We start from the raw sequence: 72,089 nt of genomic DNA, 5'->3' as shown, positions 1-72,089 counted from the left end.
AGCTGAAAAGTAAATATAATACGGAAAATTTAACTTTTCATACATACTAATATTTACCAATACATAACAATTCTAGCACTATTCACAATTTCAAATTGATGCTATACATTTCCCTATTTCCCAAAATACCCATCATTTTTCCACACAAAAAAAAATCAACCTCTCACTTCTCTCTCCACTCTCTCGGTTTCTCTCTCACTCTCACAAAAAACCCACAACCCGTCGAGCCCACCTCTGTAAAGCCCCCAACCTCGTGGAGCCTCCAACCCCGAGACCCACGGCGAAACCGAGACCCCCTCTCCCATCTCTCAGTCGAAACCGAGACCCACGTCGACCCCATGCCATTATTTCCTCCAAATTTTGACAATCAAAGCTAAAATCTTGAACCCATTTTAATTTTTTATAGAATCTGTGATCTGTGGATTGGGTTCATCGTTTTTTTGGGATTTTTTTTTGGGTTTGAACCAGTGGCTCGATAGGTTTGATAATGGCTCGATTGATATGTGGTAATAGATGAAACTAGCTCAATAGACTTGATTATGGTCGACAATGGAACCCGTGTTGGAAAAAAAAACAAATAAATTATTAAAAAAACTGAATTTTTTTGCACAAAGTCATGAAAAATAATATTATCGAGCTTTATCGAGCTCCAATCGAACTCTATCGAGTTCCCATCGAGCTCTTATCAATATATTATTGAGTTCTTATTGAGCTAACAGTTCTTAAACCGAACATAACCCTAACCAAAACCTTCATCGAGCCCCTACTGAGCACTATCGAGCACTCACCATTGAGCCACAATCGAGCTGCATCGAACTCTAAACATTACATACCCATCTGCCAATTATTGAGCCCCTATCGAGCACACATCGAGAAAACTACTAAACCAAATTCCTAGGGTGCAATCGAACCTCTATTGAGCACAATCGAGCAACAAAGCCTAAAACTATCGAGCTATTATCGAACTATATCGAGCAGCATCAAGCTCAGGAAAGAACCATCTTCTACATACCATCGAGCTCCCATCGAGCAAAAAAGTTGCAGAAAACTCAAAAAAATGCAGATCGCGAAATCTCTCTAACAAACCCAAAAAACACACTAATATATGCTCAAATCTGTTCGAAATAGCCAAAAAAATAAAATAAACAAACAATACCCAATACAAAAAATGAACAATCTTCTTACCTATGATTTTTCTCCTCCAAAAACCCTCAAAATGAATGTTGCCTTTGATATTGGAGACTTCACAGAGACATTGGAGATGACTAACAACAATTTTAGCAAGAAAATCATACAAATATGTGAGTTTTTGTGAGGATTTCGTGAGAATGAGACAGAGAGAGAAGAGAGAAGAAGAGAAGATAAAAGAGATTCTTGATATAATGGGAGGGGTATTTTGGGTATGAGAAAAATGTTTAGCATCAAATTGAAAGAATGAATATTACTAGGATTTTTTTATTATATTAGACACTATTAAGTATAAATAGTGAAAATTTTCTATTATATTTAAAAATATTTTGACCAAAATCAGATCTAGAATACTATTTTGATATATTTTGTAAAATACAAAATCTAAATTATCATTTAACAAAATGCAAAAGCTTATATTTGAGAAAAAAACACAAAAACTAACTGATATTTTCCATTATTATTATAACTACGTAATTATACGATCTCGTAGCCAAATTGATCACAATAACCATATAAATATATTATTGGTATATAATACAAGTTATATTATTAATTTTTAATGGGATCTCAATAGAAAATAATAAAAAGACAAATAATGAAGTAGGGATATTATATAAAGTTCATTAATTATTTCTATTTTATTTAATATTCGTCAATGGGGAATAAGTGGATATCTCTGCTTATCTTTATCTAGTGCTGATCATATTAAAATTAATTATTAATATGTTAGTTTTATATTTGAGAAAAGCTAATCATTGTCATTTTGGTACATGAATGTGCTATTTTAGTTTTGAATATGGTGTATGATTCGATAATAATCGGTAAACTTGAGTGGTATCTAATATGTATAGCAATAATATTATTTTTTGTAATTATTATTTATACTAATTAATTATACATAATCTAATACTAATTTTTTATTGGGGTTTTCTGTAGTGCAGTCCCTGAAAAGAGGCCCACCTCCCATCGCGTTTTTGGCACATAAGTAGTTTTTCTAATTTTTTTTATGATTATATACATTGCGGTTATACAGTGATTGTGATTAATTCTAATTTTTTTTTTATGATTGTATACATTACGGTTATATAGTGATTGCAGTTAATTCTTTTTTTTTTATGATAGTATACATTGCGGTTAGTTTTAATTCTAATTTTTTTTATGGGTAGTTATATAGTGCATCCGGCAAATTTTCGAAAAATTCTGAATAATTTCTAGTGTCGAAAAACAAACTTCAAACAGCTTGTTGTATCTGTGATTGTTTATTTATGCGAGTGGAAAATAACTTATTTAAATCTTATTTAAAATATCATAGAAATCAATGTAACGGCAAGTATTCCTCACTTAGGACACTAAAATACTACATTTCGAATAGATCTGGACATGATTTTTAGGTTTTTATTGCAATTTTTTTCACATCTGAAACTTTGAAATTTGCAGAAAATCGACGTGGTTCAATGGTACTCGATACCAGCTCGATGGGGCCTTCAAAATCAAGATTCTCATGAAAAAATCGATGTTGCTCGATGGTGGTTCGATGGAGGTTCGATGGTGTTCGATGCAATTCTTGCAAGATATGTAATTTTTCATCCGTTTGGGGTGATTTTTTTTTTGTTTGTTTTGGATTTTGGGTATTTTTTCAAGATCTACATGTTTGAGATGTGTATATACACATTTGGGAAATGTAAATCTTGAAAGAAATGAAAAATGCAAAACATACATTATGTTCAAGATATGTTTTGGTATGTTTTCAAGTTCTAAACTTTGAAAATGTGTATGTGAACATCTAAAACATGTAGATCTCAAAAACATACCAAAAAAAAAAAATCTCAAACGGACATCCGAGTGAAAAATAATGTCTCTTACAAGAATTGCATCGAACCACCATCGAGTAACGTCGATTTTTTCATGAAAATATTGATTTTGAAGGCCCCATCGAGCTGGTATCGAGCACCATCGAGCAAAGTCAATTTTCTATATATTTCAGAGTTTTAGATCTGAAAAATAACTAAAAAATCATGCCTAACTCGATGGTTGCTCGATGGTGTTCGATTACCTCGATGGGGCCTTCAAAATCAATATTTTCATGAAAAAATCGACGTTGCTCGATGGTGGTTCGATGCAATTCTTGTAAGAGACATAATTTTTCACTCAGGTGTCTGTTTGGGATGATTTTTTTTTAATTTTGGGTATTTTTTTTGAGATTTACACGTTTTAGATGCTCACATACACATTTTCAAAGTTTAGAACTTGAAAACATACCAAAACATATCTTGAACATGAGGTATGTTTTGCATTTGTCATTTTTTTTTCAAGATTTATATTTCCCAAATGTGTATATACACATCACAAACGTGTAGATCTTGAAAAAAATACCCAAAATAAAAAAAATCACCCCAAACGGACACTTGAGTGAAAAATCACATATCTTGCAAGAATCGCATCAAACACCATCGAACCTCCATCGAACCACCATCGAGCAACATCGATTTTTTCATGAAAATCTTGATTTTGAAGGCCTCATCAAGCTGGCATCGAGCAACATCGAACCACGTCGATTTTCTGCAGATTTCAAAGTTCCAGATCTGAAAAAAAAAATCGTAAAAAAACTAAAAAATCATGCCCAGATTTGTTCGAAATGCAGTATTTTAGTGTCATAAGTAAGGAATACTTGCTATTACATTGAGTTCTCTTATATTTTACCTTACCCATGCATTTTTGTCTAGAGTGAGAGTTGAGAGGAAGGGGTTGAGGGAGAGAGAGAGGGTAGAGAGGGGATGGAAGTGGATGGAAAAATTATGGGAGGGGTATTTTAGGTATTGTAAAAAGATTTGGCATTTTTTTGAAATGATTAGAAGACCTGGCATTTTTTTGATTTAGGACACCCCATTCAGCATAAAAACTCAAATTTCCCTAAAGGAACTAAAAAGGTTGGCTTGGACCACAATTGAGGCACAACACAAGTATATTACCAAACTGGGTGCTTTGGCGGCTGTCTGTACGGACAATGTGGATAACATGATAACACAACAAATCCTAATCCTAATCCATATCTTGTTTATTTCATTCATTAATATCAATCTCTAACAAAACACTAGGGATAAGGTTGCATTTATATATATATATATATTTTAGATACAAATCAATTTATTTATTTTTTATTATAATTAATACTATTATTCCAAAAATTTCAATTCGATGATGTGGCAATCAGAAGTGACAAGTGGCAGTGCATGATCATCAAGCGGCACATTAATGGTCAATAAATATGTTGACCAATGGAAGGGAAAATGTTGGAAGTTGACCTACGGAGTTGTGATATTACTGATCAGCAAATAAATTTACATGGTCAGGAAGTGATTTACCCGACCAGGTAAGGTTTTTGACCGACCAGTGAGGAATTCGACCCGACCAGGAAGTTGCTTTGTCCAACCAATCACTCCAGTAAGATGTTTTGCTTGACTAGTCACATAAGAGAATAATGATATCCGACTAGACACACGGATTGGCCGACCAGTCATCTCGGAGAGGGACTCACCTGACCGGACACGTAGTTCAGCCGACCAGTCATCTCATAGATTGGTTTCAGCCGACCAGTCATCTCACATATGGGTTTCATCTGACCAGTCGTCTCATAAATGTGTTTCATCCGACCATCTATGTCAGATTGAGGATTGTAGCCGACCGGATGTGTCAGAATCTCAGGAGTTAACTGCCTAGTGACTTTTTTTAAAGAATCTCAGTAACAACTTCAACCCGAATTACTCGTAACTACCGCGCGAATCTCTCAAATATCCCAAAGTAATAGATATATTGTTGTAATTTAAATTTGTTTATTATTTATTAATTAAAGTTAGTTGAAACAACCAAAGATCCCGTCAAAACGGGATATTTTACAGGTACGATCCATGAGCCTATAAATAAAGAGCTCATGGCATCATTTGAAGGATCTGATCTTTTTGAGACTTGGAGACTCTCTAATTTTGAGACTTTGGGACTGTTACTTGGGGCATTCTTGGGGCATTTTCTCAGATAGCTTAGAGAGAGAAAGCTTGTATTCTCTAGAGAGAGAAACTCTGTATTTTTCTACTTACACTTAAGAAATTCAGTTGGCTCAGGTTCATCTGATCTTAAGTGTAGGCTACATATATCACAACTCCAAGTGGATTAGGCTATTACCAACAAATTGGGGCTGAACCACTATAAAATTACTTGCGGTATTTATTTTCTATTCAAGGTTTATTGTCGTTTTTGCGTCTACTCGCAGTTGGCCAAAATCATGGTCAACAATTTCAGTGCTTTCGTTGAGAGCCTGAATAGAAGAAACACACTCCTATCCTACCAATATGGCGCCTAGAAAGCTTGGTACATCAAAAGAAACTATTAGACCAGAAGGTCCTGCACCTGAGAACCCTGACACTGAGCCCAGGGTCTTTCTCGAGGAGACAACTCCAGAGGTTGTACAGCTCTAGGAGGCCATGGGGGCTTTCGAGGAAGAGATGATGCAATTTCAATGCTCGAAATGAGTCTTTTGCTGAGGAAATGGCTAGGCAGAAATCTGCATTTGAGCAACAGAGACGGGAAATGGATGCTAGAAGCAAAGCGATCAGGCGATGGCAGGAGGAGGCCGATTGGCGACATCGTGAGGTAGCACTTGCTCTAGAAGCAGCTACTCAATTGGCCCAGGCCAATACCCAAACCGCGGCATGAGCAGCCGCCCAGGGAGTAAGAAATAATAACGCTGGTCAGAAGTCCCCTGTTGGCAGAGCCAATTCTCGAGGGCCAGACAGAAGTAGAAGCAATCACATTGGTCGAGCAGATGATGGGGTCCGCTTTGGGACTGCATCGACGCAAAGGGAGAATTCTAGAAACCTTTCCAGAAGCCACCAGTCAGAAACTTCTAGATTAGGAATTCACCAGTCGGGTAGTAAGAAAACTCTGCCCGAGCATAACCAGACCAGAACTCCTCGAGACAAGAAAACTCCACAGTATAAAGACGGGTATGATCGGGATGAGGCTAATAGTCATCAAACCGACTGATCAAAAGAAAAAGAAGGCAACGATCAATAAGGAGGAAAGGACCACCCGGGCCGTGCCGGGAAGCCGCCACTGCATCCTGGCCAGCAACATAGTGGGAGAGAGCAGGTCCCGCGTAGTAAGCCCTCCGAAAAATCGAAGAGTACAGTGTTCGATCAGTTAGGAGGACACGCTTCTCAGAAGGGTCTAAGGGACGTTATCAGCAACAAGAAGAGGACCATCCCGGTCGAAGGGCAAGATCTAAACCGCCCTGTCGATCAAGTAAAAATACTTGATGACACTACACCAGATGGAAATGCCCGACCGGAAGGTCAAAATTTTGGAGCCTCGTCAGTTGCACCAACCATCCAAGCCCAACTTGACGCGTTAACAACTGCAGTGCAGGGTTTATCTAAACAACCTTCCGAGATAGATGCAGTAGACCATAGGAGTGGCAGTCCATTTTGTGCCCGAATCAGAGCAGCCCAGCCGCCGACAAAATATAAAGCATCGATGTTGCCGGTATATACAGAAAAGGCGGATCCCATCAGACATGCTGGGAAATTTGAGGACCAGATGGAACTGCTTGGGGTAAGTGACGATTATCGGTGTAGAGTTTTCCCGACTACATTGTTAGATACTGCCCAGGAATGGTATTGGAAGTTTAAGCCGAATTCCATTATCTCATGGGAAGCATTCAGGAAGGAGTTTTGTAGACAATTCAGTACTGCCCGGACTCCACCAGTTTATGCCAACCACTTGGCAGATATCAAACAAGGAAAGGATGAATCTCTAAAGAATTATATACAGAGATTCATGAGAGAGGTCAACAGAGCAACTTCTGTAGGAGACAAGGGGAAGATGGTTGCCATATCCTCTGGAATCACTTACTGGAGCCTTTGTGGGATAGTATACATAGAAATCATATTTCAACACTTCAACAATTTCTTGACCGAGCGGACAAGTATATGAAATTGGACGTGCAATCGAGAAAGAGGAGAAGGGCATAAACAATCCAGGCGGATCAGCTGACCCTCCTAAGAATGGTGGAAACGGTCAAAATAGTGGAAATAAACGTGGGAATAACGGTTCTGACCGCCATGAAGAAAAGAAGGCTAAGTCGAGTTCAAACGACAAGCCAACCAAGTATGAGCCTCAGTTCACTAATTACACAACTCTCTCGGCCAGCTGGGCAGAAATATATCTCGCTAGTCATGAGGTTCCCTATAAAAAACCTCCACCCATTAGGAAAGAGATGAGTAAGAGAGACAAGAATAAGTTTTGTCGTTTCCATGGAGATTATGGTCATGACACGAATGAATGCAATCACCTCAAGGACGAGATACAATTTCTTCTATGGTCGGGCAAGTTGAAAAAGTACTGGGCAGAGAAACCCCAAGGAGAAGGAGGCAACAACAATCCTAGGTTCAAACGACAATGATCTCCACTGTAATGCCCCAAATTTCCTAATAAGGTTTAGGACCTTGATTAGGAGGTCGGGAGGGCCATAATTGATTTATCATGTTATTAAATGATTATATGCGTGTTTATGTGAATTATATTATTATATGATGGTAAATGCATGCATATGGGTTCATTTTTAATTATAAGGGCAATTTGGTAATTTGGCCCATTGAGGGCGTGATTGTGTATTTTCATGCATGTGGGTAAATTATAAATAATACCACATTATATGTGGATTGGTTCGAGCCATTCGGCATGAGACGATCATGGAATGCAAGTTTTTGGTCTAGTCATAACGGGATTAAGTTCGGGGTTCGGAGTGAGTCTCGGGGTAATTTGGTGATTACAACGTTGCCGGGAATTAGAGGGTAATGGGATATGAATTATTGGCATTTGAGAATATCGATAATAGCAGGAATTGGAGGGTGTTAATTATAATTAACGAGATATGCAGGAAATGACAGTTTTACCCTTGGGGAGTCTTTAGAAGCCTTTATTGGACCTAGGGGCAAAATGGTATTTTCACCCCTAAGATATATATCAGCCCTTTAAGTTTAGAAAGCTATAGAAAATATAATAAAACGGAGCATTATCATCCTCATCTTTCTCTCTCATTCCTGTTCTTCTCTCCTTCTTCCTTTCAAATTTTGAGAGCCAATTTGAGAATCCAAGCTAGGAGAGCAAGGCTTGAGGGCTTAGGACCTTGGTTCAACCTTTGAAGGGGGTCTAAATCAAGCTTGAGGTAAGATTACATCCATGAATTTAAGCTATACTCTATTTTTTTCAAGTAAGTTTTCAGTTGAGAATTTGAGGTGTTAGTTGGGAATTAATGGAAGTTCTTGAGTTTGGTTGCTTGGGTTTTGATGAGGGTGTGTTGTAGATGAAGTTTAGGGGTTGAATTAGATGTTTGAATGATGTTTGGGATTGGTTTTGAGGCTTGGTTTCAGGGGGAAATCGCAAGGAGGGAAACCAAAAAACTTTCTGGTCTGCTGATGGCGCCCCAGCGCTAGGTAGGGTAGGTTTTGGGCTTCTCTGACTTTGGGGCAGCGCCCCAGTGCTAGTGAATTTTCCAGCAAGCCTATTTTAGGGCTCGGGGTGACTTTTAAGGCTCGGGGATTGGTTCTTTTACCCCGTTTGGGTAGATTAAGAGTCCCGAGAGTGCGGGGTGGATCCCGGGAGTGAGGTTTTAGATTATAAATATTTTTATGATTTATTTTATTAATGGGATTCCATATTTGGTTATGACTAGGTGACCACTAAAGGATCAAATGATTGATCGTTCTCAAGGGTCGTTCTTTTACTAATTCTTGCTCGAACCCGAGGTAAGAAAAATGCACCCTGTGTATATGTGACATGCATGGTTATTCTTGATGCATGTTGGATGTTTAAATGTAATGCATATGATGCACGAGAAACATGTGATTAGGGCATGTCATGAATATTGAATATGAGATTGGTCAGAACTTGAGCCTCTGTGTTTATGCATGATCCTAATTGTGCTAGTAATTATTGAGTAAGCATGCTGAATGCCCTATATTCGGATATTTGACATATGATTTATGTTTGGTAGCATTGCTTACTTGTGTGTGGCACTGACTTATTAGTCAAAATCGGCAATGGTGTCAGATCCATCTGTGAAGCTGTGACTTATTAGTCAAGTTCACAACGGGTTGAACACTGGTCGTGTTTTACTGACCTGAGAGTCAGAAACGGCATAAGCGTCAAGGGCGCAGGGCCGAATGAAGATTAGATCTAATTGATATCAGCGCTGAATGACTCATATGGGGTATTAATGCTGGACCGACCCAAAGGTCGATGAAAATTATAAGCGCTTGTCTAGTCTAAGACTAGTTACTCAGAGCCAGGGCCAAAGGCCTAGGTGATAGTTTGTCACATGGCTAGGGAACAGTGTTCCATAGTTATGACTCTAGGGTCATGAGGAAGGTTATGTTAGTGACTAATCATCATGCACCTATCATGTTTAAGCTAGTGAAAGGATCACTTATTTATAAAGGATCACTTGTACCACTGTCACTCTTTTATTTAGGGCTATCAGCCCGATATGGTTACCGGAACCACCAGTGTTAAATCACTTATCTGATTGAGATTGACTTGATAGTCATCCACTCAGGAGGGCAGGATTTCTTATCCTGGATACCCATCATTACATGGATTTGTTTGCCTACTTGACTAGGGCTATATCTGCTAGGCGTGTGCCTTATGATTTGATGACATGTTATTACTGTTCATGAGCATATTGAGTTTTCTTGCTGGGCTTCAGCTCACGGGTGCTATGTGGTGTAGGTAAAGGCAAAAGAAAGCTGGACCATCCTTGAGTTGGAGAGCTTAGGTGATGATGTGTACATATGCAGCTGCTCGACCACCACGGCCGAGGTTTGAAGAGGAACTAGGGTTAAACCTTGTTTTGCCGCTTAGATCGGCTGGTTGTAAATATTTTCTTGTAATAGACCTTTAAATTATATTTTTGGGATCCTAATGTATATAATAAATGTTCTAATGAAACGTTATATTTTAACCAAAATTTTTAATCCCTAAACCGCTAATCATACTTAGTTACACGATTTTGGCCAAATATCTCGATTAGCGAGTTTAGCACTGTTTATAAGACACACCGAAACGGTCCCTGGAGTTTAGGGCGTTACATCCACCCTTGCAACCTGGGCCTGTGGACTTTACCTTAGACACTATATGTGGAGGTCCACACTTGGCTGAGGATAGTAACAAAGCAAAGGAGAGGTATGCCCGGACACTTCGACATGAGCTGGAGTGCTAGGATAAGATTGGGTGAACAGAGCTTGATCAGGAACCACTGGAATGACGAGCGTCTATGGATATATTATCACTAAATACCGCTTTTCAGAGTGGTAGCTTAATTTTGAGTTGTTTAACTTGTTATTTAAGTTTGGTTTATGAGTAGGTTATTTGTTGACCAATCATTTATTTTTGAACAATTTTTGTTGTTTTAGACTCGTTATTAAACTCGTTTTGTCCTTTTTAATTTATGAGTAATACAAGAGACTATGCGCAACATGGTCGATTCTTGCTACAAATATGCATGTGTGTTAATTATTCGAGCAGTGCTCAACTGGTCGGTAAAATCAGACAGTGTTCAACTGGTCGGTAGGTTCAAGCAGTGTTCAACTGCTTGAATATTTGCCATATATTTGCCATATATATCGAGTAATTAATTGCTCGAACAGATTTGGTCAAGTAGCAAGTGACCAAGGATCTTTCAACCCTCGATCACTTGGGGGGCACATGGGGTATACTGGTATATAATTTAACACAGGCAATAAGAGCACGAGTTAAGATATTTGTTTTTAGGCTAACTTGTAAATTTTCGAAATCAAAAAAGGCCATTAAGCTAACTTGTTTGACCAAGCTTAAGCAGCTTGGAATTTTTCAAAATTTCATGTTAGAAGCAAATATTCGTGTGAAAATAAACATTATGTTCATAAAATGTTAGCGCAATAAGAGTGTGAGAAAGTATACTTAGTAGAGACTTATGAAATGTCTAGAATTTCTAAGTTAGAAAACTAAGTACTCATGCGAAAATGTAAGGCATACATTAGAGTGACTTTACTATTCACAAAAAAACTTATAATGTTTTAAGTCTAAAATGACTTAGAATGTTTCATGTTAGCAAAGAAAAGTAAAGTATAAATGCCAACAACTCGGCCGTACGATAAAAATATCAAGGCTGCTAAGTAGCAATTGTCTTCACAAAAGTGCGAGAAAAAGAAGTAAACTACTGGCTGAGAACAAAGTTTTCACTATTCAAGTTGAGCATGGCCTCTGGTCGGCCAAACATGCTCTATGGTCAGCCCAAAATGCTCACTGGTCGGATAGACTGTTTCTTGGTTGGTCAACATCGTCATCAGCATCAGGGACCTCCTCTGGTCGGAAAGATAGAACAGGAGAGGCAAGCATAGTGCCAGCTGGGAGAGCTGCCTCCTCGGCAGCCTTGGCTTCACATTTAGCGAGCTCCTCAATCTTTGCTTCTTCAGAAAGAAAGTCAAGGTTAAGAGGTTTGTTTAACTTCCAAATCTGGTAGAAGTAGTTGAAGCTGATTTCTTCATAACGAGCCAGATCAGTTTCCTTGTCTTGTTTTAGCTCTTCAATCTCTTGAATATTTTTCTCCCGCTGGTAGGTGAATGTCTTGATGGTTTGGATGTGCTTGTTGTACTCATCAGTCAACTCCTTCAAGGTTCTATCCCGATCATCAATTGTTTTCTCTGCCTGTTCAGTCTTGTCTTGAAGATCTTTCTCAAACTTGGTCAGGCATTCAATCTTCGCTTGAGATTCCACCAATTGATCATTCAAGACTTTAATCAATTCCTTATGGTCTACTGCTCGGTGTTGAGCATGACTGATAGTGATAAGTGTTAGGAAAACTTATACATGATCTTTATTTATTTTCTCATATATATAATTGTTATCCCCAAAAATGGAGATTGATGACGTGGCAATAGAGGTGACAAATGGCAGCACATGGTCCGTAAAAGACACATTAAATAGTCAATAAATACATTGACTCCTCAGAGTTGTGATAAAGTGACCCGGTAGACTGGTGGAAAGTTTGGACTGCTTGAAAGATGTCATAACCAAGCTAAGTACATCCTAGGAGATCCCAAGGGTGTGGTCCGAGGAGACCCCAAGGGGGTGGTCCTAGGAGAGCTAAGGAGAGTGCATCCTAGGAGATCCCAAGGGTGTGGTCCGAGGAGACACCAAGGGGGTGGTCCTAGGAGAGCTAAGGAGAGTGCATCCTAGGAGAGCTAAGGAGAGTGCATCCTAGGAGATCCCAAGGATGTGGTCTGAGGAGAGCCCAAGGGACTTTGGTCCGAGGAGAACCAAGAGAGTGGTCCTAGGAGACTCCAAGAGAGTGGTCCTAGGAGAGACAAGAATTTGGTCTTTATACATATGTCCAGCAAGTGCATGGTTGCCCAAATAAAAGAGTGCCATGTTAGAGGAGAGATATGGCATGCTAGAGGAGAGTGCCATGTTAGAGGAGAGGAGTGCATGTCCTACCACCATGCACTTGTCCGACCCACAAAAACATGTCCTACCACCATGCACATGTCCGACCAGCACTTGCATGGGTGGTCAGTAGGAGGTGGATCAACTAGTTAGAGGAGGACTCAGTCAAGATTCCCAGAAACAACTTCAACAAGATATGCGGGAATTTCTCTCATTCTTCCCACAAATGAGGGGTTTGTTACATTTTGAATGTTTTTTGTAATTTAAATATAATAAGTATAATAAAATATCCCGGTTCTAGGGATACTGTATGTATGACCCTAAGCCTATAAATAAAGGGCTTATGGGATTAGAGGGGGCTTCTTCTGCTTCTTCTTTCTAGAGAGAGAAAATTTGGGTCTGAGTATTCTAGAGAGAGAAAGTGCTGATATTTGAAAGGATTCTTGTATTTTTGCAATCTGTACTGAAGAAACTCAGTTGACTCAGTCCATCTGATCTTGAGTACAGATCTATAAATCACAACTCTAAGTGGATTAGGCTATTACCGACTGATCGGGGCTGAACCACTATAAAATTTCTTGTGTTATTTACTTTTCCTGTTTAAACCGTCTGTGTGATTTAAATTCTCTTGAAGGTTTGTCGTATTTAATGTTCTCACGTCGTTGGCTAAAAACACAGTCAACAATAATATTAAACAAATTAATGCGAGATAGCCTAAAACATGTTTCTAAAATTGAATTCAAAGAGAAACAATGAATAGAATACTTACAGTATACGCAACGGAATTAAAAAGTCATTCCTTCAGTTTCTCTAACTCTTGTATCCTCTCTGTCGCATAGTATTATCAAGAAATTGAACCGTTCTTCTATTTTCTTCACAGCCTTCCAATGTATCCTTAGAATCACCCAGACTAGTGTGGGCAATTCTCAACACATAAGATAGATACAGAGAAGAAGAAGATAAAATAATCAAAGAGGATTAGAAAATGACTTGTGTTTAGAGATAATCTAAAATTATCAGAAAACCAGTGATTAAACTTATGTTTTGACTTCTCTCTAAGCACTCATTTTATAGACTCAATTAGGCCATTTAATTTAATTAAAAATAAATAAAATACTAGCCAATTTGAAGCCCTAGGTCGAAATTATCATGGGCTTTAGGCCCGTGAAATTTCCCATTTGATTATAAGCCCATTGGACTTAAAAACAAGGCCTGTATTATTTTCTATTGAATTAATTGATTAAATAATTATTTAAATCCTTTATCAAATTAATTATTTTTAATTTGAACTTTGATTTAAACTTATTTATTAATTTAGATACCAATTTATCTTAATTAATAAATCTGCTATAATTTCTCTTTTCTTCTCAAAATTACATAACTCTGTGAAACTATCCAAAATTGACCTGGTCAACTTTGATAATTCTAATTGATAATTAAATCAATTAATTGAGACTATCTAGATGATTTTATCCAAAGTACAATGGGGACCATGGGCCTATAAAATCAAGCTCCAAAAAATTATCATAAATCTAACAAATAAATTTACTAACTTATTAATTCCTTGTGACTCCACTATAGACTCGGAATTGCACTCTTGAATTCATAGAATGCTCTATAACAAATATAGATACCCTATTAATTATCCATTGTTACAACCATAATTGTCACTCAATCCTCTATAGACGGTCTACAATGAGATAGGACTAAAATACCGTTTTACCCCTCATTGTATTATATCCTTAAAATACTTAGTTCCTTGTAAATGATATTTCAGTAAACTAATTTAATTACTGAAATGAGATCTCTATCATTTAACACCTTGAACCAAACTAAAAGGAAACCAACGTTTCATTTCTTCATCAGAAGCTATAGATGTTCATATCTATGATTAACACTCCCACTCAATTATACTACCGAGTTCCCAAGATGTAAGTATGGGCTAGTCCGTAGGGTAAGCTGGTAACGAACAAGTCAAAGAACTCAAATAATACAATCAGTTAGAATACTAACCACTCAGAATTGAGATTGAATTAACCTATGGTCAACTATATGATATGACTAGAATAGATAATAACGGTATGTTTACTTATCTTATCAACTGTCAATATCGGTCCTGTCCGATGTAACAAATACATCCGATCTTATCTACTTTGCTAATGTTCTGGAAATAACATAACACTGTAATGTGCAAATAGATCATATCGTAGATTGGCAAATCAATGTAAATCCAGTGCACTGACTAATCTTAGGACTAACTTATTTTGAACATATAATCATATTTATATTCCACTGTGATTACGTCACTATAAATAAGATTAGTTATATGCTCGAGATTTAATAGAAATTTATATTAAACAAATAATCATGAAAATAAAACATGTGAGCAAAGTGATTAACCAAGTAAAAAAATGATTTCTATTCTTTTATTGATAATAAAATGAGATTACAAAGAATTTGAGTTTTAATTAGAGCATAAAATCCAAACAATAAGTCCCTGAAATAGATAACAGGAAACTATTTAGAATAAGAATAATTAATAGGAAAGTGTGAGCTCTTGATGATAAGATGCTTACACTCATTATTTGAGTGAGGCCTCTTTGCAGGACAACATCAACACTGTGCCGGGGTAAAGTCTCAAAGGTTTGAGTTGTTGTTGCATGATGAAAGGTGTGGTCTAATAACTCCTTTCCATATTCACCAGCAATGCGAAGGGGCTCACTTAAGTCAGCCGGTCGGGTAATTGTTAAGCCAGCAGAAGGAGGAATAGATGGAGGAGTCAATCATGGGATAGCGATAGGTTGGTCAGATAATCTCCCCTGGCTAGTCAGTACAATCTTCGCGACCTTGCTCGGAGGGTTTGAGCTACTACCTTCACTAGGTTTCCTCTTTTGGACAGAGGAAGTGTTGAATTGCTTAAACATGTTTGGATCTGCAAAAAAGTGAAGCACAAAACTGGTCAGTGGAAATGAGAGATAAATATAAGTAAATGAAAATTTTACTATGACCACATGACTTAACATATTTCACACAAACTATGGTTATTATTAGTATAAAAACCTAAGTTTAGAATTTCATCGAGAAGGTCGTCTTCATCTTCAGACGATGAGCTGTCTTCTCAGGCCTGGTAGGAAAGGTATGTCTACGAGGATCTAGAGGAACCCGTTCCCTAATAATAAGATCACCTAGTCGACGTGACTGAAGAGATGGTTCAGGATAGAACTGGTCAGTCACTACTTCGATATCAGCATTTGACTAGTCGGTTGTGTTTGCTTCTTCAGTAGTACTGCCTTCTATGATGTTTTGATTGTTTGGTAACAACCCTACCAATTGAAGATTATCCAAGGTGACCAACTACTTAACATCCTTCTCTTCAACGGGCATGTTAGCGAGATCCTGTGCCCGGGAATGCATTTCCCTGATTGGGAGAGGTTGATCAAAAGGGCCTACATGCGTAAAAGCCAGGTTGTTGGCTTTGATAGATTAAGAAAGTATTCCGTATAATACTTTCCAGGATTCGATTTATGAGCAATACCATGAAGGTACTCAACCCCTTTTTTCCTATGAAAGATGTGGAAAAAACCTGTGTTCTTGTGGCTGGGGTTAGTCCTAAAATCGAACAAATAGTGTATCTTGTGAGGAGTAGGTGGGTTACAGCCCTGGAAGTGGTAGAGAATGTATAGAGCAGAAAATGCTTGAATTCCATTTGGAACTATCTTGAAGGAAGAGACATTGAAGTAATCTACTACTGACCGAAAGAAAGAATGCAAAGGGATAGTAGCTCCTGCATAAACATGGTATCTAGTCCAGACGCAATAAGTTTCACCAGGATTATTAGCTCTCTGGTGAGGTTGCAGACATATCACATTCACTCCTTCAAGACCCAAAGTCTGAATATGCTTATCAAACATTTTGGAGTTTAGCTTAGAAGGTTTAGCTACAAACTAGGAAGGCACACGATCTTCTTCTTTCCTCAGCTTAAGTGTAGCTGATTGTTGAATCTCAGTTGTAAAAGTTTGGGTAGCCTTTTTCCTGGGTTTACCAGCTTTCCGGACTTGGTGAGAAGGCCTTGAAGAAGCTTCGGTTTGAGCTTCTTTTACCAAGTATTCTCTAGCTACTGGATCGCGTTCCACTACCTTTTGTGTCGCTCTTCGAGCTACTTGAGGATCTTGGTCTTGAGGGAGTCGATTGGATTTTTTTACCTTCATTGGCGGATGTTGACATTGATTGTTGAGAAACTGCTCCTCGTGAAGGAAGTATATGTTGACCCAAACTCTTAAGTCTCCTTGTTTTGATGATTAACAAATATTTGATTATTATTTGTTACTAATGATTTGTTGATTTTGTAGCAAAAACTAAAGTGAATTAGCACTTCAAAGTCAAAATTATGACCAAGGGCAAAATGGTCATTTTACCAAGTTTTTCGGAAACGACCCGAATTGGACTTCAAGACTCAAGAAACTCAAGATAAAGGTTTAACTTCATTTCTTAGTCTTGTAAAGTGATTGCAAGTATACTTTAAGTCATAAGTATAGAATTTGGCTCACTCACGCACTAAAAAATGGTGATTTTTTAAAATGAGAAATAATTATCCTAAATTCACTTTTAAGAAAATACATCCCGATACGGTCGTAACGCAATTGGAATTTTTGAAATCGGATAAACGAGCTAAAAGTTATAAAGAATTGAAAAATGGGAAAATAGGCTTAAAACTGATTTTGCTCTCTGTTTGCCATCCGGAATTCCGGATGGGCAACCGGAATTCCGGTTGCTTCCAACCGGAATTCCGGTTCCCTCATCCGGACTTCCGGTTCGCGGCAGACAGCTTCGCAAATTAATCCCTAACGGCTATAAACGGCTAGTTTTTTCCCAAACTCTATATAAACTCGTCTTTTACTTCAAATTGGTTGTTGGCTGAGCATTTATTACATATACCAAACCAAATCCATTGATTTCAAAGAGCTTTCAAAGTTTAACTCATCCAAACACATATTCACACACTTGAACCAAAATTTGTATTTATTTCTTCTAAGTGTGCTTGCTAATCACTCTAGGTTTCTCATTGTATTATCATACTTCTAGAGTAATTTTTGCTTGTAATATCAAACACATTCCCATATTGAAATTGAGGTGAGGTTGGCACCGGTTTTGTAAACAACCCGGTTAGAGTGAGATTGGCACTTCAACAATCCGAAAAAGAGGTTGATAGTCCTTGGTGGTGGAAAACTATTGTAAGAGGTTTGGAAATACCTTGGTGAAAAATTCCCGGTTGTAAGGGTTAGTCAAGCCCGCTAACTTGGCTCGATAGTTGAACTCAAAGCTAGGTCCTTAGCTTTGAAGACCAAGGACGTAGGTGGCTTAGTTCTACCGAACCTTGTAAAATTCGAGAGTTTGCGATTTCTTAACCTTCAACTCTTTACATTACAAGTTTAACTATTTGCTATATCTATTTGATTGCCATATTATTTGCTTATACTTGATAAATTTGATTTATTGCATAATTTGGCATATTAAGTTTTAAATTTCCGAAATTAGTTTAAATTTCCAATTCACCCCCCCTCTTGGAAACATATCTTGGGTTAACAATTGGTATCAGAGCTAGGGCTCATTTAATTGATTAGATTTTACAATCTAGAGCATGGCGTTTCCAAGTAATTCACAAAATAACATGTTAGAAGGTCTAAGCACAACTAGAGCACCATTCTTTAATGGAGTAGACTTTCCCTATTGGAAAATTAGGATGGAAACATATCTTCAATCTATCGATTATGATTTGTGGCATATAGTGTCTAATGGTCCTTACATTCCTAAACATGTCATTAATGATAAAGAAGTTATTAAGACATATGAGGCATATGACGAAGAAGATAAGAAAATGCTTTCTAAGAATGCTAAAGCTAAATATGCACTTATATGTGGATTGGATAGAGATGTGTTCAAAAATATTGAACAAGCCTCTACCGCTTATGATATGTGGAAAATGCTTGAAGTCACTCATCAAGGAACAAATGCTATGAAGGAAACTAAAATTCAAATTTATTCTACTCAATATGAGAACTTTAAGATGAAAGCGGATGAAACTATTGCTAACATGTATACTCGTTTCACTACTATCACTAATGGTTTGAATTCTCTTGGCAAGGTACTTTCACAAAAGGAGATGGTGACCAAGATTTTGAGAAGTCTCACCAAAGCCTATCAAGGCAAAGTGATTGCCATTCAAGAAGCCAAGGATCTCTCAACACTTCCTTTGGAAGAACTAATTGGCTCACTCATGAACCATGAAATTTTCATGAGTGCACAAGATGAAGAGGAAGTTGAGAAGAAAAAGAAGACTATTGCATTCAAGTCTTCCTCCTCCCGTGCCATTAGTGAGGACGATGAGGATAGCATGTGTAGCGACATGGAGGACTTGGCACTCTTCACAAAGAAGTACAAAAAGTTCATGAAATTCAAGAAGAACTTTGGGAAGAAGCCACAAAGAGGAAGTGATTCAAAAGAAAAAGAAAGAAGGAGCAAAGATGATCCACCAATTTGCTTCGAATGCAAGAAGCCCGGTCACATGAAGATGGATTGCCCAATGAGAAAGAAAAATAAATACAAAGGAAGGGCAATGTTGGCGGATTGGCTAAATAGTGATGAGGAGGACTCCGACAATGAGGAGAAGAATGAAGTAGCTAACATGTGCATGATGGCTCTTGATGATGGGGAATCAACAAGGAAGAGCAAAAGCTTGTGGTTCTTGGATAGTGGTTGTTCCAAGCATATGACCGGTGACCCATCAAGATTTTCGAGTTTTAAGAGCAAGGAAAGTGGCTTTGTCACTTTTGGAGACAATTCAAAAGGAAAAATCTTGGGCATTGGTGATATCGGTAACATATACTCTCCATGTATTAAAAATGTGCTTCTTGTTGATAACCTTAAACATAATTTACTTAGTATTAGTCAACTATGTGATAAAGATTTTCGTGTTGTTTTTGAATCCTCAAAATGCTCCATTGAAAATGCTTCAACCAATGAAGTTATTTTTGTTGGAGAAAGGAAGGATAATGTTTATGTTATTGATGTTGATTCCTTTGATAGCAAAAATAAATGTTTAACCGTTATGAATGATAATTCTTGGTTGTGGCATAGAAGATTAGGACATGCTAGTATGGATTCTATTTCAAAGTTGGTTAGAAAAGATCTTGTTGTTGGTTTGCCATCTATTCCTTTTGTTAAAGATAAACTTTGTGATGCATGCCAATTTGGAAAACAAATTAAAACATCTTTTCATTCCAAGAAAGAGATTTCAACCTCTAGACCTTTGCAATTGCTTCATATTGATTTATTTGGTCCTTCAAGAATTGCTAGTCTAGGTGGTAAATACTATGCATTTGTGATTGTTGATGATTTTTCTAGATTTACATGGGTTATATTTTTGAAACTCAAAAATGATGTTTTGGAAAATCTAGTTAAATTTTGTAAGAGTGTGCAAAATGAAAAAGGGTATTCAATCACCTCCATTAGGAGTGATCATGGTGGAGAGTTTGACAATGATGCTTTAGAGTTGTTTTGTGATGAACATGGTTTTAACCATAACTTTTCGGCTCCAAGAACTCCACAACAAAATGGAGTTGTCGAAAGGAAGAATAGAACAATTCAAGAAATGGCTAGGTCAATGCTCAATGAAATCTCATTACCTAAATATTTTTGGGCCGAGGCCGTTAATACTTCTTGTTATATTTTGAACCGTGTTTTCATTAGGCCTAACATGAATAAAACCCCTTATGAGCTTTGGAAAGGGAGAAAACCCAACATTGGATATTTTAGAGTTTTTGGATGTAAATGCTATATTTTGAACACCAAGGACAACCTTGGAAAATTTGATGCAAAATCCGATGTTGGAATTTTTATAGGTTATTCAACACATAGTAAAGCTTATAGAATTTATAACAAAAGAACTAATGTTGTTGAAGAATCTATTCATGTTGCATTTGATGAGTCTAACCCTCCTACAAGCAAAAGTGTAGATGATGATGTTGTAGGTTTGGGAGAAGAGGTTCAAAAGCTTGACATTGGAGAATCATCTAACGCTCCATCACAAACTCCCAAAGAGGAACTACCCGAGGAAAAGGTAAATGAAAGCAAAGGTATGGATTCTAACCTCCCTCATGAGTGGAAGTTCAAAAGTGCTCATCCTATAGACCAAATTCTAGGTGATCCTTCACAAGGAGTCACAACTAGAAGCTCCCTTAGAAACTTATGTAATTTCATTGCTTTTATTTCTCAAATTGAACCAAAGAATTTTAAAGAGGCCGAGTTCGATGAATCTTGGCTTCTAGCTATGCAAGAAGAAATAAATCAATTTATTAGAAATGATGTTTGGGAGTTAGTTCCAAGACCGTCACACCAATCGGTGATTGGAACAAAATGGGTCTATAGAAATAAGGTAGATGAGCATGGGGTCATTGTGCGTAACAAGGCTAGATTAGTGGCCCAAGGTTACAATCAAGAAGAAGGAATTGATTATGAGGAGACCTTTGCCCCGGTAGCAAGACTTGAGTCCATAAGAATGTTATTAGCTTTTGCATGCCACAAGAATTTTGTCTTGTATCAAATGGATGTTAAAAGCGCTTTCTTAAATGGATACATTATGGAAGAGGTTTATGTCTCTCAACCCCCCGGTTTTCAAGATCACAAACACCCTAACCATGTTTACAAATTAAAGAAAGCATTATATGGTTTAAAGCAAGCTCCTAGAGCTTGGTATGATCGTTTAAGCACTTTTCTTATCTCAAATGGTTTTTCAATGGGAAAAGCGGATAATACACTTTTTATTAAAAGAAAATCAAAAGACATTATTATAGTACAAATCTATGTTGATGATATTATTTTTGGTGCTACTAATGATGTTCTTTGTGAAGAATTTTCAAAGTGTATGCATAGTGAATTCGAGATGAGCATGATGGGAGAGCTCAACTTTTTCCTTGGACTTCAAATAAAGCAACAAAAGAATGGAATCTTCATAAGTCAATCCAAGTATATCAAGGATCTACTTCAAAAGTTTGACTTGGCCAATGCAAAGTCCATGAAAACCCCTATGAGCACCTCCATAAAGATGGACAAGGATAAAAGTGGTAAGGATGTTGACATCACCAAGTATCGAGGTATGATTGGCTCATTATTATATTTAACCGCTAGTAGACCCGATATTTTGTTTAGTGTTGGTCTATGTGCTAGGTACCAATCATGTCCCAAGGAATCCCACTTAAGTGCCGTTAAGAGAATCTTTAGATACTTGATAGGCACAATGAATCTAGGACTTTGGTATCCCAAGAACTCAAACTTTGAAATCATTAGTTACTCGGATGCGGACTTTGCCGGTTGTAAGTCGGATAGGAAAAGTACTAATGGAACATGTTACTTTCTAGGAAACTCTTTAGTGTCATGGTTTAGCAAGAAACAAAACTCGGTAGCCCTATCCACAACCGAAGCCGAATACATAGCCGCCGGTAGTTGTTGTGCTCAAATACTTTGGATGAAACAAACTCTTAAGGATTTTGATGTTGATTTTGAATGTACACCCATAAAGTGTGACAATACTAGTGCCATTAACCTCTCTAAGAATCCAATCTTGCATTCTAGAGCCAAGCATATTGATATAAGGCACCACTTCCTTAGAGACCATATCCAAAGAGGAGACATTATGCTAGATTTTGTGAGCACCAATTTCCAACTAGCGGATATTTTCACCAAGCCTCTTAGTGATGAGAGATTTAGTTTTATTAGAAGAGAGCTAGGAATGACCAACATAAATGAAATTTAAGGTTTACTAGCTACTTGAATATCATATCTCTCCTTACTTACTTATGCATGTATACTCTCACTATAATATGATTCTATGCATAAATAAGCAAAATCTTATAACACTTGACCTATTAGATATATGTCTTTGAGGATAACAAATTATAGGTCATGATATGAATCTTTGGTGAACTTTGAACTCATTTTTGATTGAGTAAATATGTGAATTTTTGCATATGTGCCTAGTATATGTGTTTATGTGTTTAAACTTGTCTAAATAAGTCTATCTAGTATGCCTATAGGGTTTCTATGCTTGAATTACTCTTTGAACAATTTTTAGGTATGCTAAGTATTGAAAATTTGTTAGTTTTTGCCTAAATGAGTGTTTTTCGCCAAACTTACTCAATTTTCAACATTTTTCAAATCCGTCAGTTTGAGCACCTCACATTTAACACATTTGAACTATTGCAAAAAGAATTTTTCGATTTGGTTGCATAAAACTCATTTTTGGTAGACTTCTACTTTTCAAGGCCTTTTTAAGGCATTTTTCGAAAAATCTACCCAAAATGCTCAATTTTCATCATTTTTTAAAACCGTAACTTCCCTCATCTCACATTTAACATTATTGAGGTGTTGCAAAAAGAATTTTTCGATTTGGATGCATACAACTCATTTTTGGTAGATTTCTCCTTTTCAAGGCCTTTTAAGGCATTTTTTGAAAAATCTACCCAAAATTCTCAATTTTCAATATTTTTCGATTCCGTCACTTCACACACCTCATATTTAATATTCTTAAACTTCTGGAAAAAGAATTTTTCAATTTGGTTGAACAGATTTCGTTTTTGGTAGGTTTTTGGCTTTCTTGAATTCTTTTTTAAAACTTACCGTAAATCGTCATTTTTCAACATTTTTCAGATTTTCTTGTTTGAGCATGTTCATTTTCTCATATTTTAGGTGTTAGAAAAAGTTTGGAGTCAATTGGGTTAAAAACAAAGTTTTTGGGCACTTTTTCGAAAAGTGGGCTGGGCTGGTGCACCAACCGGAATTCCGGTTGGCTGTGCACAGACCAACCGGAATTCCGGTTGGCGCCTGACAGCAGCCCTTCAGTTTTTTTTTTGCCTTTTTTAAATGCATTTTGTTCAAAATAAAAACCCTACCCACGACTCTTTTTCCCCATTCTGACTCTACACCCTAAAATACAAGCCTCCTCTCTCTTTCCTCTCAAAAATCACTCCCTCAAACCCTCACTTCATCATCCATTTCTCTCCAAAACTCTCTTTCTTTTCTTGTTTTCCCTTCAATGGCCTCATCATCCAACCCAAGGAAGAGCAAGAGGGTTCTCAATGCTGAACAAATCAGGGAGAAAAGGGCTAAAGGCAGAAATGAACCCACTCTCTTCTACAACCAAGAGGACTTCAATAGGTTCCATGAAGCTTTCTCCTCTAGGCCTATTATCAAAGGTAAGTTTTGTGACCTTCCAAGCCTAGCTTGTGTCAAATTCAGTTATCACTTTGAAATGTTAGGGTGGAAATCATTTATCAATATTAAGACACCCATGTACCCTAGGTTGGTTAGAGCCTTCTATGCTTGCATCAAACCTAACCATGCACCCCTAGGAGTTAGAGGCACTATTGGAGATGTCCCCTTTGAACTTAATGTAGAATCTCTCAATAAATTGCTAGGAGCACCAAATGAGGGACTCTTGCTAGAACCAAAAACCACTCTTAAGAATGATGAACTTTTTGCTATGAATGAGTGTTCTAGAGTCCTTTGTGGAGAAGGCCCCATTTTCATCAAACCAAAGTTTCACAATCTTACTTTAGAAGCCAAAATTCTCCAACTTTTATCATCAACAATCTTGCTCCTAGAAGTGGTCATAAGGATGAGGTCAACAACATCGATATATTCATTTTATACCTTATCCTCACCAAAAAAGCACGAATCAACCTAGGGCATCTTATTCTTCGATTTATTGTTGATGTGAATAAACCCAACATGGTTAAGTCCCTCCCATTTGGCTTTCTCCTTAGCTACCTCCTACCTCTCTTAGGAGTTCCCATCTCGGGTGAAAAGAAGGTTGGTCCTACCGAAGGGGATAAGCTCGGTCCTAAATCTTTCACAAGCTTAGGGTATGCTCTTATCAACAATAAGTGGGTCTTCACTCCCAAAAGAGGCCAAAGAAGGCAAGAGGGCCTTGAAGTAGGCGACGAAAGTGAAGAAGAGGAGAGCTTTGGACTACCCGCAAGCGAAAGTGAAGACGAGGAGCAAGCCGATGAAGAAGAAGCTCCAATGCCTCAAGCATCTCAATTCAACCTTGAGGAAGCCTTTGCTCGTCTTCACACCGACATGAACACTCAATTTACCAACCTGCAGAGTGACATGGCACAAGGCTTCCAAGATGTTCGTAATGAAATGGAGGAGATGAGGGCCTACATAAGGCGGTTTGGGGGGCCACCATCATAGGCATTTGCATGTTTTTCTAGTCTTGCATTCCTTTATGTTTTATTTTATTTTTCTATGTACTTATGTGTTTGCATGGCTTTATGCCTTATGTATGAATGCTTAAACTATTTAATCTATGTTTGTTTATAATTTATTTTGTGAATTCCTTTGCCATCCTTTTTGATGAATCAAAAGGGGGAGAAGTGATAGGATTATTTTTTAATATTTGGCAAAACCTCAATATCTAAGACTAACAATGTTATTTGAACTTAAGTGATATATTGAGGGGGAGTTTACAAAATCATGCAAAGTAAAACTAAAAGGTAAATTTCTTTTATCCTTACACACATTAAGGGGGAGCTAATCTAATATTCATATTTAAAAATATCTTCTTTCCCTTGTAAAATAATCAAATATTTGATATCATCAAAAAGGGGGAGATTGTTGACCCAAACTCTTAATTCTCCTTGTTTTGATGATTAACAAATATTTGATTATTATTTGTTACTAATGATTTGTTGATTTTGTAGCAAAAACTAAAGTGAATTAGCACTTCAAAGTCAAAATTATGACCAAGGGCAAAATGGTCATTTTACCAAGTTTTCCGGAAACGACCCGAATTGGACTTCAAGACTCAAGAAACTCAAGATAAAGGTTTAACTTCATTTCTTAGTCTTGTAAAGTGATTGCAAGTATACTTTAAGTCATAAGTATAGAATTTGGCTCACTCACGCACTAAAAAATGGTGATTTTTTAAAATGAGAAATAATTATCCTAAATTCACTTTTAAGAAAATACATCCCGATACGGTCGTAACGCAATTGGAATTTTTGAAATCGGATAAACGAGCTAAAAGTTATAAAGAATTGAAAAATGGGAAAATAGGCTTAAAACTGATTTTGCTCTCTGTTTGCCATCCGGAATTCCGGATGGGCAACCGGAATTCCGGTTGCTTCCAACCGGAATTCCGGTTCCCTCATCCGGACTTCCGGTTCGCGGCAGACAGCTTCGCAAATTAATCCCTAACGGCTATAAACGGCTAGTTTTTTCCCAAACTCTATATAAACTCGTCTTTTACTTCAAATTGGTTGTTGGCTGAGCATTTATTACATATACCAAACCAAATCCATTGATTTCAAAGAGCTTTCAAAGTTTAACTCATCCAAACACATATTCACACACTTGAACCAAAATTTGTATTTATTTCTTCTAAGTGTGCTTGCTAATCACTCTAGGTTTCTCATTGTATTATCATACTTCTAGAGTAATTTTTGCTTGTAATATCAAACACATTCCCATATTGAAATTGAGGTGAGGTTGGCACCGGTTTTGTAAACAACCCGGTTAGAGTGAGATTGGCACTTCAACAATCCGAAAAAGAGGTTGATAGTCCTTGGTGGTGGAAAACTATTGTAAGAGGTTTGGAAATACCTTGGTGAAAAATTCCCGGTTGTAAGGGTTAGTCAAGCCCGCTAACTTGGCTCGATAGTTGAACTCAAAGCTAGGTCCTTAGCTTTGAAGACCAAGGACGTAGGTGGCTTAGTTCTACCGAACCTTGTAAAATTCGAGAGTTTGCGATTTCTTAACCTTCAACTCTTTACATTACAAGTTTAACTATTTGCTATATCTATTTGATTGCCATATTATTTGCTTATACTTGATAAATTTGATTTATTGCATAATTTGGCATATTAAGTTTTAAATTTCCGAAATTAGTTTAAATTTCCAATTCACCCCCCCTCTTGGAAACATATCTTGGGCTAACAGTATAGAGACGACCAAGGAAGGATTTTCTTGAGACGGCGAAGGCAATCCTCGGGAGTATGGTTGCTAAAAGATTTGGATGAAGAATCACTACTTTAAAGAGTGCTACCAAGAAGATATTTGGGTTCCAAGGAGCTAAAGGTGTCCTAATGACTATGAACTAAGTGGAATCCGACCAACCAAGAGGTATGGGGCATAACGATGAACATGAACATATTTTCCTAGTATTGGGGTGTGCAAACAAAATCAAAAAGTGGAATTTCAAGGGTTCAACAAGTTTCAAGAAAATATCAAATGCTCATCCTATACCCATGAACCCGAATGTACAATGTGGAATGGAAAATCAATTTTTATTCAAAATTTCATGAAATTGGAGGAAAAATTGACTAACTCAAGGCCTAAACTACACTAAAACAACCACAAAATCTCTATTTTACAAAGTTTCATCACAAAAACTCCAAGAGTGCATTCCAAAAGGGGGTTTCGACATTTACATGTTCTACCAAGTTTTTGTGTAGAATTTTAAAGCTTAAAATGATTGAAAGTAAAGATTAAAAAAAGGAAACTTACTCAAATGAGTGGAAGAGCCTTGGATTTCTTGAGAATTTCCTTTGAAATTGCTTGGAGGAAAAGGGACACGAAACCTTGATGAAGAGGTTGGCCACGGCAAGGAACGACGAGAAGAATTTCTTTTTGTGATGTAGTTTTTTTTTTTCTTGTGAGGGATAGGCATGTGTGGGCCTATTTAAAGGGAAATGAGGAACTTTTCAATTACCCTAAAAGCTCTTAGTATTCTTTTTCCCACGATTGGGAACTGATAGGTGCCATTTTTATGGCCTGAAAAGTTTAGTTGTGGGTTTACTTGAAAAGATAGGAGAATATAGAAAGTCATTTTTTGGAATTGTGGGACACCGAGAATATTAAAGTTACTGGTGAGTCACCACGTGGAGGCAACTGCTAGGTTATTCTCTGAATTTCTGATTGGCTATTCAATTTCTAGAAATTTAACTGGTCGGACTTTTATTATTTATGAAAGTTACTAACCGAGCGAAGTTTTTGGACAACCTCAATAGCATTTAGCTAGAGAATTTTTTTATCATAGGAGTAAATCATATGGTAAACTTGGGGGGCAGATGTTATCCTCAAAATTTCAGTTCGATGACGTGGCAATCAAAATTGACAAGTGACAGTGCATGATCATCAAGCGACACATTAATGGTCAATAAATGTGTTGACCAAGGGAAGGGCAATGTTGGAAGTTGACCTACGGAGTTGTAATATTATTGGTTATGAAATAAATTTACCTGGTCAGGAAGTGATTTGCCCGACTAGGTAAGGCTTTTGACCGACCAGTGAGGAATTCGACCCGACCAGGAAGTTGTTTTGTCCAACCAGTCACTTCAGTAAGATGTTTTGCCCGACCAGTCACATCAGAGAATAATGATATCCGACCAGACGCACGGATTGGCCGACGGGTCATCTTGGAGAGGGACTCACCCGATCGGACACGTAGTTCAGCCGACCAGTCATCTCATAGATTGGTTTCAGCCGACCAGTCATCTCACATATGGGTTTCATCTGACCAGTCGTCTCAGAAATGAGTTTCATCCGACCAGCTATGTCAGATTGAGGAGTGTAGACGATTGGATGTGTCAGAATCTTAGGAGTTAACTGCCCAGTGACTTTTTTACAAAATCTCAGTAACAACTTCAACCCGAATTGCTCGTAACTACCGCGCGAGTCTCTCAGATATTCCGAAGTAATAGCTATATTGTTGTAATTTGTATTTGTTTATTATTTATTAATTAAAGTTGGTTGAAACAACCAAAGACCCCGTCAAAACGAGATATTTTTCAGGTAAATCCATGAACCTATAAATAAAGAGCTCATGGCATCATTTGAAAGATCTGATCTTTTTGAGACTTTATAATTTTGAGACGGTTACTTGAGACATTTTCTCAAAGAGCTTGGAGAGAGAAAGCTTGTATTCTCTAGAAAGAGAAACTCTGTATTTTTCTACTTACACTTAAGAAACTCAGTTGGCTCAGGTTCATCTGATCTTAAGTGTAAGCTACATATATCACAACTCGAAGTGGATTAGGCTATTACCAACAAATTTGGGCTGAACCATTATAAAATTACTTGTGTTATTTATTTTCTATTCAATGTTTATTGTCGTTTTTGCGTCTACTCGCAATTAGCCAAAATTGTGGTCAACAAATAAAATTCTATTTAATTTGCTATATTTTTTTAAACTAAAATAATTTTGTTTTCCACATCTCACTATACTTTATTTAATATTTTAATTCAGTTAAAAAAGTATTATAAATTAATCAAAGTTGTATTAGTATTAATTAATAAAACAATCGAGTAACGTACAATTTTTATTGGGAACTTGTTGCTTTTTTGGATTTTTAAAGTTGTAATCCAAAATTATTTGGAGGGGCATTAAATTAAGGGCACACGTGTGGTCCAATAGGGAGTGGTTTGGTGATGGGAACAGGAACGTGACTAGGAGACGAGTCTCCTCAAATTGTAAAAACAATGGGCGCACTCAGCTGTTTCTGTTTGTTTGTATTGTAAATGTAAACCAAGGGCTTCATTGGCCTTTCTTTTCGAGGCTTTCATTCAAAACAAAATGCAACCTCTTTTCAAACAAAAAAACAAAATACTGTACATGCAAATCAACTTATTGAGATGGAAGAAGGATCAAACCCACCTTTTTAATTTATGTTGGATATCTAAGTAATAATAATAAGCTTTATTTTTTAAGAGATCAACAATAACTAATATTTCTATCAAATTTTGGCCTAATCGGGAGGAAATGGGGCATTAACTCATTCTATCAAATATATATATATATATATATAATAGGAAATTTTTTGGGTATGATTGTTTTTAGTCAATACCATAGATATTTTTAGTCAATACAAATTTTCAAAAATTTTAAATGACGAAATGATGATTGAAATAGCCTATTGCACACTTATATAAATATTGAAATAAGTACACGTGCAACAAACTATTTTAATTTTGATTTCAATACCCTAAATTATCCAGAATTTTTTAAAAATTAGTGAAAGAACTTGTAACTATATTATACACTACCACTTAAAAAAAATAAAACTGCAATTATTCATGTACAATAAAATACTAAAAATGCCTATAAATACATAAACTAATTATTTTTTAAGAAGATCTTCATCACAATTTAAAATAAATTCCTTGTCCCATTGTGGATAGGGACAAAGACGAGGATAGGGAGAGAGATGGGTGGGGACAGAGGTGGGGGAGGCATTTTCTGGCCTTTCCCAACCTTGTTTACATCCATAAAAACCCACTTTGTAGAAGTGAAATTTCAATATTACACTGACTAGTAAGAATCGAAGCCTAAAAATGGCTAACAAAAAACGTTTAGTTGATCATTCTTTACAATCGTACAGTGAATAAGTGAAATATACAGATTTGGGGAGATTTTTCACTTTAAATCAATCTGATGCATCGATTGGAGATGCCCAGACGATCTGTCTATAAAGGGAACATAACGGGTAAAATGAGCAAAAAATTAGACTTTTATTACTTATTTTTGCAAAACTGCAAATAAAAAAACAAACAGCTTTATTGGTGGGCCAGTCAATCTTAATCTATACAGCATAGTTTTTCTTCTTATTTCTTCACATATATATATTTTTTTGCATTGTAATCTGTAGCTGTGGAGTAAAAGAAAATTTACGTGCATGTACAAAAAGAAAGTAAAAAATTTGCTACTCACTCATCGGTATTTTGATCAAGAAAAGTTAACAAAAAGCCACTCACAATGCGCCGTGCCACAGGATTAGGAATACGACGACATAGGCGGCCATCTATATAGGCTACGATACCTGACAACACAAACTTGCCAACTCCCCATTTCCATACGAACTTCACCTTCTCTTGTACTTCAGGGCTGTTCTCAAGAGTGATTGCTTTAATATTTTCACTATCTGTATCTATCTTCTGTTTGACGCCCGATATGAACTTGTTAGCTTCCTTCCTAAGCTTCCGGATTGCGAAACTCACAAATAGGTGTTCACATAGTGTCAGCAGAGTTGGTCCAAGTTTCCACTCCTGTTTATAAATGGGGTAATAATAAAAGCAGGAGAATAATGAAATTGTATTATTGTTGCTTATGTTCTATGTACAAATCTTACTAGTGTTGATTTAATGAGATAGAAACTCAGATCCCGAGTCAATTTAGAGAAAGTTGAGATTGTCACAAGGCTGGTGAGTAAGCACCAACTTTGAAAATATGAACATACACTCCACTAGATGATGAAAATAACAAGAGGACAATAAGGTAGAGAGACAAAGCAGACGGAAAAGAAACTTACACTTTCTCCTTGAAGATGGCGCAAGGGGCGAGAACTTTTGGAAGGATCGCTCTTTAACAATGCCTTGCTCACAAGGAAACTCTTCACATGATCCACAATCTCCTCTATAAGGGTATTGTTTGGGGGTAGGTTTTTTAGGAAAACCTGAACCAAGATATTGTTAGTGTCATTCATTACGTAATTATCTAACCAAAGTAGCAAGTAAAGAGAAAATACTGGACCCATACAAAATATAGATGTTATATGATAAATTCTACTAATGTTCCATAGATTCCAGGAATAAGGTGTTAGGAAAAATATCGAATCAATACCACATCTCCATATGAAGATTTTTCATAAATGTAATTTTATTCTGAAAGGAAACAACGGCCATACCAGTAGACTATGAGTACTTATTCATTACCTGATTATCAATGACTCTGACTCTAAGATATTCTTGTCTGTACAGTGTATCCAACATAGCTTGAAGGTATCCTTCAATGTATAACTGCAAAAATTAAAGCAAACTCTTCGTAAGAGGTTTAGTGGTCTATTTTCCACTTTCTCAGTATGATATATCTTCTATAAAAGGGTAATTAGCTCAATTCTAACAGCTATCAGGGGTGACAGGATGTACTAGAGTGCATTCTACAGAGATTTCTTTATCTTTCTCATATGAGTAGACTTTCAGGAAAACAGAGATTGACCGTGGATATCGGTGAAATAAGGTGCCAGAATGAAAAGCATTATATTACATAGAATTCTTGTCAGAAAATAGAGATACATAGAGCCAATGTTACCTCATCCACCCCAGCACTTCGGTCTAGTTTAATTTTTCTATCTGGGCCACCTTCCATCAAAGCACTCCCCAGTAATGATGGTTCCATAGCCAATTTCAATATTCCTTGATGAAACCCAGTCACCTTGAAAACAACAAGCATATCCAAATGTGGATTTGAATATTAAATCTTGTCATCCCAATTTTCTAATGAACCATAATTGAATTTATTACTTTTGTTGTTATTGATACTGAAATAGAAGTTACCGTACTATTATTATTAACTATTAGAATTTTACAAACTGCATACATGAAAAGGGTTAATCATACCATGCCATTAAAACCGTTTGCTTCAGCTCCCTTCAGAACAGAGTCTGATATTTCAGTGACAGCAGCAAAAAGCACATTAGACCCTGCTGTTCGCAACTGCAAAGGAACCATAATGGTTCGTGAGGGAGGTAGCACTGTGGTAATCCTACTCATTCTTCAAAAAATATACTACTTACAGATTTTTCAAGATCGCCAAAGTATCGTTTTGTTCCTGAGGATCCTTTACCACCAATGCATTTGCTGAGGAGTTTGAACGTGCCTGATCCACAGGAGGGAAAAAAACATTAGCTTCAATGGAAAACAAGGGGGAATGATAAAAAGTTGCACACGTAATCAATATGATTGGCATTTCTGTTAAACAAAAGCAGTTGAAACTAGAGAATGAAAGAGCAGAAGTATACCTAAAGTGAAACGTGGAAGGTTCATCAACCCACGGGAGGGATCAAAGAAAACATCAAGGGAGGAGGAAGACAAGTCATCAAACATGGACACAAAATCTGGCGGCAGCAACGGGCTTCCTTTTGCGATATAGATAGCCCTCATGGAATACCTGAACAATCTTATCAAGTTTAAGAGATGTCTTATCTTTTGCATAAAATAACAAAATATCACAAACTATAGATAGATTTACCATGAATAATGTTGTGCACATCTGAAAAACAGTTCGCGCATTGTTATCAATGCATGCGTAACCAAGACACCGTTCAGCTCAACAACCTTATTTTTAATTGGAGGCACCTAAAGCACAATGAAGAAGAAACAAAAATTGCTAAAAAAATCTCACGAAATAAAAGCAAAGCAAATTACCTCATACACTCAAGTCTGAAAACACAAGTCTTAATAAGCCATACCTTTATAACACTGTGCAGTAACGACCTCAGTGTCTCCTGGGATGAGCTATAACTTGAATACGAGTCCCCAGGAAGGAAGTTTGCAATGATCTATAAAAAAAAAGGAAAAAAAAAAGTTAAAACACAATATTGTGTGAATAAAACATTACACTCAAAGAAGAATCTATTTAGAAAAATGCATAGAATGTATCATACCTTTATTGGATGGATCTCAAAATGATCAAAGTAAAATTGTCGACTCTTAGTATTTGAGTCACTTAGAGATGTTCTCCAAAACGGCACAATTTTCATCAACGTCTCCTCATCTAGATTCAAATCAACTGGCTGTGAAATCATGTATGTATTAGTCAATGCAGGTGTATAGTGCACTCTATTACAAATGAGAAAGAGAATGGAAGAATTGAAGTGCATTCTCATTATGTTGATTGTTCATACGTGAACAATGTATAGAATAGAAAAGCAAATGTATAAAGCCAAACGTAAATGAACAGATCAGTCAAGTGAGAGAAGCATATTCTAATAAACTAGTAACAAATCAAATCTAGAACTCCTAAAAAATATTGGCAGAAAAGTAATTTGTTAATTAGTGTATGCTAATTTTTAAATTGCTTTAATAAACTAGATGTATACTGGCTCGTTTTACCTGCAGAGCAATAGATGAGTATTGAACTTGTATAACATCAGTATTGGTTGACAGCAGAACAAGGACAATTCTGAGTATGCAGTCATTTGAATCTGTATAGTCAACTTGATGTTTTCGAAGCATTGCTGCAAAAGGAGCTCCAACCCACTTCTGCTCTAAAATCAATGACTACATTCATATAAAGAAGGCACTATTGTTAGTGTGATGAGAGGGAAACTTTCAAATGGCATTTTGTCCTAGGGCTGGCCTCCAAAATCAATGGAAGGCAGAGATAGGCTAATTCCTTGTTTCATGGCTGAGCTACTGGGCCAACAAAGTGAAGAATTTTATTCTTAGAATTATTAGAACCTTTCCAGGCAATAGCAAATTGAAAACAGAAATATGAAGGCTATTTACTCTGAGTCAAGCAAGAAGTACTAGTGGAAGTACCTGTAAATTGATCTGGTTATATTTGTGCTGATTAGTAAACACAGAGTCCAGACAAAAATTTCCAAATCTTGCAGAAATAATTGTATGAAGAGATGAGTCCTCGATTCCATCCTTCATAAAAAATTGTTTTTTTTAAAAAACAAAAAGTCATTTGGTTGAAGAAAATTGTACATTCATATCGAACTATTTCACTTGTCTGAACTATTTCACTTTTCTGAATTATACATACATATAAATATATATCAATATTATGACAATGTCAGAAAGAAAAGCAGCAGAATAAAATGCAAGAACTGGAAATGGAGAATCTGATACAGCAAATTTAGTAAACTTGCATATCACATAGTGGGCACATACTTGTTTTCCCTGTTCAAGCAGATGAATTGTAAATTGAGGAACCCTTAGTTGAATCTTTTCACATGCTTGGAACCCTTTCTCTACTTTCTGGCGATTGGAATACTCACAAAAGCGCAGAACTCTGGTAGGACCATCTGTATATACTTCATACCCTACTTTTGCCATGTTGATGCTGTCAAGTTCACCAGAATTTGGCATGCTATTTTCTGATATTTCTTCTGTAAGAAAATGATGAGCCAGCACCCTGTGCCTGAGCTTGTGGAAAGGCTTCCATGCCCGCACCTTATCCAAGTTAATATCCCGGGGTAAAGAGCTATCTAAAAGGAGAATCAACATAGCCAGTTAAGTAATGCTTGTGGTACACAATAATGTTGACACTAGGATCTATCAATCATAAAAAGAAATACAAGATAATTTTCTAACAACAATGATCGACATTTGTGCCAATATGGCCCATCGAACTAGATGTATTAAAAATACCTCATTTCAAAATTATTGACATATTTAACTGTAAATGATATAATTATTTGATCATCCCTTGGAGAGAGAATTCAAATGATACAAAACTGTATTTTCCCGATAGTATAGCCATTCCCTCTTACATGCATGGTCCTCATGGGTAGGAGGTTATGTTATACAAGTACTTGCTAACTGCTGTTCACCCCAAGGAGTGAAGAAAGGAAGACATAAGAATTTGGTGAAGTTTCGTTAACAATGTGCTAAAACATCATATCTCCACTTAAAAACATATGAAATGTGCAAAACATATGGATGATGCTACAACAGAAGCCAAGTATTTATGTTGTTATTATGGACCTGCGACCAAACATTATGAGATGATGCTATAGCAGATGCAGATCATCATCATTTCTATGAGCATGCCTGTATGCATTTCCTAATTTTTAACGCAAAACAATAATTTCATACAGACAACTGAGTAATAGAGTTAATGAATTTGACAATGAAATATTACGTACACTAACATTATATAAAGAGTGAGCAGTTAATAACATGCCGTTTCCACCCCCTCAAAAAAAAATTTACAGAGCTAATGAGTGGAAAAAGATAATGTATGCTTTTCCAAATGAATAACAAAAATTCCATGCAGTGATGTCTGCTTATATTATATAAATGCAAAATATTAAGCTGTGACTAACTATACTACAAAAGATTACCATTGATTTTGACAACCAATTTACGTGGAAGTGTCAAGTCATCCCATACATAATTGACAGTACTTCCAGATACAAGAACCTCTGGGTCCAATAAATCCTGTACAATGCACAAGAGAAATTTGAAAAAAAGAATATCCACATAACATGGTAACTGTTCACATCACTTGCATTAGTAATTAGTAAATAACTCAAATACAAAACAGTAACCTTTTGATGGTACGTTATAGATACACGGGGCAAGTAATTCTCGATTCGATATGGAAGATTGACATTTGGAGGACTATGATAGTGCAAAACAAGTGTAGAACCTTCTTCTACAACATGAACAGCAGCAAATGTTGTTTTACTTTCTCCTGGTGATTTCATTTGGCCTGATCGTTGCTCCCTGAATTTGAGAAAAAACCGCCCTAAAGAAGCAATGCATATTGGCCCGGACCAAACTGAATCAGGCTGATTCAATTTAAATTGGATATAGAGTAGTGCATCATCATTATCTTTTCTATGTTTTCTTAATAAACTCTCAAAGAAACTGAGTTCTCTTTTATTGACCATCACATTCGACAGCTGTAATGTTGCTCTCTGTTTACTGTTAACGAGAATGTCGTCACCCCTGTCATACTTTTTTAAATAAAGGCAGAAAGAATTTCAGAAAATATTAAAAAAAAAAAGGAACCTCTACAACTATAAATGCAAAAGCCACCTGTAAATAGCATTGACGAACACAGATACTTTCTTCAGATTCATTTACTACCACATATCTTGGGACCATAGTCACTAATTGAGATGGTACAACTGCTTTACTTTGAAGTGGGCCCATAGAAACCCCAAGCTTTGTAATAAATTTTACATCATTGTTTTCCTCCATTTCCAAGCTTATCTCTGTAAGGCCTGACAAGGCATCCAAATCTAGCTGTGCCTCAGATGCATTATCTTCTAATAGTTTGAGGCAAACCTTGTTCGATCTGCAAACATAAGGCACGTAGAAGATGCCTATTCAGTTATAACATGAAAGGAAGTAAGGAACATCTAAGTCAAGGAAATTTAAAGAAAATAATTAAGAGCTCTAAAAACTAATTACAGGTACCACAACCTCTAGTTATAAATATTTTTTTTAAAAAAACTAAGCTCCACACCTAACCCTACAATATATAAGAAACAAAAATCTTTTGCAATTTCTATGTAAGTACATAAGGACTAAGCCTCAGATTTTGTGGGAGCAAACCACATATTTAACCATTCGAAGTACCCTTCTTGGGTCCACAACCTCGGATTATTAAAATGTAAGTAAAAAAAATATGGACCTCAAACAATGATTATGGCTATTGAAAATTACATATCTTACTTCAAGAACCAAGATCTGGTTGACTTTGGATGCAGAAGTAATCCGAACTCTGAAAAGACGTCAGAACCTAAATTCTCCACATCATGCCTGTTTAATTAATGAGAATACTAAGTTTAGAGAACATGAGCACATAGCAATGCTTAACGAGTTTGGTTTTAATGCTTTAATTTTTCCTAATCTTGAAAAAAAAAAGGAAAAAAAAAATGTTTTGTGATGTATTAACTAAATACCTAGCCAGGGGCTTCCTATTTGGTGGAAAGATATAAATGGAAACATCAGTATCATTCTTCAGAGTATATGATGTGAAAACAGTTGCCTACAAAAAATATATGCAGTTTAGATTCATTGCAATGTTAAACTAACATAATTAATGAAGTTGAAATAGTCAACGTATGTTTTGGGAAATGAAAGGTGCATGAACCCCTTGTAATCTTTCTGGTATCAATAAAGCTTACTTCCTAGAGTCTTTCCTATTTTAGTTTGTAACAATGTGTCACAGCACTTGTGACCACAGCATAGTACCTCCAATATGCCTTTGTGCCCACGAGACATTCTCAAAGAAGCAAAATATTTTCCGCCATCAAAATCCAGATCAATGTCTAGATAGCGTGCCTTGCTTTTCTGCTTCTGCAACTTCTTAACCCAATCACCACTGTTCACTGGTTTGCAGCTTGAACTTAATGCAGTCAATGTAACAGTAAAGTAGATAATGGAAGGATTAACATAAAAATCCAACGACGAATCCGGTGATAGTTTAGCCTGATTCTCAGTGTTGTCACACGCAACGCAAGAACATGGATCTGCAATAATGTAAAAACTTATGAAATGAATACTCAAGGAGTAATCTATTCTATCAAAGAACACTTTCTGCCCTTACCCATTTCAGTTAGAAGTACATGTATCTCTGACTCTAATAAATTTGACACATTCACAGTCGGCAAAAGAAAAATTTCCTTTTGTTCTTGTATAGCTTCTGGTGAAGTACTATTTTTATACCCTTCTTTGGAGTTACTGGATTGTCGAACAGGAATGTCTCTTCCAAAGCTCTGTATCAGAAAGTGAATATCAGCAATATGGGAACCTTCAGATTTGAGGCTACACTGAGCACTGCTGAAGGAACACTTTGCTGATTCAGTAAATACTTGTCGAACTTTGTAGCTTAGTTTATCAAATACTCCAGACAGACAAACTGCCTTTCCACCTTTAAGATCGTGTGACCATTCGACTGAGAGTGAATCCTTGGAACTCATAAACTCTTCTGTTATGTTGGGTCTAAATGAAAATAAGAAGTTACCTGTGTATTACCAACCATGAATCCATTATGAAGATAAAAACATGAGATAACAAGCAAGAGAAAAATAAAGTTAAGAATTGCATAATTAGTTTTTCCACAGCAAAGTTGGAGAGGAGTCCGTAAGTAAATTAATGTGTCCCTCAGACCTGTGTGGCACCCAAATTCACCCTGAGATCTGCACCTGCATTAACTCCTAAATTCTTCTAAAGTAAATGAAAAACTATATCCTAGGATGCAAAAATGTGATTATAGACTTCATCTTTTGTGACATTCCTTGAAATATATATATATATATAAATCCACAAAAGATTTCAAGTTTACCCTTAAAACAGCAATTAAAGATGCTTACCAAGACTTAAAGAATTCAATGCCTTCTTTAATCCACCAGACAAATGTACAGAATCAAACATTGCCATTGAATCATCCATTGTATCTCCCGGTTTCAGAACAAGTGAAGCAGACTCATCTACATTTTGTTGAGGTCGTTGAAATCGTAGTTCCAAGGAGAATCTAGTTCCATTGTGTATTCTTATTAGAGGAGAAACAGTAATTGACAAGCCTTCCTACAAGATACAGAAAATGTTTATAAAGCTAGAAATCATTATAGAATGACGGTAAGTCTCTAAAATTTGAAATTTAGGAGTATATTTCTTTTGTCACATACCTCCGATTCCTTTGAAACATCAACTACAATAAATGGTCCAGGATATGTTTTTGAATCTGTCCAAGGGTGAAAAAAGAAATATCCATATAAAATTACAGCCAAATAATAATCTAACTTATTTGAGTTTGAATAGTCATAACAATAAATTGAACTTCTCCAATAAGCAACTTATTAATGTAGCAAATCACACAAATATAGACCCTCGTGATTTTGGATTGAAAGGTAGAGCCCCAATCCAAACTCAGTTATGAAATCCTTTTAGCTAGTGGTTTTTTTTTTTTTTTTATCTGGATTTACCCTTCATTTATGAAAAAACAGTTAGAAATTGTAGTAAAAAAGGTAGGCAAACTCTGATTATTATTATTATTCAGCAAGGAAAAAAACGTACATAAAGTAAAGAGAGTCTATTAGGACAGATTCTAGATTATTACAAAGGAAATAAATAGAAGTTAAAAATGGAAAGACAATAAATTCTATTTAAACAAATGGAATTGGCAAACTTAAATGAAATATAAAAGACGATTCAATATATCTTCAACACCATCCATCAAGCCAGTGAATAGATACTGATCATTGCAAGATTGTATACCATCTCTTCAAAATTTTGTCTTGGCAATCCTTTGAATAACGCATCTACTACTTACTGCTCTGTTGTCACATATCACATACAAATAACTCACCCTCAATTTTCTCCTTGATGAAATATCTGTCAACTAGACAGGGTTGTGATCATTGATTAATAATAATAGCATCTTGATTATTACTGTATAACTTCATACAACATTCACTTGACATCCTTCGTTCCTCTGGTAACCTCTACAACTATATCTAGACAGAGTTGTGATCAATACTAATAGCAGCGTGATTATTACATTACAATTTCATAAGATAATCACTTTCCATTCTTCATTCCTCCAGTAATCTCTCCAACCATACTAGTTCACAGGTTCCTTGTTCAACTGCTCTGAACTCTCCCTTTGCACTACTACGGGATAAAAACAAATTGCTTCTTATTTCTCCAAGTGTTAAGAATTGTGAAAACCATAGTACAATAACAAGCTTGTTGACGTTCTATCATCAATAAAACTAGCCCAATTTTTTTTATTGCAGGCTTCAATCTTTCTTTGTTCATTCTTTCCAAAGAAAGATCATTTCCTAAGTGTCAAGTATCTCAAAATTCACTACACTGTTTCAAGGTGCACTTCATATGGTGAATGCACATAATGACTAACCAAACTTACTGCAAAAACAATTGTGGAATCCAAAGTACAATAACACACATGTCAACTTTCTATCATCAATAGAACCAACACATTTTTTTTAATTGTAGGCTTCAATCTTTCTTTCTTCATTCTTGCCAAAGAACGATCTGTTGACAGTTATGGAAATTAAAGGGTGTGACTTTCTAGTTCCCTCATTTATAGGGATTGTTTAGTATTCTGTAATTAAAGTTGTGATTAGTGTATAACCTATATAATACTAGGCCTAGGTTGTAAATTTGTATTACAGAAATAAAATAGAGAAAAAAAGGTGATCTTTTCCTCACCATTTTTACATGGTATCAGAGCTTCAAGGCTCTTTCGGTCCTTTCTGTTTCCTTTTGTTCCTAGCCGCATCTTTCTTTGACATCTTGTCCTTCACTCGGCAGTCAAGCGACATCTCGACAGTTCCGGTCCGAACACCATCAGCTAGTCGCACGGCCTCCTACGACTCTCTTTGGAGCTCTCGGCCGAACCCCATCGCACCACTCCGGTGTCCTCTCCAGTCGTACGACGCCCAAAATTTCTAGGCATCCTCTCCAACTTAGGAGCTCTCAGCCACCATCTCCGACATCACTCTCGCTTGAGCTCTCGACTACAGGTCTCTTGCCGCAGCCATCTCATCCCCAGTCTCAGTCGTGCACAGTCCTTAGATGCTCGGACTTCTCAGAAGTTCAATCGGTCCCTGGGTCGCATAAGTCACCATGTCTACACATAAAGAAAAATCATCTCAAAAGATTGGGCCTTACTCAGCCCAAACACACCGACATCCCTAATTCTAATCCCAATTTGTCCCATCAACCCATCATTCCCCCTATCAAGTTCAGGCCCACAATCAGTTTTTCTCATAACAGTGGGCCTACCCAAATCCAAGCCCAATCTCAGGCCCATAGCCAGTTCACCTTTGCTTCTATCAAAACTGGTAATTTTTCTTCAACTTTCCAAACACCATAGATAATAGATTCGCAATTGGTCACATGATAGGTTTCCCTTACTTGTTTGATTCATATTATCCGTGTTCCACTAAATCTAGTGTCAAAATTGCAGATGGCTCTTACTCTCCTATTGTAGGAATTTGTCTGCTAATTTACATCTTAAATCGGTTCTTCATGTATCTTCTTTGAAATGCAATTTAATCTCTGTCCATATGTTAACTGCTGATAATCACTGTCTTGCTAAATTTGTGTCAAATTCTTGTCACTTTTAGGATCTATCATCAGGGAGGACGATTGGCAGTGCTAGGATTCGTGATGGACTTTATTTCTTTGATGGACAAAGAAGAGAGCAACCTTCTCAACATCGTTTGGATTCAAGTTCTATTTCTAATTCCCATGTTTCAAAATCTATTTTTGATTCAATTTCTCAAAAAATTATGTTATAGCACTGTCGACTTGGGCATCCAAGTTTTTTATATTTAAAACAATTATTTTCTTCTTTGTTTATTCATAAAAGGGTTGCTGATTTTCAATGTGATATTTGTCAAATTGCCAAACACACACGGGTCTCTTTCCCTCCAAAAATGTATGCACCTTCCCATCATTTCTCTCTTATTCATAGTGACATTTTGGGGTCCCTCAAAAGTTACTTCTCATGGTAAGCTTTGGTTAATTACATTCATTGATGATCACACACATATCACTTGGATTTATCTGCTTAAACATAAGTCTGAAGCCTGTTTTTCAAAACTTTAATCATATGATTCAAACGCAGTTTCAAACTTCTATACGTACACTTCGTACTAACAATGGTACTGAATATTTCAATACTACTCTTAGCCCCTTGCTCCTTCATCATGGGATTATTCATCAAAGCTCTTGTATGGATACACCACAACAAAGTGGGGTGGCTGAGCGGAAATATCGTCACCTATTAGAAGTTGTCCGTGCTCATGTTTACCATGCATGTTCCAAAATATCTTTGGGGCGATGTTGTCCACACTGCTACTTATCTCATTAATCGCCTTCCCAGTCGACCCCTTCAGTTCAAAACACCATACTCTGTGTTTCAAACTCTGTATCCTCATGTGTCCACCAATTCTCTGCCAGTCAAAGTTTTTTGTTGCACTTCTTTTGTTCACATTCACTCCCAAAATTGGAGTAAACTTGATTCTAAAGCCAGTGTTTTTAGGTTAATCTCCTACACAAAAAGGCTATCAATGCTATTGTCCTCTCACTAGAAAATCCTATACCTCACGTGATGTCACCTTCTTCGAAAATACTCCTTACTTCACTCCCGCCTCGCTTCAGGGGGAGAATCGTAATCATCACGAGCAAGAAGCTCGATGGTCGTGGGGATTAGAATTACCTATATCCCCTCCTCTCTCTTCAGAGCCTAAAATCACTCCTGTCTCTTCTCCAAAGCCTGAAATCTCTCAGATGGTTTTTGAGCCTGAAATCACTCCTTTTTCTTCTTCTTCTGAGAACATCTTAGAAACAGATTGACCTCCTCAAGACTTACAGAAAGAAATTCGGGTGTATTCCAGAAGAAATAAACAAGCCACAAATCCTCATCACAGTGAAGAGCCTGATCCGGTGATAGAACCACTTCCTGCTAATGATTCAGGTACTCCTCCCTCAAACACTCAGTTAGATCTAGACATTCCTATTGCATTAAGAAAATGAACTAGATCTTGTACTCAACACCCTATTTCGAAATTTATCTCTTATTCAAAACTATCACCTCCATAGATTTTACCTCTGGTCTATCAGATGTTGTGATTCCCATGAACATCAATGAAGCACTTGATACTCCTCGATGGAAGGCAACAGTTCTCGAAGAGATAAAAGCACTTGAACAGAATGGAACTTGGAGATTGGTGGAGTTACCACCAGATAAGAAGATAATAGAGTGCAAATGAGTATTTACAGTCAAGTACAATGCAAATGGATCCCTTGAGAGGTACAAAGCTCGATTAGTTGCCAAGGGGTTTACTCAAACTTATGGAATTGACTACACTGAGACATTCGCTCCAGTTGTGAAACTCAATACTATCAAAGTATTGCTCTCGTTAGCAATCAACTTGGATTGGAAATTGCATCAACTCGATGTAAAAAATGCTTTATTGAATGGCGAGCTAGAAGAAGAGGTGTACATGAGTCAGCCTCCGGATTTTGAAGAATCTCCCAATTCAACTAAAGTCTGCAAACTAAACAAATCTCTCTGCGGTCTAAAACAATCTCCTCGAGCATGGTTCAATCATTTTCTAAAGGTTTTCAAGGGGCTTGGATAAGGCAAGGTGAGACTGACCATACTCTCTTTATCAAACACTCAGTCGAAAGGAAAATGTCAGTTCTGATCGTGAATGTTGATGACATAATTGTCACTGGCAACCATACTGAAGAGATGAGTATGATTAAAGAAAGGTTGGCAAAGGAGTTCGAAGTTAAAGATCTCGGTGCTCTCAGGTATTTTCTGGGAATGAAATTTGCTTGAAGCAAAAGAGGGATTTCTGTGTCCCAAAGGAAATACACTCTTGATCTCTTAAAGGAGACAGGAATGCTCGGTAGCAAGCCCAACAAGACTCCAATTGAGCTTGGAGACAAGAGGAAAATGTTTGAAGGAAGTCCAATTAACAAAGGGAGGTACCAACGGCTAGTCAAGAAGCTTATCTACCTCTCACATACTAGACCTGACATTGTCTTTGCAATGAGTCTAGTCAGTCAACATATGCATGATCCATGTCAAGGACACCTCAATGCAGTATATAGAATTATGAGGTATCTCAAGCAAACACAAGGAAAAGGTCTTTTCTTCAGAAAGACAAACGAGAGGAAGGTTGAAGTGTTCACATATACAAATTGGGTTGGGTCAGTTGATGATCGAAAGTCTACATCAGGGTATTGTACGATTGTTTGGGGTAATGTAGTTACATGGCGAAGTAAAAAGCAAACAGTGGTTGCTAGAAGCAGTTTAGAAGCAGAATATAGAGCCATGGCCCATGTGAAGCAATATGGATCAAACGCCTATTAGAGGAGTTGAAGATTGAGTATAAAGCCCCTATTCAACTTTATTGTGATAACCAATCTACCATTAGTATTGCCCATAACCCTATACATCATGACAGAACTAAACACGTTGAAGTGGATCGTCATTTTATTAAGGAGAAGATTGATGGAGGAATTATTAGCATTAAATATGTCCAAACAGATCATTAGCTGGCTGATATTCTCATAAAAGGGCTATCTGAACGGGTATTTGATTTCCTAGTAAACAAGCTTTGGACTCATCAATATCTATAGTCTAGCTTGAAGGAGAGTGTTAACAGTTATGGAAATCAAAGAGTGTGACTTTCTAGTTCCCTCATTTATAGGAATTGTTAAGTATTCTATAATTAAAGTTGTGATTAGTGTATAGCTTATATAATACTAGCCCTAGGTTGTAAATTTGTATCACAGAAATAAAATAAAGAAAGAAAGGTGATCTTTTCCTTACCATTTTTACACGACCATTTCCCATGTGTCAAGTATCTCAAAATTTGGTATACTATTTGAAGGTGCACTCCATATGGTGAATGCACGTATTGACAAACCAAACTTACAGCAAAAACAATATCAGACCTGGAATGTGAAAGATATATCAATCTTCCATCCAAACGTTGATAATATTTTGTCTCCTTAGGAAGATCAATAGTGTAATCTTTCATGATACAAAAATTTATCATACTTTCCTTGCTATCTCCCAAAATCAAGGAATTCCTATGCTTTCCCAAATCCTTGACTTCAAACTTTTTTACAAGAACTTTATTCAATTGCTCCAATTCTTCAACTTTCCCCGATTAAGATTGTAACTCAACCATTTTCACTAAAATCTGGCCACAACATAGATAAAACAAGAATGGAGGTGGAAAAGTTGGTATGATGTTAAGAACCCAGGAGTTCTAGAACTTGATCTCTCCCAAAGGATACAAAATCACCTTTACAATTTCTACATGCCTCACTCACAGCAACCTTCCCTACCAGTTTTATTCCCTCAGTAAAAAGGATAACAACTCGAATAGAATATTCCTCCCACCCCAGCCACGTGCTACCCCGACCCATAACTGATACTATGCTGAAGTGGTCACTATTGTCTACTTGCATACTACACATAATAGGTCTTTAAAATTTTCATCTATTAGAATGATGATTTTTCCATTCTACGGGTGTTGGAAGATGTGAGTGATCTTGTTGTCTCTGGTTTTGCCAGTGTCTATGGAAGGGAGCGATCTTATTCTCTTACGGTACCCATGCCTTCTAATTGGCTTTGTGAATTGATCAAACTAACCCTCAGTGAATACGTTAGTCTAGAGAGAAATTTCCTTAATTTATAAACTTTCCTTAAGTATCCATTTGGCATATGTCCAATCAAGATGTACAACAAGAGATAATGTAACTCGTGGTGTTACGTTTATGCCACAGGAATGAGTGTCTCAATGTAATAAACTTTGAAGGTTTGAGTGGAGCCTTTAGCTATAATCTCGAACTATCCCATTTGAATTGTACTTATCGTAAACAACCCTAACAACCAACCAACTGATTGTTTTCCTTTTGGTAGCTCAATTACACCCCCTACTCATTTCTCCACATGAACGCATGCCTTTTCTAATAGCTACCTGGATGTTAAAGTTTAGGGTGTTGAATTTTCTTGAGAATGATTTGAGGAATTAGAGATACTTGAAATTTTTTGGGGAAAAAAATTACTCTCAGATTATATTCTTAACTATGTGTTGGGATTGTGATAGTCAGCACTTATTGATGAGCATGTTTCTTCGTTGATAAGCACGAGGCTCAATGTTTTCATTTAGATTGAGTTCATGGGTATCTTTACCTATTTCTACTCCTAAGTCTGTTTTTGTTGATTAAAGCTGTTAAGGAAAGGTGGGGATGAAGATGGTTGTGTGGGTAATGTGAATATAACATGTAAGACAAAACCATGTTCCTCACAAAGTTTCAACCTTGGCCATCAAATGTCACTTCCTAGGATATTCATCAACACCAAGACTCTTTTCATATCATGTTCAGTTAATCAAATTTGGGAAGACAAAATTTATCTTATTTTGACTAGGATATTTATGTGTAGGCATTATCCATGTGTATGGCTGACTAAATTCAATAAAAGTTTTTTTTTATATTATTTGGTAAGGAAAAAAACTCCACAAAATACCTTGAGATGACATTATACTTGTTCTCCAAGCGAACTCTTGAGTTTGCAAAAGAGAGACTGGAACTAAGGAAGTCATAAAAGATCCCAGAGCAGCAAGTTGAAATGACATAGATGCAACCTCTTGGGATGGATTCTCCAAGTCTTCGTACCTCCTGTGTAAGAATAAAGATCAATTAGCTGATTAACTCAACCATGTGTTTACTTGATAATTTGTACATAAGAAAAGAATGTGAAGCACTTTTAAATAATCAAGAATAGATTCTACAAAGGTGATTATAGGGTGAAATGGAGAGACTGAAACCCAATAGAATCTGTTCTTGCTCATACCTATTAAAAGTATGAAGCGTTTCAAAGAACTACCTTAAAAATATGGAAGTAGACTGATTTCTGGCTATTTTCAAACTTCGCTTGTTGAGGAAGTGACAAAGAAGGGTTATGCCTGACTCGTTCTTGACCTGCCAATATAGGAATTCTCATAATGCTGCATGCATAGAAATTATATATACATATATATATATAAACAGACCAGCAATTTACTGCACTCAATGTCATATTGTATAAAAAACATATCAACTTCTGAATACCGTCAAATGCCTGTGCCATCACAAATCATGGGTCAGGAGGAAATTCAAATGATCAAATGATTGAATCAATGTGAATTTCTTGATATTTTATGGAAGACAAAAGAACAAGACCACACTTCATCCTCATGCACGCAAACTTTACTTTATGGTTCCAATTTAATAATAAAATCCTGTCATCATTGAACCTACTTTAAAGAATATCAATTTGTGCTCTATTCAATTCAAATGATAATATCTGTCTTTTTTAAGGGGAAAAAAGATGCATGATAAATCATAATGAGGTCAACATTTGAAATCCACTCTAACAATGACTTATTCCCTGTAGGACACCTGCACAGTAGAAGGAAAACATGCTTGATGCGTATATGTATATGAAAATTCAGTTATATATATTTGGTGTTTCATAAGAACAAAGAACAGAATAACAAACCATGCAACAGTTGGCCAGAATCCTGGAGTTTTTTAACAAATAAGGCCCAGCTAAATTTAACTTCCCAACCACAAAAAGGAGTGCATCCAATGAAAGTTCGGAAAGGGATATGTTCAACTGCAATATACCACACCAAAATTGTTAAAAATAGTGAAAGTGGTCAACAGCCCATAAATGACCATGGAATTTAAATTATCATTGTCCAAATTGCTGACCTCCTTTGTTCTGCAATGGATATGAACAGGTACCCCAGCCAAATTAACTTCTGAACCCTCAGTGTGGAAGCTAGATCGGTAGAAAAGAAATATTTCAACTGGATGGAGAAGTTCTCTCCTACAATTCAGAAATAGATTAAGAAAAGTGATCAGAATTTGATCAAATGGAAAATAAATTTTGATTAATATGGAAGACAAATAGTAGTAGTTGGTAATATTGTGTAGCCCAAATACTCACCATGAGTTTCTTTGGGAGTCAAAGTGATATATTGCTGGGATTAGTGTGGTTATAACCCTGGTCTTGGTAGACATAACTTGTACAATAAGCTTGGTAGTGTCAATGGAAGCACGTAGGAGAGGAAACACGCCACTTGTATTAGAAAGTTTATGGATTATGGTTAAAGAAATTTTGTTAATCACTTCTATATCAATGCAAGGAAGCTTTATATTATGTCCAGAAGTTCTCCCTTTGAACATAGATGCATTATCTTGAAGACTAGTGCTTGAATCCTCCAAAAGATGGCTCTTTCCAACATCTTGAGCTACAGAAGGTTCCAGGAAGACTTTAAACTTAAAAGGACTTCCAGGCTTCCTAACGAACTCCGGAACACCATCAACAACAGCTATGGCACAATCATTCTTCTTGTTTACTAAGTAAGAAGTCCTTTTAACCAGCTGATTGTAAGGTTCCCAGTCAATATCACTGTCATAATTTTGAGGCTTACAAGGAAGTATTCCCCAAAGCGCACCCCCACTATCATCAGTGCCGGAGATATCAACAAAGCCTGACCCCTGACAATAGTTCAATCGGAATGGTTCTCCTAAATCATTCTTTGCATGTAGTGATAGAAAGGCAAACCACAAAACTGATGATCCCCATTTCCTTTGATGATGGTGCTTGACCTATGCAAAAGAACATAACCAGTTTCATACAAACATGCAAAACAAATAACATAACCTTCAATTAAGGTGTCATTTATCATACATAAGATATATTAGATATACGAATGACCCAATCTTAAATTTGGTAGTCTTTTAGCACTAGAAATGTGAATAAATATATATATGCATGTATTGTACATACAAAAGATAATGGAAATCTTGGTGGATCCAATCAGATAATGACCAAGCATATCTTGGTGAATTGGTCACATACGATTATCTTGGTGAATAGGATTAAATGATGACCAAGATTTCTGGAATATTAGATGTGTAAGCTGTATATTATTTTGGAGTGATACTAGGCTCATAAAAAATTTGTACGCAATGATTTATAATTAATATCAACTACATAATTTAAAATGATACAATCTCACCTAAAAGTATTAGTGGCTAAAAAGTAAATGAGCATCATTGCGTATAATAATTGTATGCAAATTTTGTGTGTCCTTATCAAGGAGAAACTGGACTGGATAAAGAATTAACTTGTATGCCATACAACTCTACACTTGAGCAGGTTGCAGACATACTCACTAAAAGCCTACAGAAGTTGCTTGAAAGACTAAGTAGAAAAGCTGGTCATGAAAGATATTTTCAAAACAGCTTGAGGGGGGTGCTAGAGAAATCTTGGTAATAATAATAATTGAGATTATCTTTGTAAATCTGTCAACTAATGACAAAGATTTGTGGGAAATTAGCTGTGTATGCTGTATGTTATTTGATCTCTATTACTATACTTAGTCAAGTAATCATGTGAGAATTAGGTTGCAACAACTGTATAGTTCTGGTAGGTTATGTTCTATTTTTTCACTTTTTCGTTTTGTCTGTTGTAAATCTTTAGAGGATTATTTATGCTAATTTATATATTATCGAAGACTACAAAATTCTACCTGGCACTTTATAAGAAAAAAAATATATAAATCCATACCCTGAAAAGAGCCCTTTCTCCAACTAAAGAATAATGAGCTGTGCCAACTAAGCTATACTTATTATGTTCACCATCAACTGCAAGGTACATATGTTGGTGGACATCTTGAATAGCAACAATTGATCCTACATAGATCAGAGTAATTGATAACTCAAGTCTCCAAAATTTACCCAATAGAAATCTGGAGGGATAATTCTTTTTTTTTTTTTAAAAAAAACACAATAAAAAATAAAAATACCATCAGGAACCATTGCTTTTATACTATTGGGTTCATCCTCCTGGTTACTGGACCTTTGCTTTTTATTCAAGTCACTAGTGGTCGTCTTGCTGAATACTCCAGAGAAGGATGACACAATAATTAAAATCATCTGATGCATAAAATATGTTAGACTGTTAAACACTCGCCAGTGAAATGTAAACCAGAAGTAATGACATGAGAACATGCTTTTATTATACTAGACAAGCATCAGCAGTAGGAAAACTTTTGTGTTGACTAATTTTTATATCAAAAGCTCACCTCTATTTCCGACAGAGAGATGATGATATTAAAACCTGAAATAGAACCACGGCCGACCCAAGACTGATGCGAGCAAATAGGACCATTCACAGGCTTCTGAACAGAAAAGGAAGCACCTAATTGTTTCAAGATGTATTTCTGAGAACTTAAATTGGAGACCTTGGGTACACAATTCTCGACAGAAAGTTGCTCTGGTGAATCAGAATTCCTTGAGCAACTTGGATCATTAAGTTCATGGATCACATTCCGTTGCTGAAGTTCTGAAGCACAATCTCCATATTCAAAGTGAGTCAATGTATTATTGGAAGTCTCAGAATAAAATTGAGGAATATCTAATTCATTTCCACTGCTTTGTCGAAGGACTTGAGAAAGGATTGACGTCTTAAGGTCGAACATGAATTTTCTTTCTATATTTGTCAATTCAAATTTCAGAAGGACATCAAATTTAAGAACAAGTTCTCGGACACCACCTGCAAAATGAACCCAATAATTCAAATACAACGTAGATCTAGTGCATGAGTATGAATAACATTAGTCAGAGGGGATGAACATAACATGTAAAACGAAGGAAGCAAAATCAAACAGAAAATAAAAAGATAAGAATTTAGGTAAACCATATAGAAAATGAGACAGAAAACATGAAAACCAGAGAGAGAGATCTCAATATAAATTTCATAAACAATCTGACTAATAATGAACACTTATCTAGAAAACAATAAATCCTAAATCAACTAGGAAACTAATTCTAATTACTGAGAAGATAAAATCTCTATTTCCTCGAAATAAGATAAAAGGTAATAATAATTCTAAAATATGCTAATTATCTAATACGTATCTGCATGAACATACCTTTTTCATCTTTAACTACAGCAACAGTCGAAAATCTAGAAAAATTCACAGTGAACCCTTGTATTTGTTTTCCTTCAGTTTCTAAAGGTGTTTGAAGAGTCCCTTGGACTTGCTCGTTAACATAGTCATCATCCATTCTGGTGATATCCACATTGCATTGGATATTTTCAATCTCTTTACACATTGGGTGAACATTAGATGTTATATTTGCGATAGAACGAAGATATGCAGTAACACAACTAATGAATGTTTCCAAAGCAGTTGTTTCAAGGAACAAAGTACCACCCTGCACAGTAGCAACATATATAACTCCGATTTAAAACCCATTATACATTAAGCCCTTTAATTCAAATAATTATCTATACAGCACTACTCACTGCTGCTCCCACCTCCCCAGCCAAAAAAAAAATTTGAAGTTATCCAATGGTCAATTATAAGCAACCAAAAACAATGTATATATATATATATATGTATGTAATGTTAGTAAACACATCACCTGAATCCCACAAGATATTGTCTGAACTTCACCCCCAACATAAAGTGATGACAAAAGCTTATTCAAATCATGTGCTCCAAACAAAGCATTTTTTAGTGAGCAACTTCCCACATAAACAATACCCACTGCCACATTTACAAACAACCAATGACTTGGATCTGGTTCTGGAATATTTGACACAAATCTTAATTTCTCCACATGGATTGAATTTTGACTGGCTGACTTTTCTGAATCAATAGTGAATGATAACTTATCCATGTATGATTTATAACTAGAGCCTGATAGTTTGCTGTGCATAGTCCTGGAGGATGACACATTTTGCGAGAGAAACAACGACACAAGAAACGTACAATTTGGAACGGATATTTCATATGAGCACTTATGAGATTGCAGCAATAGATCTCTAAATTCAGATATATCAGTATATTCTCCTTTATGTTTCTGATATTCATATATCACAGATTGAATTTCCCCAAAATCAGTTAAAATTTCCATTCTCTCTTCTTCACAAGATAAATCAACACTTGTTTGCTGAATAGATATTAAAATTCCATAATCAGGCAGATCCAGATCAGCAAAAGTGCTGCTACTTAAAGCATTAAAGGTTTTCATAGAACTTTCCACATCATCATTTATCCTGGTCTTTTGAAGAACTACATCCACAGACTTAATCTTGAGGATCCCCTCAACCAAAAATAAAATGCTGCTACAAATTGAAGGTGCTTCCTTACTGATTGCCTCCTCATTCACAGATTTGGTAACTAAACATTTCTGCTTATTACTTTCTGAATGTATAGAACGAATGAAATCAAAGCTGCTGAACACATGTGAAACTGCAGAGTACAAATTTACAACTACCTGTCAAAAAGACAAATAATTAGTCGTAAAAGGGTATGATAAAAACTAATGCAGACATAAATCTCAAAACTTTATGTGTACGTTGACAAACAACAAATATAAATGGGATTCTAAGTTGGAAAAAAGATGACCTCCTATTTGTATCACCTATGCTGATCTTAAGAAAACAAATGGATGCGTTTTAGAATCTTAGCTGGCAGATTTGAGGCAGTAGCCTAACTGTTTTGGGCAGTGAGTGGGTAGTTTGTTATGGAAAGTTCTACAGATATTTGAAGAGGCAGGAGTGTGTTTTGGGGTATGGACAATCTATCTTGTAATTGAGGTTTGTTCTTTGACAGTACCCGACCTCTCAAATACCCTGTAGCTACTGATTTTTCTATTTTGATTCAATAATATACACTCACATTTCCTCTTCATCATTTCATTTCTCTGTTTGTTATTATTCTAATCTATCAAAATAATGTTTTCTAGGTGTCCGTGGAAGGGTTGCTTCATTCTATGCTGATTTTTTTTTTTTCAGTTTGTCAGTTTAAAGGTGGGATGGAAGCAAAATCAGATTTTGGGAGAATGCTTGGATACATTCAGATCCCTTACAAATAGTTTTCCTGGATTAGCAAGACTTTCCTCTAAATTATCAAATTGATAGGCACTAGGAAAAGAAAACAATACCTGAGAGACAGCATATAACTCATCCATGCATGACAAAATAGTCAACCCTGTAGCTGTAACACACAAAGAGGCTGAAATAGCATTAACATTTGTGCTAAATGAGTGAAAGTATTCCCTGCAAAACAGATACAGCTCATTTAACATCAGGGCATGATCCATGGTTCTAGCTGAGTCCTGAGTCAGATACTCGGGAGAATGAAAATTAAGCAAGTTAGAGAGATAAAAGTTTTTGCTTTAGGGAGAGAGTTTTTTACTTCAACAATTATACAGTTGTGATATTTGTAACTCTTTCGGAAACCTTTGAAAGCTAAATTCCACTGGTGTTTTCAAAGTGTATGCAAGAGTTGCAAAAGATGAAGTATTAAAATTGACAAAGAATAGTGTCATCTCAATCAGTAATCTTTATATGTTATTCCATTTTTTAGGAAACAAAACATCCTAGATCGTTTGAAAGCATTACTACCATTATGTATAACTTTATAAGAGAAGTAAATGGTCAAGAAAAGAACATATTAAACGCTTTCTTCATTTCATTTAAGGAGCCATAGAAATTAGTCTTAATGAAACAGGAAAAGGGGTACCCTGAAATTAAGGTAATAAATCAACAGGAAGAAGTGACCTACGACCATTAAGTTTTACCTTGACGATGAGAACTGGACAGTCATAGGCAGCAGACACAAAATTTGATGTTTTTGTTTCTCTTCATTGTCCCCCAAATAAATATTCAAACCATTGATTCGTAAGTAAGAACCAAGTAAAATCCACCAGTCAACTACAAATTTCTCATTATTTGATTTAGGAATATCAATTATCTGATGCTGTTTCAATGTAGTGCACTCTGGTTCTGCATCATTATTTTCTGAGTGTACCACAACTGATGATGAATTTGGTTTTGAAGATGGCCAAAATGCAACCTCAATGTTGTTTACATCAAATGCAAGGAAAAGTTCATCCTGATTCTCCATATGACTTGTTACCTCATTGCCACTGCTAAACTCCTTTTCCAGACACAATTTAATGCAAGGACCAGCAATGAACACTCCAATTTGAATGTGTTTCTCTGGAAGAATCTTAAGCAATGCCACACTCAAACTACTAGAATAGTACTTGTACCTATTATCCCATTTGATTTCAGAAGGATCTTCAACAGTTCTTGGTGAATGCGAAGCAACCTTTGATATCCCAATGTCCTTAGTCCTGCAAAGAGCATGTTCTATCTGCCTTAGGAGCACAGAGATTGATAATACTGACGAAGGCCCCAAATCAAACTGCAACTTTCCTAAAGTGAAAAAGCATTTTGAAATCCCAGAATCCAAGTTCCTTAGATCTGGATATGTCAAAAAACTTTTAGTTTCACAGAGAAGGCATGGGTCTTCAGAATACTCCATCTCACTCCCTTCTAATTTCATGCAAGTTTTTTTCCAATTTAACCACATTTCTCCAAGAAAGTTCTCCAGGAACGGGCCACAAGCACCTTCAGCATTGTCAATTGGAGCTGTATTACTAGTTTCTGAAAGGGGAAACTTGTGTGCAGGTTTACACCATAATATGGATTTTATATCATTACGATTCTCCTTCCAATGTCTTTTTCCACCGAGAAGATCTTTAGAACTGCCTTGCCTTAGATGAGGTTCCATAAAAGATGAAGATTTAACCTTAAATTTCCCACAAGATACAGTCAAAGACTGTTCGCATATGTCTTCCACATATTTTAACAATAATCCCTTGGTTGATAGAGACAGTGAAATGAAATCGGGGGACAACACTCCAATTTGTGATTCTAATTTTTTAACAGCAGGGAGTTGAGAAATGTTGACATATATTCTTCCAAGATTCAAAATGAAGCAAAACTGCATAGAGGAATCATCTGTTACAATTTCTAGGTACTCATCAGTCAACTCTTTTGCCAATTTCCTTCTAAAAAATAATAGGTATACGATAAAATGGAATAACTTGAGTATAAGTTTCCAGATAAGTCGAAGTAAAGCAAAGATCATGCAAAAGAGTCTGAGGTGAGTATCAACATCGGATTCTTTTAACTTAACTGACTGTACATTGGCTGCTGCTCTATAACGTGCTATTCGTCGTGCCTGTGCAATAGACTCAGCTGGAAGCTCCCTCTCGGCATCAATAATCACCTTCCAAAGCTGTGTGAAAGATCTCGAAAACAATTTGTTTTGAGACATCTGGGTAGTGGATCCTTTCAAGAGATAATCAATTGAATACCCGACTAACTTTAACAGATCCTCATAAGCTTTGACATAACGCAACCATAATCCAACAATAACAACTAATTTATGGAAGGTCAGTCTAGGAGTTGATGTCACATGGCCAACTCTGCTTGCAGCTAGTTTCCATAAATCTCTACCATTTCTTGGACACTGAGGCTCTTTAGATAATTTATCACTAAATGCTAAACCCATGGAAAGATCTAGTGGAGAACAAGAAAGAATTAGTTCTGGAACCCGAAGATTGAAGTCTACGAGCTGAAAATCATTCAATTTGATGCAAGTGAATAAATCTGTAGAAGACAAGATGTGATTTGACTGATCTACCATTTTAAACACAATCTCAAATTCACCGACACTGATAACAAAAGAGCTCTCTTTTACAGGTAGAAACGGTGCTCCAACAAGCCCTCTGAAAAAACATCCGAAATTCAAATACTGAGATTTTGCATTAAGTTCCTTCAAACACAACATACAAGAACCACTCAACATGGGGAACTGCACTTGCACATCAATATTATGCATCTGAAGCTGACAATGCTTGAGTATAAGATTCAAAAGAGCTGCCTTATATTTACTTCTTGGAGTAGTGGCTGACATCCTCTCAAGATTATTATGCAAATAACTACCCTGACAGTGAGTAAATTGCCTCAGTAATATTTATTCAGATCTCTTGATAAAGTGAGAAAATGTTTACCCTCCTCGTGAGGAAGGTTAAATCATCACAACAATTTAACATAAAGAACATCCCTTCAGGTTTTGCATTCATTACACTCAGTTTGTTCTAATGTAGTGATCTGGTCAACTGAAAGTTATCTACTTTACCAAAATGATCACTCACTCACTACGAATAAAAGGATCAGCTAAATTTTCTTATCAATAAATCTGATGCAGTTCATTACGTGTTTTGCAAATAACTCAAATCCGCATTATTTTTTTCTTCCAGGAGAGTAAGCTTATACAGCAAAAATTATGTTTTCTTTAACAAATCAAGCATAAAAAATTACAGGAATACCTCAGGATCAATCTGAGAAAGCTTTTTCTTTACACCTTCTCCAAATGTATCTCTCTGCTTCGGTACCTGCACCGAACTTCTCTCCTTCTTCGAGTCCCTTCAAAAAATAAAAAGAAGCACCAAATCTCTCAATCATTTACCACTACACGGACAAAAATTACCCCAACAGCAAACCAGAAATGGAAGAAATCGGTGACTCACTCCACTAAAAGTGTGACATGGAAGCCATGAACTTCGAACGAGATGGCAGGGACGGACCAGTTCGAGAATCGAACGGTTAAGTGATCAATGGTGACATCTTTAAAGGAAATTCCACTTGAATCGTCGATGAGCTCGTTGAGAATCGAAGTATCGAAGCGGAGATTCTTCGCGGTAGCCTGCGAATTGATCATACCCAAATTTACCTCCAGTTCCGGTTCGTCTCGGAGCCATGGGAGTAACAGAGACGCTAGTCTCCGTCGCGATAAGTTGTTCAAGAACATTGTGCTCTATCTTAGGTCATTCAATTGAAATCAAGACATTTGAGAAAATCGAAAGAGATTCTCGAGAAACAATCAGAAGAAAAGAATAATTGTGTCCCTATCTTGATGGAAGGATGTGGATGACGGATTAGCATGATTCAGTGTTCATCGGCGGGAAAGAGTTTATATATGTCTCATTCCCACTTAGCAGCAAGCAGATAAAAGAAGGGAAATTTCACTTTTTATCTCTAATAATACCTAATATTACCAAAAAAATCCCAACATTAATAATATTTTCAAATTAATGCTAAACTTTCCTCCCATACCCAAAATACCCCTCCCATTATATCAAAAATTCACAAAACCTTCTCTTCCACTCTCCTCCCTCTCTCTCTCTAATTCTCACGAAATCTCCATAAAACCTACAATTTTGTATAATTTTCTTGTCAAAATCATTGTTAGTTATCTCCATTGTTTCTGTGAATTCGTTAATATCAAAGGCAACATCTATTTTGAGAGTTTTTGGAGGAGAAAAACCATGGGTAATGAGATTTTACATTTTGTGTTGGGTATTATTTGTTTACATTTTTTTTGGCTATTTTGAACAGATCTGAGCCTATATTGGTGTATTTTTCGGGATTTTTTGAGAGATTCCGCGATCTGTGTTTTTCTGGGTTTTCTGCAATTTTTTTGCTCGATAGAAGCTCGATAACGGTTCGATGGTATGTAGAAGAAGGTCTTTGTAAGAGCTCGATGTTAGCTCGATAATAGCTCGATAGGTTCGGTTTAGTGCTCGATGGAAACTCGATAAGGGTTCGATAAGGGGTCGAATGGATCTATAATATGTGAGCTCGATAGTAGCTCGATATGAGCTCGATAGGGTTCGATTGAGGGTTTGGTTGTGTTTTATGGTCGGTTTTGAGAAATGATAGCTCGATGCTAACTCGATAATAGCTCGATATGGGTTCGATGGAGGGTTTGGTTAGGTATATGTTCTGTTTTGAAAAATGGTAGCTCGATGATAACTCGATAATAGCTCGATAGGGGTTCGATGGAGGGTTTGGTTAGGTTTGTGTTCTGTTTTGAGAAATGGTAGCTCGATTCCAACTCGATAATAGCTCGATAAAGCTCGATAATGTTATTTTTTATTGCATTTCTGGAAAAATGACAGTTTTCCTGACAATGTTAATGTTTTTTTTTCCAACACAGGCTCTATTGTCTACGTTTTTGTATCCTACAATGGTGTTTGGGAATTACAAGGGAATAAGTGGATTTTCAAGGACCCTCAATGCACGGTGATACCGATGGAGGATACTGTAACGTACTTGCAACTTCTTGACATATTGCACAAGGAACTTAAAGTTGATAAACAGATGTATGAGTTGAAATTGGAGGTTCCTTACACTTGTGGCGACCAACCGTTTACACCCGTTCATGTTGAAAGTGATCTTGGTGTCCGTGCATTCATAGGAGTAACATCTAAAGAAAGGTTGGCCTTGTGTGTCACTCCTGTTAAAAAGATTGTCATTGCAGACCCATATTCCACTCCCGGACCTGAGGGAGCAGCCAGTACTTTAGGATTTCCTATTGGTGACCTGAGGGACAACCAGTATGAGTACAACCCCTATGTGAATGACGATCCGGTAGCCGAACACAATGAGGAATTAGGAGACAATTCGGTGGATGATGATCTATTAGCTGAACATTTGCAAGTAGAAGAAGCACAAGAACAACCAATACGTCATATTGCACGGACGAACCCACCAAGTCAAGGACGCCGAACACCTGGCACCAGCTCTAGTCGTCATGGTGGAACAGAATATAACTATACAGGGAACATTTCAATATGTTCAACAGAAGATCACAGAAAATGGAGTGCTCCCATGTTTACAAAAGAAGATATCATAGCTTGTAGTCGTTCTGAATCACCCTCATCCGGTATAGCGTTGGGGGAATTACATCTTGGGAAGACATTTGAGAACAAGATGGAATTGAAAACCAAAGCGGCTCTCTTTGCAATGAAGAATAATTTTGAGTTTATGGTTAAGAAGTCTGGTACTGATGTGTTGTATATCACCTGCAAGGATCCTGATTGTGGTTGGAGAATAAGAGGGAAAAAAGTAGCGCGATCAGAGATGTTTGAGATCACTGTTTATAATAGTGTACATACTTGCTCACTAGAATTGCGACAAAAAGACCACCGTCAAGCAGCACCTTCTGTCATTGGGCACCTTATCAAGAACAAATATGCTACTGATGGCACTAGCTATCCACCAAACAGCATAAAGGAGGATATGAAGAATAATTTTGGGATCGATATGAGTTATATTAAGGCTTGGAGATGCAGAGAGAAGGCACTCGGTTATGTTAGGGGGACACCTGAAGAATCGTACTCCAAGTTACCTTCTTACCTGTACATGCTGCAGCAAAAGAATCCAGGTACAATTACTGATTTTGTCACAGATGACGGTCGCTTTCTTTACTGTTTCTTCTCACTCGGAGTTTGTAGAAGGGGATTTACATCATGTCGTCCTGTTATATGTGTGGACGGCACTTTCTTAAAGTCAAGGTACGGTGGCCACATGTTGTGTGCTGTCGCATTGGATGCGAATAACCACATTTATCCAATTGCATTCGCGATTGTTGACAGTGAGAATCATGCTTCTTGGAAGTATTTCATGATGAAATTGAAGGAAGCCATTGGAGTTGTTGATAATCTGTCTTTTGTTTCAGACAGGCATGCTAGCATTATTCATGCTCTTGAGTTGGTCTTCCCCGATGCCTACCACGGTGCATGCTACCATCACATAAGTATGAATGTAATCGCTAAGTTCAAGACCGATCACTGTCACAAGGAGATGTATAATGCGGCATATGCATTTCGGAAGTCAAAATTTCACAGGTTCTTCAATAATATAAAGCAAATGGATCCTGCCATAGCTCAATATCTCGAGGGTATTGGCTTCGATAAGTGGACTCGTGTATACTTTCCTGGGAATCGATACAATGTAATGACAAGCAACTACGCTGAAAGTTTCAACAACAAAACCAGAGACGCAAGAACCTTCCCAGTCACTACTTTTGTGGAATTCATTCGTTTCACAATTCAGTCATGGTTTGCCGCGCGTCGTGAGGAGGTAGAGAAGTGCACATCGAAGTTAGCAACAACATATGAGAAAGATGTCTCAGGCATTGCGGATGATGCAAGGTACTTGAAAGTCCATCCTCTTGGACAGTTTGAATTTCATGTGGTAGACCCAGAAGGTGATGGTGAGGTGAATTTGATGACCAAATCATGCTCTTGTGGTCAGTTTCAAATAATGGGTTACCCTTGTGTTCATGGTGTGGCTGCGGCCATGTTGCGCAATGTCAACATTTACTCACTGTGTTCACCATATTACACTACTGAGATGTGGAGGGAGTCTTACAAAGAAACAATTTACCCAACTGGCAATGAGGATGATTGGGAAGTTCCCGAGAACATAGAGAAAATGCAAGTTGGGGTTCCCGTTGAAAAACAACCAGTTGGTCGACCGAAGAAGAATAAGGTGGGAAGAAGGAAGACAAACCGCACTCCATCGAATGGAGAAATCATTCCCAGTCATCGCAAGTGTAGCATGTGTGGTGGTCTTGGCCACAACAGGGCTACATGCAAAGCTAGGCTTTAAACTTTTTTTTCCCATTTGAACTTGTTGTATTAATAAACTCTTTTTATTTGATTTTTCTGAAAAGTTATGTTTATGGCAAAGCTAGGCTTTAAACTCTTTTTTCCCATTTGAACTTGTTGTATTAATAAACTCTTTTTATGAAGGTAACAAATTTTGATAATTCAATAACAGTTCGATATAGCTTGATATTAGCTCGATAACAGCCCATGAAAATTATAAAAAAATGTGAACAACAAACTGTACATGTAAAGACCCTGTATATATACAATCATCAAGGTAACAAATTTTGATACCACAAGTCTGTGGTCCACTTGTTCCTGAACACCTCCATATTTTCATCGCAGATAGCTTCCAATGGAAGACCGACCATTAGATGCTCAATATACTTGATAGCATACACACCACAATCCCCACTGTAAAAAAAATATATATATTAAGTGCACATTACTATAAATTTAGTTAGAAACAAAATTAGTATGAAGATGATGTTTGTTACCTTCTCTTTGACTGAGGGAGCTCGTGTTTCTGTTTGCGACGCAATGTGAACTGATGCGGCCTATTTCCTGCTGATGGAATCTTCAACATCAAGCTATCAGTAAACAGTTTACTCTGCATTAACAGAGAAGGTAGCATAAAGCACCATGGACTCATAATATCCTCAAGCTTTGCGTCACTAATCACCGAGTTGTCTGAATCGTAAACAGTCAGAGTCCAACTAGAAATGGAAGCCTCAATGGCAAACCAATGTTGTTGTCCATAGTTCTGGCACCAATATACATCCTCAACTCCTCCCCAAGATGCCAGAAACTGCTGCTCGATGCCGGTCAACATGGACATAATGTCAGCATCCCAATAATACTTTGTTTTGTCGGCTGTTTTCTTGAACTGATCATATCGGGCAGGTATCACTTGTGAGAAATAACTGTTCATCACAACTGCATTCTGTCGATATATATTGGGAAAATACTTGCGGCGCATACGAAGCATGTGTTCTGCCGCATCAATATGCTGCAAAAGAGAGTACGATAAAAAAATTAGCAAAAACCATCATAAAATGCTGATGTCGAGCTCCATCGAGCTCACATCGAACTCATATCGAGCTCATATCGAGCCAGTATGAAACAGTAAAAAAACAAACTACTTTAACATCCCTATCGAACTACCATCGAACTACTATCGAGCTCACATCGAGCCAGTCTGAAACAGTAAAAATAACCTACTTTAACATCCCTATCGAACTACCTATCGAGCCATCATGAAATAGTAAAGACAACCTATTTTAACATCCCTATCGAACTCCCTATCGAGCTCCATTGAGCTCACATCGAGCCACTTTGTTAAGGGAATTTTCACTATCGAACTCATATCGAACTCACATCGAGCTTTTAACATCCCTATCGAACTACTATCGAACTAATATCGAGCTCACATCGAGCCACTCTAAAACAGTAAAAAAAACAATCTATTTTAACATCCCTATCGAACTACCTATCGAGCTCCATCGAGCTCACATCGAGCCACTCTGAAACAGTAAAGAACAACCCCTATTTTAACATCCATGTCGAACTACTATCGAACTCCTATCGAGCTCACATCGAGCCAGTATGAAACAGTAAAAATAACCTACTTTAACATCCCTATCGAACTACCTATCGAGCGCACATCGAGCCATCATGAAATAGTAAAGACAACCTATTTTAACATCCCTATCGAACTCCCTATCGAGCTCCATCGAGCTCACATCGAGCCACTTTGTTAAGGGAATTTTCACTATCGAACTCATATCGAACTCACATCGAGCTTTTAACATCCCTATCGAACTAATATCGAGCTCACATCGAGCCACTCTAAAACAGTAAAAAAACAATCTATTTTAACATCCCTATCGAACTACCTATCGAGCTCCATCGAGCTCACATCGAGCCACTCTGAAATAGTAAAGAACAACCCCTATTTTAACATCCATGTCGAACTACTATCGAACTCCTATCGAGCTCACATCGAGTCAGTAAAAATAAAACATGTAAAATTGAAAATAGTCCATAATTAGGTATAAATTGCTTACCCCATCATTGAGCCACGACTGGGGTGTCTTCAACGTCAGAAACCATGCTGGACCGTGACTCCCAGTCTTTACATCCCGCGGGGTCTTGTTGGGCATGTCTCCAAGAAGCCACTTGCACATTGTCCTATACTGTTTGGGATCTGGCTTCTTGAGAGGGTCCAGCACATGTGTAGCCTCTTGTGTAGCCTCGTCTGCTGGTGCAGCTGCAGCAGTGCGAGGTCTTTTCCTCGTGGGATCCGTATAGTCCTCAAACCAATCTGGCTTGCGTCTTTGGTGTCTAGCCCTCTGAAACTGAACCCCAGCAACATCCTCAGGGTTGACAATAACGACTCCCGGAGTCTCAGCATCTGGTGTCACAATGATGGTAGGGGGCGTCGTTGGATCATCAACATAGTCTAGCGGAAGATCCAATGACTCTGACTCTGAATCTTCATTGGACCCCCTCGGTTTCTCCTTAACAAATGTCAGGATCTGACTGAGTACGTCCAAGATCACTGACTGGTTCTTCAAGAGGGTCTCCTGTCGACCCTCGACTCTGTCCAACCGCTCAATCAAGTCGGCCAGCTCAGGGGCTGAGGCTGAGGCTGGTGGTGGGGTTGGTGTTGGGGCTGACACTGAGGCTGGGGCTGATGTTGGGGCACAGGTTGATGCTGGGGCTGAGGCTGGGGCTGATGTTGGGGCACAGGTTGAGGCTGGGGCTGAGGCTGAGGCTGGGGGAATAGGAGGGGTGGGACCTGCAACCTCCTCCCCCGGGGCAGCATCAACAAATATCTTGGCTGCCTCGGCAGCCTGAGAAACTTTCTCTGCCATTTTCTCAAAAGTCGCATCCTCCTCCTCATCAGTCTCCGAGGGATCCTGGCCAAGCCCAGGATAAAGGGGAAGATCTCCCTCAGTCAAAGACAAGTAATAGTCTTTTTCTGCTGGCCGAGGCTTCAACATCGGAAGAACAATTAACTGCAAACAACATAAAACATTTGGTTAACTCAAATAATGATAAAATATAAGCATATAGATAAAAAAAAAACAACATAACTTACATTCTTCTTCAATAATATCGGTGCGATGACGGACTTGGTGAAATCCTTGTTCTTCCGATGCGACCAGCTAAGCATCCTCGGGAACATGTTTCCCGAGCTCACAACAAGCTCCACCGCAAGCTGTTGGATAGCCTCATATGCCCAGTACTGTAAGGCGGGGGCATAACCATACATACTGTATTTGGACTCTTGCTGCACCTTGGCATCCTTCTTGGCATCATAGTTGGCCTTTTGCTTCACCATGTCCTTCTTACAAGAATGCAATAGCCTCCTATAAGAGTACTTCCCCCATGGATAGCTGAAGAAGTACTCTACATTCTCAACAATTTTTAGAATATCTCGCCAAATGTGCAGTTTTCCCTCAATGGCATTCAGAACCCCTTCAACAAACAGACATAGACCAAGCTTGTACACATCTTCCACAACCGTACAAGTCTTGAAAGCATGGTCCACCTGTGACAGCTTTACTTTCTCAGCATCGTTGAAATACTCCTTTATCAACCAATCGCTGAGATTACGCCCTTCCAACTCTTCTGGTGACGGGAAGGCACTGAAATCCAACCCCGTCACCAGGGCAAACTCTCCCATGCCGAATCTACAAGACTTCGACCCCAAGAAAAAATGCACCTCATCTTCGTTGTTGCTGGCGATTTTCCTCAGCAACAGTTGATGCACCAAGACTCCGGAGAAATTAAACTCCGAAGCCAAAAAGAATTGCTGTAACGACCCACTAATCTAGACTACTTGGACCATTAACGAATCTATACATAAAACTTACATTTTTGCGGAAATACCATAATTTTATTGAAAACTTATGGAAACAAAGGTTACTTTCATAAAATAAGTAGGATATGGGTACCCATTGTCTTTAAAACAAAAATAACTTAAAAACTAAAAAGAGTTACATAGAAAATGCGGAAAGTACATTTAAAACCATAAAAAAACATAAACAAGACTACATCCTCGAATCGAATAACGCTCGGCCCCTTGACTCCATTCACCATCGATACACATCCTCTAAGCGTCACGAATCTTTCCGCCTCTAAAGCTTATTTCCTGCACATAAACAGAAAGGAATGAGCCTAATGCCCAGCAAGGAAAATCTAACACATAGTCATAAACATAAACATAATGTCATAATAACGTAAAGACATATCATAACACATAATACACTTATTATAATGGCCATTATTACTTGGGGTCCCATAGACTAAACAAGCATATGCCCATGGGATTAATGGGGTCCTACTAGCTAAGTAGGTCATATGCCCATAACCCATTTGGGGTCTTGTTAGTCATATGGGTCATATGCCCAAGCCTACATACACATATACATATCATAACACTTTTAATAACATAAACATATAGATAACATAAGCACATAACATATTAATTCTAGCCTATTTTCCTTACCAAAGTTACCGGGATAAAATGGACTGAGTTAGGACTTTTGGAACACTCCTAAAACCACAATGAACAAGGGTGAGTCTAAAGAAAGGAGATGAAATCAAAGAGAATAGGAACACTAAACCATTAAACGAAAATATGCTTACCAACTTATATGCTTAAGAGCTTGGATTCCCTAACCAAAATAAGAATAAGGTTAGGGGACTGAGTAGAAGGTTTTGAGAAAAGAAATAACATAGAATACAGAAAGGACTAGAGTTTTGGGTTTACCTCAAAGATTGCAAGATCAATCTAACATCCACCGAAATACTATAACACTCACTTACTTCCCAAGTGTTTGATAAGCTTATGATGTTTAAGCTTATAGTTTTTCCCCAAACCAAGTGTTTACACTCTCTCACTCACTTAACACTAGCAGCCTCTGAACTTAGAGCAAATGGTGAATAATGGCTGAGTACTAGGTCCTATTTATAGAGTTTGGGAATGAAAATATCTTGATTTTACTTGAATAAAAATAATGGCTTTTTAAGTGAAAATCATTTGAATAATCGTTCAGCAGAGGCTGAAGACTCGTTCAGAAGATGCTGGACTGTTGAAGGATTTTGAATGGCTGAAAGGAAATGAATTCAAAAGAGTTTGAATCCATGCTGAAGGAGGCGATATATCGCCCCCTGTAGGCGATATATCGCCTGGGCCAGTATGCCCGAGGCGACCGTGCATCGTTTCGTGTTTTCCGTATCTACGTGCTGCGACATATCGCCCCCTATAGCTGCGATATATCGGCATACGCTGAATATTTAAACACGAAATTACACATTTTTAGCTAGGTTTGAATGGAGTAAACAGCCTTGACTAAGCCCTCAACGTACTCAAAGCTGCTGACTGACCCTATAACATTCAAACTTTACTCCTTATTATATTTAATCCTCAAAAATCTTAATCCTTAATTACCATTCAAAACATGTGCTTAAAATCCTATTGGTTGATGTCTAAACCTTATAATATAATAATAAAATCCTTAATATCAGTCACTTTAATCAAACCTTAGGTTATACTTAATATTCTTAAACTATAGGTTAAACTTAGAAAATCTATAAGTACTACTATGAGTGTCCAAATAATTCCCGGTCTGAACCAAAAATCCACAGTAACAAAGATAATGCTATAAATACTATCATACTATTATCTATCTTAGCTAAGTAAAGTTCTTGGACTCTACAATTCTCCCCTACTAAAAAGAATTTCGTCCTCGAAATTTACTTATCACATAACTCCGGATACCGGCCTTGCATGTCCTCCCCCAACTCCCACGTTGCCTCGCATTCAAAACTATTGCTCCATAGGACTTTGACTATAGGAAAGCTCTTAAACCGTAACTACTTCATCCCTCTATCTAGGATGCTAACCGGTTGTTCCTCATAACTTAAGTCTTTCTGGAGTGCTATTGTATCGTACTTGAGGACGTGATATGGGTCTGACACATATTTGCGTATCATTGAGATGTGGAAGACGTTGTGACTATCAGCTAGTGCTGGCGGTAGGGCTAGTCTATACGCAACTGTTCCCACTTTGTCCAATATCTAAAAGGACCTATGAATCGGGGACTAAGCTTGCCTTTCTTCCCGAACCGCTTGACGCCTTTCATAGGAGATATCTTCAAGAAGACTTGATCTCCAACTTGGAATTCCACATCGCATCGCTTGGTATCCGCATAGCTTTTCTGTCGGCTTTGAGCTGCAAGCATACGCTGTCTAATAAGCGCTACTGCTTCTTGAGCTTGTCTAACAGCTTCGGGCCTTAGAAGCTTCCTTTCTCCTACCTCGTCCCAGTGCAACGGTGATCGGCACCTTCTTCCATAAAGCAACTCATAAGGTGCCATCTCGATCGTCGACTGGTAGCTGTTGTTGTACGAGAACTCGATCAGCGGTAAGTACTTGTTCCACGATCCTCCGAAATCAAGTATACAAGCGCGTAGCATATCCTCTAAGATCTGAATCGTACGCTCAGACTGCCCATCTGTCTGAGGATGGAAAGCTGTACTAAGGCTTAACTTAGTACCCATAGCTTGCTGTAAGCTTCTCCAAAATCTTGACGTAAATACTGATCCTCTATCTGACACTATCGTCTTGGGGATTCCATGCAATCGTACAATCTTTTGGATGTAGATGTTGCATATTGGTCTGCCGTGCATGACGTTCTAACAGGCAGAAAATGAGCCGACTTGGTTAGTCTATCTATTACTATCCAAGCGGAATCATGCTGCTTGTTCGTCTTTGGTAGCCCCGTCACAAAATCCATGGCTATATCATTCCACTTCCATTCTGGTATGCTAAGCGGTTGCAATAATCCTGCAGGCCGCTGATGCTCCGCCTTCACTTGCTGACATACCAGACACTTAGATACATACTCCGCTATGTTCTTCTTCATCCCTGGCCACCAATAGACTGCCTTGATGTCATGAGTCATCTTGGTAGACCCTGGATGAACTGAGTACGGAGTATTGTGCGCTTCTTCTAGGATCGTCTTCTTAATACTCTGATTGTCTGGCACGCATACCCGATCCTTATATCTCAATAAACCTTGACTGGATATTGAGAAATCTGTATTCTTGCCTTCTCTGACTGCTTCCATATGTGGTGCTTAGCGATTCCTCATGTCTCTGACCAATCCGTATGTCCTCTAGCAGATTTGATTGGATAGACAAGTTAGCTAGCTTGCCACAACCACTTCTATTCTGGCACTGATAAGCTCCTGCTGAAGCGGCTTTTCTATTCCGGAAAAGACTGCTAAGTTCCCATAGCTTTTCCTACTAAGCGCGTCGGCAACTACGTTCGCCTTCCCTGGGTGGTATAGGATTTCACAGTTGTAATCCTTTACTAACTCTAACCACCTGCGCTGCCTCATGTTGAGCTCCTTCTGCGTAAAGAAGTATTTTAAACTTTTGTGGTCCGTGTAAATCTCGCACCGTTCTCCATAAAGATAATGGCGCCAGATTTTTAACGCAAAGACCACCGCTGCCAACTCCATATCGTGAGTTGGATAGTGTTGCTTATACTCCTTCAACTGACGTGAGGCGTAGGCTATCACCTTGTCATTTTTGCATCAACACGCATCCCAATCTTAGCTTTGATGCATCGCATTAGACAACGAACTTATCGTCGGGTATCGGTACACTAAGTACTGGTGTTGAGCAAAGCTTATCCTTAAGCAATTGGAAGCTTTCTTCACACTTATCGTTCCAGTTAAACTTTTGTTGCTTCCGGGTCAGGTTGGTGAGTGGAGTGGCTATCTTAGAAAAAGCCCTCTACAACTTTCTATAGTAACCTGCTAGCCCTAAGAAGCTTCTTACCTCTGACACGTTCTTTGGTCTAGGCCAATCCTTCATGGCCTCTACCTTCGATGGATCTACTGCAACTCCGTCTTTTGATATGATGTGCCCGAGGAACGCCACTTGCGAAAGCCAAAATTCGCATTTCTTTGAACTTGGCGCAAAGTTGATGCTCGTTCGATCGCGTCAAAATCATCCTCAATGTTCCTCGTGCTCTACTTTATCCTTGGAGTATACTAAGATATTGTTGATGAACACAACGACGAATTTATCCAAATAGTCTTTGAAGACCCTATTCATTAAGTCCATAAACGCGGCTGGTGCGTTAGTAAGACCCAAAGACATAACCAAGAACTCGTAACGTCCATAACGAGTCCTAAAGGCTGTCTTAGGAATATCTTCTCCCTTTACCTTGAGCTGATGATACCCGGACCGTAAATTGAATACAGTCGCGCCTCGGAGTTGATCAAACAAATCATCAATCCGAAGTAGCGGGTATTTGTTCACTTTATTCAGCTCACGGTAGCCTATGCACATGCGCATACTTCCGTCCTTCTTCTTCACGAATAGTACCGGAGCTCCCCATGGTGAATGGCTTGGCCTAATGAAACCCAAGTCTAGGAGTTCTTATAGCTGTGTCTTTAACTCCTTGAGTTCCGTAGGTGCCATCCGGTATGGTGCCTTAGAGATAGGCTCGGTGCCGGGTACTAATTCTATCGTGAAGTCTATTTCTCGATTTGGCGGCAATCCTGGCAAGTCATCGGGGAAAACTTCTGGAAATTCTTGTATAACCCGAACATCTCCAACTTTGAGTGATGTCTCCTTCTCCACATTCGTGATGCTGGCTAAGAATGCTTGGCATCCTTTCTCCATCATTCTCTGAGCTTTGAGAGATGACACTAACGGTGTGCGTAGTCCTGAAGCTTGTCCCATGAAGCATCGTCTCTGGCCGTCAGGAGTCTCGAACATCACCTTCTTGCGTTTGCTGTCGATCGTTGCGCCATGCCGTGCTAGCCAATCCATGCTTAGTATTACGTCGAAGTCCTTGATTACTAGCTCTATCAGATCTCCTTCTAGTCATATGTCCTCAATCTTGATCGGTAAGCCTCGTACTATTCGTGATGATAGAACTACTCTGCCCGAAGGCAACTCGGTTACAAACCTAGTTCTAAATCTTTCACTAGGTTTGTCTAGTTTTTCTATCATTCCTAACGAGATATACGAGTATACTGCTACCAATCTAGCGATACATATACTATTGAGGATATGATCTGACCTATAAATGCTTGTTACTAGCATGGGTTCCTCCTTGGGTCAATGCAAAGACTTTGGTCTGGAACCATCGTTTAATCCCTCTTAGCATTCCTCTGAATCTTTTTTTTTGTTGTAGTTCCCAGGTCTGCTAGCTTAACCCCTAATTCCATCTTTGGTCTAAGTCCTCTGACGAACTTGGTCAACCTCGTAAAGTCGGTTGGGACCAACTCTGGTGCAAACTTGACTAATCTGTTGAACTGACGAGCATATTCTTCTATCATTAGTGATGACTGCCGAGGAGTAATACTTCTTGTGGAACGGCTCCATATCATGGTGGTGACATCGTTAGTCTGCTGAACTAAGTCCCACCATATTCTGGCATCCTTCCTGAGTAATGACGAGACGCAGGATATGCGGTCTGCATTACTGAAATTCATGTGCGTAAGAATTGGCTTCACATCCTTAGCCACTCTTCTGCCTCAAAGGGGTCTATAGTCCCTTTAAAGTTTGGAGCGTGCTGCTTGCGGAACCTCTCATATACTGACTCCATATTCGGTACTGGATGTGGTGCGTAGTTCGTCACTGGCCATCCCCCATATGGACCAACTTGTTGGGGTGCTAGGGCCATTTGTTGTAGCTGCGGCTGCGGTTGCGGCGGAGGCTGGGGCTGAGTCTGCGCCTGTTGACGTTGTTGCTGCAAGAGTTCCTCGACTTGTTGTCGCCGTCTAGCGATTTCCACGGTGTTGTCAGCTGATGGTGTCGGCGCGTTGCGGCTAGTAGTAGCACGCACTCCTCTTCTGCGAACTGGAGGGCATCATTGGTCGTTGGAACAACGTTGGAGGCGTTTCCGTTGGTGCGTGCAGATCTTCGGAGCGACATCTTCACCAAAAGTTCTAACAGTCGAGAACTTGTTAGAACTTACCCTAATAGGCTCTAAGGCAAAAACTTATTCTAAAACAAACATATCTCGGACCTATTTATTATGACTTCTTATGAAAAATTATATAGGTCTTTATTTATTATTAGAGTGGGTTTCTATACTTAGAAAAACAAGTCATCTTTATTTTCTAAGTGTGTTTCTAATCATCCTATATGACTTAATTCTCAGGCTCGAAACTTATCTTTGTTCCAAAGTTAACAATATTGAGGGAGGGCTGGGATCAGTAAAATCGTTCCCACTACTAAGGCCCCCTAACTCTCAATAAGGAAACTTGGTTCATTGATTTGTATCCACCTTCACTGAACTTAGTCATTATTTATTTTATTTATTACTTATTATGATTGCGAAAATAGAATCAAACTCATACATGATGAAATAACATGAAATTAATTTGGAAAAATAATTTTCACTTATTACAATCATAAAACAAAGAAATAAACAAAACAAACAATGAAAAACTAGCTATTCTAAAAATCGGGATCTTCTACATCCGATCCTTCATCTAGCATATCATTATCTATCTCCTTATAATCATCATTGTCTTGAGCCTCAAAATTTCCTCGGGGAAGATTCAAGAAGATCCTATGTTGTTGCTCATTAGTGAACTGAAACTCTAAATCATAGGTGAACTTAAGTATGAGAGAATAATATCTTAGGGCTGCTTGTAAGTCATCGTCTTTATTTATATTCTCCCATATTTCTTCTAAAGTTAAAATTGCTGACGGAAAATCTTTTAAAAGCCTAATTACTAGGACATATTGTTCTGCAGCTCTCATCATGATTTGCTTAGACTCTTGAAGGTGACCTATCTTTTTGTGGAACAAAATCAATCTTTGAGTGATCTTTTCTAGTACTCCTACGGTGTTTCTTGGCTCCCTTATTCTTTTTAAAGCCTTAATGGCTCGGATATCCTCATTGCTTAAAGCTCCATTCATTCTTAACTGAAACATAAACACTAAAGTCGTTAGCTATACACATAGACAAGGTAACTTGCAACTTGTAACTTAAACACTTACTTGGCGGTCCGATTCGGAGCTTTGAGCATGTGTATCGAGGAGAACTTCATGCGAAGGAACCGTTTGCTCTGATACCAACTGTAACGACCCACTAATCTAGACTACTTGGACCATTAACGAATCTATACATAAAACTTACATTTTTGCGGAAATACCATAATTTTATTGAAAACTTATGGAAACAAAGGTTACTTTCATAAAATAAGTAGGATATGGGTACCCATTGTCTTTAAAACAAAAATAACTTAAAAACTAAAAAGAGTTACATAGAAAATGCGGAAAGTACATTTAAAACCATAAAAAAACATAAACAAGACTACATCCTCGAATCGAATAACGCTCGGCCCCTTGACTCCATTCACCATCGATACACATCCTCTAAGCGTCACGAATCTTTCCGCCTCTAAAGCTTATTTCCTGCACATAAACAGAAAGGAATGAGCCTAATGCCCAGCAAGGAAAATCTAACACATAGTCATAAACATAAACATAATGTCATAATAACGTAAAGACATATCATAACACACAATACACTTATTATAATGGCCATTATTACTTGGGGTCCCATAGACTAAACAAGCATATGCCCATGGGATTAATGGGGTCCTACTAGCTAAGTAGGTCATATGCCCATAACCCATTTGGGGTCTTGTTAGTCATATGGGTCATATGCCCAAGCCTACATACACATATACATATCATAACACTTTTAATAACATAAACATATAGATAACATAAGCACATAACATATTAATTCTAGCCTATTTTCCTTACCAAAGTTACCGGGATAAAATGGACTGAGTTAGGACTTTTGGAACACTCCTAAAACCACAATGAACAAGGGTGAGTCTAAAGAAAGGAGATGAAATCAAAGAGAATAGGAACACTAAACCATTAAACGAAAATATGCTTACC

At 37.4% G+C, this 72,089-nt stretch overlaps 3 protein-coding genes across 6 annotated transcripts; all 3 read right to left on the bottom strand.

Annotated features, from left to right (window-relative positions):
* Window positions 1-30,207: 30,207 nt before the first annotated feature.
* Window positions 30,208-56,675, bottom strand: LOC133812291 (uncharacterized). Of its 4 annotated transcripts, XM_062246273.1 has the most exons (36): window positions 56,200-56,670; window positions 55,999-56,095; window positions 53,395-55,613; window positions 52,756-52,870; window positions 51,229-52,086; window positions 50,733-51,018; window positions 49,884-50,353; window positions 49,605-49,734; window positions 49,367-49,491; window positions 47,738-48,402; window positions 47,500-47,617; window positions 47,285-47,401; window positions 46,631-46,725; window positions 46,271-46,422; window positions 38,871-38,926; window positions 38,556-38,769; window positions 37,790-38,206; window positions 37,435-37,712; window positions 37,143-37,228; window positions 36,913-36,999; window positions 36,271-36,532; window positions 35,778-36,188; window positions 35,571-35,667; window positions 34,396-34,712; window positions 34,039-34,149; window positions 33,610-33,777; window positions 33,162-33,290; window positions 32,967-33,056; window positions 32,747-32,853; window positions 32,517-32,665; window positions 32,292-32,374; window positions 32,116-32,211; window positions 31,808-31,930; window positions 31,432-31,515; window positions 31,029-31,172; window positions 30,208-30,765 (listed from the first exon to the last, which is right to left on the bottom strand). In XM_062246273.1, exons 1-36 carry the CDS (start codon window positions 56,478-56,480, stop codon window positions 30,427-30,429), a joined length of 9,576 nt encoding a protein of 3,191 aa, XP_062102257.1. In that variant the 5' UTR covers window positions 56,481-56,670; the 3' UTR covers window positions 30,208-30,426. The 4 variants fall into 4 exon arrangements, with proteins under 4 accessions (XP_062102257.1, XP_062102259.1, XP_062102265.1 ...); XM_062246275.1 differs by lacking the exon at window positions 56,200-56,670 and having other exon boundaries at window positions 53,395-55,608; XM_062246281.1 differs by lacking the exon at window positions 56,200-56,670 and having other exon boundaries at window positions 53,395-55,395.
* Window positions 56,676-60,229: 3,554 nt separating this feature from the next.
* Window positions 60,230-61,612, bottom strand: LOC133780063 (uncharacterized). The gene is made up of 2 exons (XM_062219944.1): window positions 60,624-61,612; window positions 60,230-60,540 (listed from the first exon to the last, which is right to left on the bottom strand). The coding sequence occupies exons 1-2, from the start codon at window positions 61,112-61,114 to the stop codon at window positions 60,399-60,401; spliced, it is 633 nt and encodes a 210-aa protein (XP_062075928.1). The 5' UTR covers window positions 61,115-61,612; the 3' UTR covers window positions 60,230-60,398.
* A 4-nt stretch (window positions 61,613-61,616) lies between these two features.
* On the bottom strand, window positions 61,617-63,703 carry LOC133780055 (uncharacterized). The gene is made up of 2 exons (XM_062219938.1): window positions 63,230-63,703; window positions 61,617-63,146 (listed from the first exon to the last, which is right to left on the bottom strand). The coding sequence occupies exons 1-2, from the start codon at window positions 63,470-63,472 to the stop codon at window positions 62,133-62,135; spliced, it is 1,257 nt and encodes a 418-aa protein (XP_062075922.1). The 5' UTR covers window positions 63,473-63,703; the 3' UTR covers window positions 61,617-62,132.
* Between the last annotated feature and the right edge of the window lie 8,386 nt (window positions 63,704-72,089).

This window comes from Humulus lupulus, chromosome 1 (genome assembly GCF_963169125.1).
Source record: "Humulus lupulus chromosome 1, drHumLupu1.1, whole genome shotgun sequence".
NCBI lineage: Eukaryota > Viridiplantae > Streptophyta > Magnoliopsida > Rosales > Cannabaceae > Humulus > Humulus lupulus.
Note: the sequence above shows the minus strand (reverse complement) of the source record. Positions and strands in the feature narration are given on the sequence as shown.

Bases quoted from the DNA above. Each gene is read 5' to 3' on its own strand.
- LOC133812291 (XM_062246273.1), bottom strand. From the start codon at position 56,480: ATGTTCTTGAACAACTTATCGCGACGGAGACTAGCGTCTCTGTTACTC. The intron at 38,927-46,270 runs GTATTTTGTGGA...ACCCTTGGACAG, and splicing joins AAGTATAATGTCATCTCAAG to ATTCAAAAACATATCCTGGA. The intron at 34,150-34,395 runs GTATGTGCCCAC...TTTTTTATGAAG, and splicing joins TGCTTGAACAGGGAAAACAA to GATGGAATCGAGGACTCATC.
- LOC133780063 (XM_062219944.1), bottom strand. From the start codon at position 61,114: ATGCTTCGTATGCGCCGCAAGTATTTTCCCAATATATATCGACAGAAT. The intron at 60,541-60,623 runs GTAACAAACATC...TTTTTTTTACAG, and splicing joins CTCCCTCAGTCAAAGAGAAG to TGGGGATTGTGGTGTGTATG.
- LOC133780055 (XM_062219938.1), bottom strand. From the start codon at position 63,472: ATGGTGAAGCAAAAGGCCAACTATGATGCCAAGAAGGATGCCAAGGTG. The intron at 63,147-63,229 runs GTAAGTTATGTT...TGTTGTTTGCAG, and splicing joins CGATATTATTGAAGAAGAAT to TTAATTGTTCTTCCGATGTT.